This window comes from Pseudopipra pipra, chromosome 3, assembly GCF_036250125.1.
Source record: "Pseudopipra pipra isolate bDixPip1 chromosome 3, bDixPip1.hap1, whole genome shotgun sequence".
Lineage (NCBI taxonomy): Eukaryota > Metazoa > Chordata > Aves > Passeriformes > Pipridae > Pseudopipra > Pseudopipra pipra.
The window spans coordinates 76,910,694-76,982,782 of NC_087551.1; the positions used below are offsets into that span (position 1 = coordinate 76,910,694).

Here is a 72,089-nt window from a genome sequence, read left to right on the forward strand (position 1 = left end):
CTTATGAATTGTTGTCATATGCTGTGATATACTTATCAGTTAGTGATTGTTAAGTAGATTAATCAGATGGTGTTACTGTTCAAAAATCCTATTGCAAATAGTCTAAATCACATACTGGATATTGAAAATTATATCATTATGGTCATTTACTGCAATGCAATGGTCAAACTGCAACTAAAAATAATTAATTTATCTCAGTCAAAGCAAGTTTAATAAACAGAAGAACACATCAAACTTAATTTTATTTAGTTTTTCTTCCTCTATTAAATTATGCTAGAGCACTAAAATATGCCCTAGGGAACAATTCCTGTAGGTTAATAAAGACTAAAATTATATTTCAAACTTTTATATCTATGTCATATGAATATCTAGATAGAGGATAAACAGCATTTGAAAAATTGCCTGAAAACAGCAATCCATCATGTTTAGGGAGAGTTTTTTTCCAGTTTGCTATGCTAGCATTTTTGCTCTAGTGTCAGTGTTCTTAGGAAAAATGGGATTGCCTAGAGACAATCTTGCATTATTGTAGGAATTTCAGCCAATCTAAAGTGCTTTTAGAATGAAAGTGCAGTAAATTCTGGAGAAATTTTTTTTTTTTTCACTGCACCTGCAGCTATTACATGGTGCTCTGTGGTTGTAGTTCTGACGTCCTTCTAGCCTCTATGAATGCAAAAATATTGTCTTCAAAAGTTTTAATTTATTAAAATAGCTAAATAAAATAAAAGTTTGTTTCTTTGTAGGTTTTTAGTCCTTTCAGAACTACACAATGCTTTCGTACTTTTGCATTGCTGCACCCATCATCCCTCCTCTCTGGAAATAGTGGACTGTCGTGTTTTCCTCATTAATGATTAGAGGATAATGAAAGGCCTTTCCCAGGGAGTTGAAAATCCCACTGAATGTGCTTCTCAGCCACAAAGGATTCAGACCTTGCTGCATATCATTTTAGTATTAACTTTAAAATATGTTTGAATGATTTGAGATGAAAAATTGTACAACAGAGTGTGAGGTGATGCACTTTAGCATTCATAACAACATTTGCGTGTCGCCTAAAAGACTCAGGGAGAAAAAAACTCCAGGGCAATTTAAGTAGGAGGTAAGATAAGGGAAGGTTTTAATGAAGCCTCTCAGGCTCTGGGAATACAAACCATGCACGCGCCCTGACCCAGGAGTTACAACTTTTATAATGGTGTCCATCCAATCCCTGTTCATCCACGCTCTGGCCTTTGCCCCGTTCCGCCCCTCAGGAATTGAGTCTGGGGGAGTTTTGGGACGCCCTCTTCCTCATTTTCTTCTTCTTTAGAGCACGTACAGTCCTTGGAGACTTTCGGAAGTCCTAAGTGGTATCTTGTTGTCCAGGCCAGGGTGCAGATGTTCTTAAACAAAATGAAGGCCTACCTTGAAAAAGAGACTAAATATGCTATTGGAATTTAGAGGGAATTGATATGAAATGGGGTAATAGGGTTGGATATGTGTAACTACACTGCTAAAATGTAAGGAATATAATAAATGCAGCTACATTTAAAACCTACATTCACTACATAACTACTTCTAAAACCTATAAAAATTAAAAAGTCAAAAACTCCAAGGCAACAGTGTAGTAAGCCCCTCAAAAGAACGTAAGAATATAGAGTAGATTAAACTCATAGATTAGTAACTAAGAGTGTCTGCAAATAAGAAACTAGCCAATTAAAACTTAAATTTTGTCAGATTAGGTACTTAGATTAAAGAAGGGAAAAGTCACTAAAATGGTATGATATTGTCTGGTCAGTTATGTTCAAGAAAGATAAATTGAGCATCTGAGTTCAAGACGGGACTGGCAAATTTCCCATTAGATTCGACAACCCAAAAGAGGGAAATAAAAATTAATTATTTAATTTTTTTAGACCAGCACAGTGCAGGCTGAGGCAGGATAAATTTGTTGCCTGGAAATACCTTGAAACAGTATGACAAAAGGTTAGAGGATTTATTGAATAAGGACCATATTTTCATGAAAAAAATCATGTACATATTTTATTTGAACTAGGCTTGAATCTGTGGTTCCTTGAGAGCAGGGCATTTGCAGCTAGCTGAGGTCATGGAAAAAATTGCATTTTGGATGACCTGTCAAACTCTGGCTTCAACCTCTATTTCACTAGGCATTCACAGGGAAAAAAAAGAAAAAAGTCTGAAGGTTTTAAATTGTTAAGAACTCTCATTTTCTAATGAGACTTACTGAGAAAGTAATCTACTGGATTGACCACCTCACTTCCTCTACTATGTGTTTCCATAATGTTTTGCAGATCACTAACAGCAGCTTGTTCTTGCCCGTCTTATGGTATGGCAGATAACATTTCAATTTAAGTGTTTCAAGCTCCTTCAGATCACAAAGGTTTCTGGGGCTCTGTATATTAAGGGATTCTATAAGTGGTTGTCAACTCCAGCAACACTAAGCTCAGGTTTTCCTCCTGCCCAGCCCAGGAGTTCAGAGATCTGGGTACTCAGTCACAGGCTGAACTGTTTGACCTCAAATTGTTAGAAAGATAAGTGCATATTACAGAGATACAGGCACACAGACACACACAGGGCATGGACACTGATTGGCACAGACAAGGTGTTTCTTAAGCAGCATCTCTGTGTAAGACATATTAGTGCTGTACCTGCCTAGTGGGGAGCATGTACATTGCACTCGCTAGGTGCACAAGCACACATGTATTTTGGGATCCCCCAAGCACCAGCATGGCCACTCTATTCACCCAATACCTTTGCCTGGATATCTCTTGCTGTCCCATAGGTCCACTATTTGCCTGCCAGTCCAGTCTGGTGCTTGCTGCCCCCAGACTCTTGTTGCACAGGTACTCCACACTGGCAGGATCTCCCAAATACCAGCACGCAGATCTTCCACCCTACTGATAACTCTGTCAGGAACCTCCTATGGCCTTCTGCTCACCAGCTGGTCAAGCCTGGTGTTTGCTTGTGCATACACACACAGCCTTGTTCCTTCCTGATCCCTTTACCTGTCATTTTCTTTTGTTAGTTTTGCATAGTCCACAGAATCCCCTCAAATATCTCAAATCCACATTTTTAACTCTTGTTTCCCACCTCTTGTCAGTTACTAAGTCCAGGTCAGCCCTTTCGCAAGCTGCACTTGTAGTTTCTTAACAGCTCATTGTTTAGTGATGGGAGATTTTTGACATTTTCTGTTAACCCTTGCCTACTGGGTTTGTGTTTCTCTGAGGTCTTGTTATTGCTTACTCCCTTACTTTTTGATTGAAAAGGTCCTTGTTTAAGTAACCATAATGAAGCAGACACTTACCTTCTGCTTAAGCTTGTATTGTGCTTGGGTTTATTTCAGATGGATGTTTTGATACTCAGAATCTCTGATGATAATCCTTCTTTGTGTGTCATGGATTTGAGAGCCTTTTTCTGGTCACTTAGGAAAAAATACTAAAATTTCCATGGGTAACTGTGAAAAGTGTCATTAGAGATATTTAACTCTCCCACCCACCTGCTTTAGAAATAAAGAAGATCAGCAGCTCACAATAAGCATCATTAATGGGAAATGAAATATGATCACCTACACTATTAAATGCTCTTGAGCGCTTCTTGCATGCTTTTAGCTTGTCTCAGTATCTTCTCAAATCATACTGAGACAAAGCCAAGAAGTGCTTTAATTTTGACAGTTCTAGTTTTGAGTGCCAGAATAGTTAGATACCAGTATGGATGTATTCCATGCCTTTTAACATTCATACCCAGGACTCTTCCTGGCCAAATTTAATTTACTAGAGTGAGCCTTAGAGATTTTATAGTGGCACCTGAAACTCAAGATTAGTTAAAGGAGTGTCATTTAGCTCTTGATTCCTTGAAAACAGTAATTTGCTGTTATTTTAGTCACTCTTGGCTGTCTGACCCAACCGCATGGTGCTGGTGGATATGACACAGAAATGGTGGAAGACCTGCAGTCACCTGGAGTAGCAGCAAGAACCCAGTTAAGATATGCTGGGACATCTCACATCATGCTATTCTGTTTAGGCAACTCAATCTCACCCCTATCACCTCTGTTCCCAGTCATACCTACGATGTAACTGACTGTGTGCAGTTTCATATTGCTGATGAGGTCAGAGAATGGACATTTTGGTAATGTCCAGGTAAATCAGAGCGGTCCAGCCAGTGGTCCACAAGTCAGATCTTACATATGGGCAGGGTTACATGACAGTATATATAATTTCTATAGCATCTCTGGAAGCTGAGGTACTTTTCTGCATGAAATGTCATTAACAGCATTACTACAGATTGTGGTGGCTCTGTTGTTCATGCTGATATGCGACATAAAACAGAAGAGTGATCGGATCACTCTAGGACAGGAGTTGGGAAATGGGGCTTTATCTGATAGTGAAAATACTTATTCTCTTGTTCACCACCCTGTATAACCCCAGCCCCAGAGCTATGAGTACAGCCAGGAGTTTTACTTTAAAAATATACAAGGCTCCAAAAACTCTTTAGGTAGCATAAAGAGAAGACACAGCACACTTTTTCTCAGGAGATACTTTTACTGCTAATTTTAGAAAATAAGGGAGAAAATAAGAGATCTTGGCAAAAATTTAAAGGGGTAATGTACAACCAAAATAGAGCATTCCATGAAACTATAACTTTGCATGTTAACCCACAGAACTTAGCAAAATCCAATCCATTTGGTCCCAAGTTACCCAAAATATTAAGAAAAGAAATTAAGAGAAGAAGAAGAGGAAGAAGTAAAGAAAGAGAGAAGAATAAGAGAAAAATAGCTACCACCAGACTGTGCAAGTCCAGCTTCTGCATGGTCAGGTAGCAGGTCTCAAGAAAAATGGAGCCATGTGTTGCTTTTTTTTGTGCTTTGGCCCCCTGTGACAACCCTCCCAGACAGGACTTCTGGCCTACTGGCCACTCTGGGGCTCCAGAGCAGGGTGAGGGGTGATATTGCCAGGCAATCTAAGGCTGGGTTATGGGCTTCAGGGATGTGGTGTGGGCTATCCTCCTGGGCTGCTTTTGCCTGACAGCTGGTCTCAGGTTACCCAGTGAGACTGCAGGGACTGCCATGTGGGATATGGCATTACCTCACCCCCATGAAATTTGACTCATCCTTTACCACCCCCTCCATGCACTCTTGAGTTGATTCTGACCCAATAATTATTCCAGTGTCTCACATACCCTCACACTGATTTAATCAGTGCCTCTTCCACTATTCCCAGCAACACTGTAAGACAAGCATGCCTATGAGAATGCTCAAGCATTAAACATCTTAAGTTAAACTTATTTTTGTAGTTATATTATGTTTCACTTAATAAATCCAATTGCTTCAAGATTTATGGTAGAATGAGTGAGACCCATATTAATTTGTATTTGTGTCTTTTTCATGTTGACATTGATGATGCAATTCCTAATATGTATTTTTCTAAATAGTACAGTTACATTGACTATAGCAGCGACACCAGCTGGTGTGCCAAAGTGAAAAATATGTTTTCCTGTTTTGGCTTTGTCTGAGTAAGTCTATATAAGCAATTGTATTCTTGAAGCAGATTTCATAACAGCTGCTTCCAAATCTAACTCTTTCTCTTACCATCTGTCTTCTCCTAATTCTGCTATTAGAATGGCAAACAGAACCCCAAGGGTGCTGTGAGTTTCTGAGAAAGATGGGCAACCTCTAGCAGCATCTGAACATCGAAAGCACAAAGTTGCATTTGAATTTAACTCTAACTTCCTATTCCAAATGAAGACCTGGGGGAAATGAGAACTGTGCAGATGCTTTGTGTGAAAAACACAGACTTATAAGAAGTCTGAAGATGGATTAAACAGGAAAAAAAGTTTATTTAACTCTTTTAAGTGAAATTAACACCATCAGGCATCTGAATCTGACTAATTTAAGAAAAAAAAGTCCTCCTACTAAATCTTGTCTTTGAAAGTTCTGTTTCAACTAAATTAAAAAAAAAAAAAAGGTAAAAAAGCTTATAAGCATTTAAAATCAGGTCACCACACCATCTCTACTGTAGCACTTAGTGTTACAATAAGGAAAAAAGGTTGTATCTTAAAAAATGCTCAGCATACCCTACAGACATTTTAAAGATGGAGTTTCTTGTAAATTAATCTCTCTTGTAATGTTCTATGTAACTTACAGATTTACATTTTCCCCATCACTTACTGCTATTTTCAGCCTGTAATAGAGTCATATTTCTTGGTGATTTTATGGTGATCAGTTTTTAATGAATGATACTGAGCCCCACACTGCTCAGCATCTTCATAAATGATCTACCTGTTGGGTTTGAAACAGACTCAGAAAGTTTGCTGACATCACTAAACTGAGTGGTGAGGAGGACAAACCAGTGGGGAGAGCCATCTTAAAGAGAGACATGGACTGGCTGGAAGAGTGGGTTAGCAGTAACAGTATAAATTAACAAAGACAAGTGCAGTCCTGCACCTGGGATGACATAAATAGTACAGGCTATGATCTGTTTGGCTGGAGAGCCAAATATGTCAGCTGTGAGCTGTTGCATCAGTGATGGCATATTGGATCCTGGGCTGCATCAGCAGGGGCATAACTACCAGAGATAGACTTGAACATCCTACTGTACTCAGCACTTGTCAGGCCTCACTTGGAGCACTGTGCCTGGTTATGGTCCCCACAATTCAAGAGACATAAAGACTGGAGAGGGTCCAAAGGAGGCCCAGGATGGGAGAACCTGTCCTATGAGAAGAGACTGAAGGAGTTAGGCCTTTTTTGCCCTGGAAAAGAGAAGGACTAGGGGAGGGCTTCATTACCATATTCCAGTCCTTAAAGGGCAGCTGCAAAGAGGATGGCTCTCTCTTCACAGGGAGCAACATGGAGAAGACACAGGCAAATAAATACAAGTTGTACCCGGAGAGGTTTTATCATGATATAAGAAAGGAATTTTTTACAGCAAAAACAATCATTCAATTGAATAACCTCCCCAGAAATGTGATAGAGACTCTATCACTGGATTTTTTCAAGATGCAATTGGACAGGGTGTTAGATAACCTCATCCAGGTTCCCTTCCCCACAAAAAAATTAGACTAGATGGTCTTCTGAGGTCCCTTTTTGCTTGGGCTATTTTATAGTTCTGTTACATCTATCAAATCTGCTTTTGGAAGAGCAAGGAAATAGTAACTTTTTAGGAGGCAGCCCTAGTGCTTACTTCAGTAATGCTAATTGCTTAATAACTTAACTGTTTCTACTGAATTATCTAACTAACTACCTAATATCATCTTTCTTCAGGATAAGTAGCAACGTACTGACAGAAGGCCATATACCTTGACATATACAAAGCATTACTATTGACTTGGTTTTCCAGTTAGTCTTACTGTCAGAAGCTACTTTAATATTTTCTTTACTGATATCTGAAGAGGAACAAACATCTGTCAGTGCTAAGTACATAATACACGTATGTTTTTTTCTCTTTCTACTTCCTGTCTGATTGCTGCTATTTTTTGCTGATTTAAAGAAGTCAAGAAAGTGGAAACTGGGAAAGCTTGCAGACAGAATTTGACATAAAATTAGCCTTCTTTCAGCCACATAAAATATGAGATTGGCAGAGTGATCTGCTCAGATCATGAATCAAGTTTCCTATTTACAGTGCATGCATCAGATCCCTCTGTTGCAAAGTGACTGAAATATGTGAACAGCTATCTCTCAACATCTTTGATTACTTTGTGCTAGGTTGTCTCCTTTTTAAGTTGTACGTTCATATTACCCAAACTTCATTCATCACGTCCTTGGCTATTGACGAAAAAAGCCCATTGTACTAATTTTTAAAGCTCACAATGTCAACAAATAATTTTTTCAATTATTTTTCCAAATGTCAATCAACAAATACATGCATACTTTACTGCAGATATGATTATGAAGACCTTTATTTACTATAAAACTTCATATTAATTATCTCCCAAATATTAAGAACATTTGATGCTGTGTAATATGAAATCTTAAGCATTTAGTTCCATCGTTTTCTGTAAAAGACTTCTTTTTTTTATAGGTTTAACAGTATAATAGTGGGGATTATTTTTGGCTCAAAAATTGGGAGAGGAAAGAATTTTGTCAATGATGCTAAGCACAAGGCATATAAATCACTTTGTAATAGAGAGAATAAGGAAGATCAGTCATGCTTCCTGAGGGGAAAGGAAATGGGAGTTGAGTTTTAGTCTGTTCTCTATGGAATATTTACTGTCAGACTTCATAGAACTGAAATTCAGTGTATCATTTTAGTTCTCTCCTCACAGTGTTGGGCAAAACCTGATTAATTAGTAGTTAAATTTCTCACAGTGAAAACTCATTCTGGTATATAAAATGTTGACATAAATTGCATTTGAGCATTTTTTAAGGAGTAATTATTCTGTTGTTTCTTAGTAAACTGACATCAGATTTAATCTTTAGAGTGACATTCATCTTGACTGATTTTATTCACCTAGAAACATTATCTAAAGAAATTGTCTGGGATTCTTGACCAGCCAGCGGACAGAGATACATGTAGTCTCAAAAGCAGATTTATATCTATATCATCTATATCTATATCTATATCTATCTATATCTATATCTATATCTATATCTATATCTATATCTATATCTATATCTATATCTATATCTATATCTATATCTATATCTATATCATCTATATCTATATCTATATCTATATCTATATCTATATCTATATCTATATCTATATCTAATCTATATCTATATCTATATCTATATCTATATCTATATCTATATCTATATCTATATCTATATCTAGTCTAATCTATGTCTATGTCATCTATATCTATATCTATCTATATCTATATCTATTTATATCTCTATTTTAAGTTTGGTTAAACTGTATTTTGAAAAAAAAAATCATTTTTCTATTAATGGAGGTGTTTATAGCACTGGAAAGCCTAATTTAAAGCTATGATCTAATCAAAGTTTGTTGATGGCCAGAGTAACACGCAATTTAATCTTTTGTCTTCGTACAAACAATCACTTGATCAGTGAGAAGAAAAAACTGCTTCTAATTTATGTCACTTTCCTGGTATTCTCAGCAAAATGAGAAAATTTTACATGCCTTACATCTTCTGTAATTTTCAAAGCGGAGCCCAATTTCGTTTGACAACAAAGGTTAGCATCTCTGTGACTGCTCAGATGTTGGATGCAGGAGAATATTATTATCACAGGAATGTCTTGAAAAGTTTTTCTGTATATTGGAGCCAGGGTGATGGCTATTGTCATATATTTTCAATGAATGAAAAATGCCTAAAGGTGGTTTATTTACACTTGCAGTACATGCTATTCTAATATGACAACAATAGAGGCCACTATGGTTCCAGAATTCAAAATCTAAAGAAGCCTATAATTTACAGTTTCCCAGAAAATGAAAACAACAGTAGCAGTTTTCAGGTAATGTTTACCTTTTAAATTCTAGTAAAACTTTAATTAAATATGTCTTGATGATTGTAAATACTATTTTCTTGAAATTAGATTAAATTCACTGGGAATAAGATTTTGATTTAACTAGATTAGAAGTTTAGGAAATATTATATTGAAGAATTAAAATATTAGCATAAGAATAAATCTTTTAATTTGAGAGGCACTGAGTACTCTCTACAAAGGCAGAGAAGTTAGAATCATTGTTTCTACCTGTATGCCATGTTGAAAAATGTATTTATTCTAGTTAATACTGGTTCAGAGCCCATTAGTGAATATGAGGCAGTAAAGTGGTTATTTAATTTTACTTAGTTTTATTTTTTTTATTTTACATTCTAACATTATTAGTAGTTCTTGCAAAGTAGCAAGGAGTCATTATTATAGATTAGGTTACTAAATGCATAGGTAGATACATGTTTATGTTTACACTGAGATGTTATTTAGGCATTTTTTTGACACTTGTATGGAAAATCTGAAATGTTATCTGTGACATTCAAAGAACTAAACACTGGTAAAATTAAAGAAGTCTCGATGTTACAACTACCATTTTCCGAGCATAGGTACAGGGAACAAGTACAGGACTGGAAATTTGTGTATGGCAGACTGCCCAGTAACTAAATATACTTCTTTTTAAATGCCTAATCCTCACTTCAGTAGCTGCTTCCTTTGAAATTTGGCTGGGAACTGAGTGTTTTAGACTGGGCCTAAAACACAAACTAATACTTGTCCACTTAACATGCTCCATGTGGAAAAGGCTTAAATTTTCACAGAGCTCCAATAAAAGCAGCGATGCTTGGTCTGGAGACATAGCTGAATTGTTATAACTTTGATGCTTCTTAATTTCACTAGGCAAAAGGCCAATTGCTGGAGGAGCTATCTAAGGGGACACAAGATTTAATGGTGATACCATCAGTAAAAGTGTCACTCATTGAGTTGGGGAAGATGCATATTTTTATTTAGGTATTGTCCAAAAGTGAATTAAAGTAATTTTACACCATGCATTGAACAGTCATCAGATGGCTGTTGGCTGCTTTCAACTTGAGCTGGATTTAACTGCCAACTTAAAAATGAGAGATTTAAATCCCTGCAAATGAATTCTAGTATAATTTCTGTGTGGTAGCAAGTGAATACCTTTAATTTTGAAATAACTTCAATGAAATTCTCTGCATTCAAGTCATCTTGTTATTTCACAGAGTAAAAATAGCAGAGAGAAATAGCAAGTTTATCTTGCTTTCTTTCATTGTACAATTACAGGTGCTGGGGATGATACCAGAGATCCCAAAATTAAGTATGGGGCAAGTCTTAGAGGAGCTGGAAGGCTTCTCTTAGTGTTTTATATTTTCTTTCCAGTGCCTAATGAATTCTGTATTTTTTCCATTCTCCCTGTGTATGTCCTCTACATGATTATTAGTAAGCTATTTAACATACCCATATCTACAACACAGATTTTTCTCACTATATGCTATCTTCGCACATGCTGAAAGAACTTTCCAGCAGAGATACTTTATATGTGGCAAAAGGAGAGCTTTGCTCACAAAGCCACATTACCTTTGTCAGGTCAAAGGCTAAGCTGAGAAAACACACTTTTTTGCTGGCATGGTTCTATCCATTATACAGATTTTGCCAACTTGTACCAGTCAAGCAGTGCAATTTTATATCCATGGAGTTTTTTCCTAACATAACCACGTTGACAGAACATTATAGTCTTACCTACAGAGTACATCTGTTCTGTATGTTGCAGCTGATTCAGACAACTTGTGATCTGTAGCTCCTGCCTCCTAGTTTATTCATGTAGTTCAGGAGAGGATCTTGCATTTTTCCCCTTTGTTTATTTCTTTCAAGTCTCTTGGAGAGACTCTAGAACAGAAATTTACCTAATACTTATTAACAATTATGAAGATAGTGAAAGAAAAAACCCAAAAAAACAAAAGCACAGCAGAATCTAAACCTTTAAACTTTATGCAGATGACAAAGAGCTGGAAATTTGCTTTAGGGACAAGGACTGTCTTTTTATAGAATAATATAGCTGTGATTTAATTTCCTTTAGGAAATCCCAGTCTAATCTAGGTGTTTTCATCCTGGCACGTATCAGAACTAAATTCTCTACTATTATGGATTGTTGAGGTTTGTCTGAAAGCCTGCCACAGTGTAGCAACAGCAGTGTCTCAAAACAGAGCAATCATAATTTGTGGATGCTAACATGAAGAGAATTAATCTGCCAGCTCCATGGACTGATTCCTCACCTGCTCAGGCTGAAGTGTCATCTATAGAGCCAGGTTTGACCAACATCACCACATCAGTCAGTGAACACTCTTTTAATGGCTGTCAGCAAGGGGAAAAATGACAGAGAAAAGGCAATTAGAGTTAGAAAAGTGTTGTTTGAAAAATTACTTTTGTACTTGATACTTCTGTGAATGTGAAAAGTATGGTCTGTAGTCTGTTAGGTTTAAGAATAGCCAGAAGTAGAAAGATGCTTTCTCAAAGTCAGCACAAACTTAATAGAGGCAGAAATTTATATTCTGTGAGACAGAAACGGGGATAACAGAGGAAAAAGGGTTAAACAAAATTAGATATAGTGACAGGTGAGTAAAAGTTAGCTACCTAAAGTATTTTTCTAGTCCTGCCATGGACCAGTTGCTAATGCTTAAAGTAAGGAATATGTTTATGAATAGCAGGGACTAGAGGGGGATGGCTGTGATATGTGATACCACATGATAACACATCAGACAGTTTCTCTATCAGCAGGGCTGATAGAAGTCAAGAGCAGTAGCTCAAGTTAATGAAGAAAACTTCAAAATTACTGAAAGGCCAAGGAGAGAGGCTTTGCTGGTGGCACTGCAGCAGGAGGAGACCTTACTTTCTCCCAGTGATTGGTTTTGAATGTTGTTCTGCCACATATGTACTTGGCCCATATCACTGCAGCGATAGCACTATTTACTTGTGGTAGAACACCTGCCAGGGAGGTCTACTGGCTTGTAAATCTCTTTCATTCCTAAATGATACCAAGGCAACGGACCTCAGCACCACTCACAAAGAGTGATAAACCCTCTCCCGGACCCTTATTGCTAAAAGCATTGTTTGCAGGAAGCAAGGGAACTCAGAAGGTGAACAAGGAACAAGAAACTGAGAACGAGTTAAAAAATATCCAGTCCAGCAGCAAAGTTGTTTGTGTCAGATATCCTGTTTTTGCTAGGCAGGTTTGGCTGTGTTAGCAATTCTCTTGCAGTCTTTGGATTGCTCTGCATATGGTAGCAGAGTTAAACCTTGTCACCTTTGAATGACATAGTTCAGTTTAATGCTTGTAAGGTGAACAGTTCATTGCAGCTCTAATGCAACATTCTGATGCTCTTGAGGCAAAGATCAATAATTAATGTTCCGCTAGAGACCTTAATGGCACAGTTACCATCACACGTTGTTATGTTTCATAATGACATCTCTCATAAAACTAATAACTTATAAAAGCGTAATAGTGGTAATGCTTGAAGGAAGCAAGTTAACAAAAAAACCTCAGTATCCTCCCTCCTATCCCCTGCTGTCTCCTTCTTCCCAATAGTGGATGTTTGCATCTGTGATAGGGATCCTAAGGCAAAGTAAGCATTAGCTGATTGGTATTATAGAACACTAGGTAAAATAGTACAATGGGTAAGAAAAATACAAGCGTGCATCATGCCGTGTAAAGACAGTGCACTCTCACACAGAGAAAATGCACAGTGTGCTGTCAGATGTGTTTGCATCATGAAGACCTAACAAACTTAGGTGGATATGTCCTCAAGTCATAAGCAGGATCTCAAAAGCTTATGCATTGAACATGCAGAAAGTGATAAAACAGCAAACTCCTTTCTGGTGCTCTTTATTCTTTTTAAAAAGCATTTCGTTGTTGTTCCCTTGAAAACAAATTTCCATTGTATCAAATGTAGGATAGTATAGACCATTCATCATTAAAATTTTACCTTTACACTCCAGTCAAATATCAGTAAGAGGGATTGACATTCACAAATGGTCACTTTAGCCCGGGGAACCAAGTACCTTTAGGCTTCCTCTGTAGTGGGTGATAAGGGAGCACCTAGATATAGGCTACTGCTCTGAATCCTTTCAAAGCAGGTCCTCTAGCAGGTGTTTCTGAGTTGGAATCTAATTTTCACTTTTTCATCCATTCAACAGTATTTTTTCCCTAAGTATGCAAAACAATTTTTTTAAGCCTCATTGTATAAGCATGCTCTGAGGACAAACAATTTCACTGAGATTTTGAACCATCCCCAGGCATTCAGCTGGAATGTCTGAACTGCATGATCAGAGAGCAATTTCCAGCTTTGAGGTCTTGATTGCTCCATCTTTCCCTGTGAACTCCTTTTCTTCTTAAAGGAAATGTGTGTATGTATACAGGACTGGATCTGCAGTGCACTCTGGGAGAGATTCTGCCTGGGATGAGTGGGTAAGGACCATGAAAACTGAACATACCTTTTTCCTAGTTTGGACATAGTCAATGCATGAAGTGTGCTCTGCTTCTTACCTTTCTCTCTTGTGCATCCAGCCACCAAAATGAATGATTTTGCCTTTGGTGAAAAATGAAAAACAGGTTTCTTATGCCAATGTACTTCTGCAAGGAATGACTTCACTTGTGTACAAATAAACCAAAGTAATAAATGAAACTATTCTTCATTGGTTAATCCTGTCAGACTTAATATATTCTACAAACCACTGCTTATGATGGCTTAACATATTATTTCATCAAGCAATAAATGTAGTGAAAAGCACCCCAAGTTAGTCACCCTCAGTGTGTTTCTCAAAAGAAGAAAATTAATAAGGTAAATTTAAATTGAGCTTTTAATGATGATGTAACACATGAAAGGAGTCACCCTAATATTGCAGTCCCCAAAACAAAGGAAATGCATGCATAGTAAGTTTTAATGCATGTTACTGTCGTTCTTCTTCACAAGTTTGTTTTATTTTAAGAAATTTTATATTTCAGTCTTCTTGTACAAGTAATACAGAGTATAATGTCCCACCAAAATAATTTCAAGTCCTATAAGCCTTGATTCCCACAGTTCTGAAATATTTGGCTGATGAAACATGAAATTGCCCAGGCATTCAGCACTAAGATTTAAGTAGTGTTTCTGGTAGCATATTGACTATGGACCAAAGTGGAATCATTGCAATGCTGAGATTTCATGTACTAAAAATACAAGTATATTGTTGCAGAATAATGTATGAACGTACCTCATGTTACAGCAGGTGTGTTGGTCCAAAGATAGTAAGAGGATCTGGATTTTTTTTCTATCTTTACACAACTTCATGGTCGTATAAACAATGCAACTTTTTGTCTGGGACACTCAGTGTACATTGTATTATTGAGAGTGCTTTCTCTGAAACTTCATATTATATTTAGAGTTATTGTTGTAGATTATGTTCATGAAAATTTTTAAAACTTATGTCAATATAAATTCAAAAGAGGGTATTTTATTGAAGCATTTAAATGATGTGGTGAACTGAATGGTAAAGGACCGGCAGGCAATGTTTGCTGTGACAACTACATACTGATTTTGCACTGCACATACCCATTTTAAACAGCAACCAATGGCTAACCAACTATTAAATCCAAAAACTGGTGTGAGCAACTACAGTGACTAATATGGATTACAGTGGCAAATAAATTCGAGACAAGAAATAAGGATATCAATAATAAATAATATCCCCATACCAATGCAGGATCCATGTAATACATATAATATATGATAGACTTGGTACACAATTTATAAAGTTATTTCTGAAGAAAAAACACATGGAAAGATACTTATATTTATGTGCTAAAATATAGGAGATTATATAGAATATTCTTGTTACACAGATGTATTAACAAACAATGCAAAATATTCATATAAGAATATCAGCTGATTCATACCATAACTATGTCAGTCATGGGTTACACCACTGACACCTGCTTGGGACATTCCTGTCCAAACTATACCGTTCATTTTTCCAGCACTTTAGTTGTACTAATGCAACTCATTATGGGACCATGCTGATACGATCCATGATAAAAATAAAAAAAGTATACCAAAGTAAATTGGGTTTTAACTTCAGCTTTATCATGTAATAATTTTTCCTTGAAAGGACTTCATTATGTGTAAAATATTGTATGTGTTTCCCACCCCTTTTAGATGTCAGGCTGTATAAAGTTCTTTGAAAACCAGATGGCAACTGCCATCTTCATTAATATCTTCTTTATGAGCTGGACAGTGTTTTCCTGTACCACTGCCTTCTGAAAGAATTCTCAATTCCAGTAAATAGCTGAAGTGAGTTGCAAAAAGCAGTGGAGATGATGAGCTGGATGTAACATTGCTTTGGTATCTCCTTTATGACTTCTGTCATTTATAATATCTTTACCAGGGGACAACCATCAAAGAACTTTATTTGTTCTGATAATATAGAATGAGAATTAAAAAGTAGAAAGGACAATCACGTCTGCTCAGTGCTAGGTCTGTGTCAGCGTGTTCTTACGCAAAATGTCATCTCTCTCCTATTGTCTGATTCAGGAGGAATACAGTTTTCCAGCCTCAATACTTAGAGTTCCACTTCTATTTTAGTGCCAGCTCAGTAGCCAGACCTTAGCACAATTTCTAAGAATGTGGTTTGGGTATCTTCTGTGCTTAGTAACTATAAGACTACTTAGCAGTAATTGGTACATCCATGCTATTATGATGGAAGGAGGGTACAGAAGAGGCCAAAGGACAACTGCTATCTAATTTGTGGTCTTTTCCTGTCAGAGACTCTACAGGAGGAAAGAACTCAGAAATGCTACATGAGTAAATTGAAAAAAACCTACCTATTTTCCAGTGTAATCAAGAGGTCAGGAGCAGGTTTTCCTGTCACATTTTTAATTGCTCTAAGGAAAAAACTGGCCTAGGACTAAGTCTAAGAAATGGGGGGAACCCTAAAATAGATAATTGAATTTCCTGCATAGCCAGTTCAGACTTCAAAGGCCAGCAAAGGCCATCTGGCCAACTGGATGGAAGATTCTTATACAGGGAACAAAGATAACTTAAGACATTTTTCAGCTGGTGTCTAAAATATAAATGCTGCTAAAGAATATAAGACTAGATCTTTATTGCCACTGACACTAGAGACAATGTGAAAAAACCCCTCGCCTTGATTTCCCTTGGACTTCTGTGTTTATCTGGGGGATTATAACTGGTTTAATCCTATGCCTATTCTTTTAAGAAAGCAGTGATGATATAAATAATAAAAATATAAATAACTATATGTCAAAGTGTTGAAATTAAATACAGAATGGTCTAATCAGAAAAGAAAAATATCGTAGTAAGCGCTGAATTGTTGAATTCCAAAAACTGGATATGAGAAAAAGAAAAACTGCTAAGTTTAAACAAAGCCTTGGGCTGACAGATACTGGAAAAACCCCTTTTTCACTGACCTCATCTCTGTGGACTCTTCCTACCTTCTTCAGCAGGATGTAAAGAAACTCCTTACATGATGTTTTGAAGGTTTCGAAGAAAAAGGTTTCAAAGAAAATGCAAAGAGTAACAGGTATTCAGCAACCCAAATTCAGAAAAGAAGTAACATAAGGACACATACTTTCTGTAGATGTTTTATAGTGTGGTATTTGTTGTCTGAATAACATCAAGAATCTTGAATCTTTTGGCAGTCTCTGATTGAATCAGACTATAGTCTTTTTTTGATGGCTCAATTATGTCCTTCATTTATGAAAAACTGTTGAAGTGTATAAAGTGATTTAGGTAAACAGAATGTCATCTTTCCTACAAAGGTGCTTCAAGTTATTTGGGAGAATTCTTAAGCTAACCACCAAATGTTGTAAATATAATTTAAGTATTTTATTGCTGCAGGGAATAGATCTGTGTTGCTAATGAAAGATTTAGATTTATTTTTTTTTTTTATTATTCAACATTTGTAAGCAGGATCAGACATAGCACTGACTCTTGGGGTACACCACTAGTTACTGGCCAAACTAGTCTTTGTTTCACTGACCACCACTACCCGGACACAGCCATTTAGCCAGTTTTCAGTCTATCTCACCATCTCCTCATCCAGTTTATACATCAACAATGTGTCTAAGAGGATTTCATTGGAGACAGTGTCAAAGGCCTTACTGAAGTCCAGGTAGATAACATCCACTGATCTCCCTTCATCTACCATGCAAGTCATTTCATCATGGAAGTTTATCATGCTGATCAAGCTTGACTTCCCCTTGATGAGGCCCTGTTGACTATTCCTGGTGACTTGTCTTTCATGCGCCTGAAAATTCTTTCCAGGATTAGCTGCTCCATTACCTTTTCAGGGATCAAGATGAGGCTGACTGGCATGTAGTTCCCTGTGTCCTTCTGTCTTGAGGATAGGAGTAGAATTTGCTTTCCTCCAGTCTTCAGGCACTTCTCCCAGGTACCATGATTGTTCCAAGACTATCAAGAGTGGCCTCACAGTGATATCTGCTAGATGCCTCAATGCTGATATGTACATCTCATCACAGGCCATGGACTTATCCATGCATTAAATATTCTCTGAGCAGATCCTTTTCCACCAAGGGTACGTTTCCCCTACTTCACATTTTTCCATGGTAAAAAAGCAAAGCAAACCAAAATGCAAACAAAAAGCTCTGAAACAACTGCAGTCTATAAGTCAGTTATCTATATATAAAAAAATGGATTACTTGTGAATGTAACATTTTTATGCTGGTTGCAGTCCTAATGATTAAGTAAAATTGCTTATGAATAATTAAAATAAGATTGAATTAAAGGAAATTCCTTTGCTTATTTGTATAGCCTGCTGTAACAGGCAGGTAAGTAACATTCCATACTTTTTGCTGTAAAATTGAAAAACCCCTTAATGTGCAACACTGGAATGCAGTCAAGGTGAACATCCCACATCGGAAATGAGCTCGGGTGTTTGATCTCTGTGTACTCCAGTTTCGTTAGCCCAGTCTGAGGAGCGCTGGAACCAAAATGACAATTTCCTACACTGCTCTTCAGTCATTACCATCAAGCTAGAACTTCCATGGTAGAATGTGTCTGGCTTAATCTGCACAGGGTGTTCAGACCACACAGAGAAAGTAATGAGAGCCATTGGAAGTAAACATTATTGGATTTCGCGCAAGAATAACCCTTAAGTACTTCAATTCAATTTTGATGCTGTATTTTGCTTTATTGCAGCTTGACCCATACAACACCAGACCTACTTTTAAATGACCGTTTGTCTACAGCAAGAAGTGTACTTTCATACAGCCCTCTGTACCTCCACTGATTACTGTGATATGTAGAAGACTGAAATTGATGATATCACTTTTCGTTTTGTCAGTAGAAACTCTAGTTTAAATTTTCTGCAGACACGTACATGGGGAGGTAACCTAAGTAATTCTGGCCTTGCAAGACTCCACATCCTGAAGAGTCCCCAGTTACCTGTCAAATTCCACCCTTAACCATCTGTTAGATTCCTCATAGCTCCATCTGCAAATGTTAACAGCTTCTCACTTTGTTATTTCTTATATTCAGCAATTACTTATGTCATGCCCAGTGGTTTCTCCTGATCTATTCGCTTAGCTTAATCTCAGGCTAGGGTCATTTGTCTGTGTCCTTTAATGGAGGGATTCATGGGAAAGGGCTCTGGGAAGAGCTATATCAGAATGTATCTTGCAAATGAATCCACCTTTGGGCACCGGTGTCTTAGATCAGTGATGGACAAATCTTTTGCTCTGTGGACCTTTAGGAACTAAGAAAATATTTCATAGATTACTAAACACCATTCTCATGATTTAATTGAAAACAGTGGGGAAGCAAAGGAACAAACAAACAAAACCACTCTAGAAGTTGAATGGACAAGATCTTTTTGTTAGGAATTGCAGATAAAGGTGAAATCATCATAAAATATATGACTGAAAGCAACTGCTCTATATATTGCAAGTGATTGGACAAGATATATCAGTTAGGTCTATGTTGTTGATTTCATTCTGGCCAACATTTTTAATTGCAGCTATAGGTTGCATCCCTATTCACTTATCAAATCTGTAATGTTAGGAATTTAAGGGAACCTAAAGGTGGCAAAAGGTGAGTCAGAACATGCTAATAATAGAGACAAATGCAAAAACATGAAATAAAATTCTTGTTTATTCAGCTCGGTATCATTGTGACCGTATTAAATTATTCTGTAAAGTTTTGCTACCACATTTAAAGGAAGTAACAGCAAAACATCTGTCCATTCTCCATTCGGTCTAGATCAATCTGCTTTTCCTCAGATCTGATAAAGAAGCAGAGTGCCTCAAAGTTTAGTTTTTTACCACTTGTCTGTTTTACTTGGCTCCCCACCAAGTCCCCAAACTCAGCACAAAACACCTCCGTCAAAGCACTAAGGAAAAAAACTGTGAAAAATCCAGACTAGCCAAACTATTTGAACACAAACGTATTTAAGTATATTACAGTTGAAATACCATATACAATTCCAAAAGGAAAAGGGAAAGGGAAGGAAAAAGGAAAAAAAAACCAAAATAAAATATATAGGATCAAAACCTCAAGATCTAGCAACTAAGGAATTAGCAAAAGAATATCTTACTACTCTCCTTGGGACAACAGAAATCATGCTGGATGACCAACAGCACCCTCCACCTCCCAGGATCCACAAGGCCTCACCAGGCCCCACTCCCCCACACGGCAGACCCGACAGCGGGGAATCTGCACCTCCAGAATCACTGGAAGGGAAGAGAGAGAAGGCCTCTCCTCCCTTCTTCTTTATAGCCCTGGCTTATGTAAAAATCATAGGGAATACTGGGTAATATGGCCACTTCCTTGGTTACAAACTGGTCACCAAGGAAGGCCGAGACTAAAACTACCACACCGCTATATCCATTTAAAAGAGATTACATCTCCATAGAATTTTACCTCATTTATCTCTTTACCATCCTAATGAAAAGAAGATTATGAGGAGGACATTGACAATGCTTCCATTGTTTTTAGAGAAAACAGAGGATAATTGACTTAATATGAAGAATGGAGAGAGGTTACATAATAGGATTAATCTTCTAACTGTGAGGATAGAGAAGATTACTCAGGCGATGTCCTGGTAAAACTTCTTCATACTCACTGTCAGCACATTCAGTGTATGTCTGTAGGTACATCAGAATCTAAACTGTGCTTAAAAATATCTTTGTTTGTATAAAGGAGATATAGAAAATATTGTATTTTTATGAAAGGAAATGTATAGTGTATCTCTAAAAGTTATTTTCAGCCACATATTTATATGATAGGATTTTCTGGTTTTTTTCTAGTGTTGTCCTTAGAGAATCTAACCCATTCTAATTTAGTTTTGCAAAGTAAGACTTTGGGTCAGTATCTGTAAAAAAATAAATATGTCATTTAATTCTTTCGACAGCAAACAAGTGTATTTTCTATGCCCTCTTTAACTCTATCTTGTTTACTTTTGACCCCATTTAATTAGCAAAACATTTCTTTCAAATCTAACATATAAACTAAGCTTTCTCTCAGATATTAAAAATATTATCACTGTGCATTGCTGTTAGATTTATGGTTCAGTGCCAGCCTAGCTGACACAGAATAATTTAGTACACAGAAGAATCTGAATAGAAAACTAAGGGAAGAGCTTGTTTTCTTTAATTATTGAATTAATATAAATTATAATTAACATAATGCTTAGAATATAATTATACTACCATACAATAATTTATCTTGTGTTTATGTACCATGTCCAATTTACTTGTGTTAACCCCTAACCTGCACATTATGACTTGGCATTACACATTTGTAATGGCAGATGTTCATTTTATTTTTGTAATTACCTGAATATGAGATTTAGGGTAATTATTTGTATAACTTCATTAATAATATACAGTTTCAAAACATTGCTAAAGAAAAAAAAGTATCAATTTACGAACATTTCCTATACTAAATGTATCTGTTTTTAATTAACTGTAACCTGCTGTTTGAAAAAACAGTGGAAACAAAATGAAATTAGAAATAAACAGGAATTCCAGCAGAGCTATTTCATGCAAAGAATACTAGAAATATTGAATAAATTGCCAAGAGCAATGATGCGATCAGTATAAATGGATTCACGGAGGAGAAGGGAGAAATTAAAGCTGCAGTGACAATATGGAAGAGTGAGAAGGAAATAAATTTAGAGAGCTTGCATGCCTGGGTCAAGCAACCTGACTTAGTAAGTAATTACTTATTAATGTGTTTCCCTCACCAGGCCTGTATGTAGATTCACAGTTTTACCATCAAAATCATTTGTTAACATAACAAAAGTTCAGACAGGGTCAAATTCAAGGTCCAAAAGTTCAAGCTAGGGAAGAGATCTTTCATTCTGGAGGCAGATGGTGCAGCAGTTGTTGGGTGATTGGTGATTTGTTTACTATATATGCTGACCTAGCATTCTTAGTGGCATGCTTGGAGATTTAGAAAAGGAAATAATTCAATTACTCGGTACAGCAAACCTGCCACAGGTCATGGCCATTAGTGACCTACTAAGATTTTTTTATTTGATACAACCTCATAGAGGAAAATCTTTTTGCTGATGGTAGCAAAAGATAACATTTCATCCACCCCATTTCTTTAATTTAGAGACCTTGGTTTTTAGAAAAAGTGGACTAATAATTAAGAAAAATAAAATGTTACTTAGGTATTTTTAAAGGTATTTGAGGCTTGGTTGGGATATCATGATATGATCTAAATATCTGCAGTAATTAAATATTGCTTTCAGAGGATGGTTTGTACACTAACTGGCAAATGCATTAACTAAGTAGCACTGGAATGGATTATAGCATCTCTCTCATTTCTTCTGTGTAGAAGAGTAAAAGACTGTGATTTGGAGAAGGGATAAAAAAGCTGCAACACTGACTGCTTTCAAAACATTCCTGAAAGGTTATCAGAAATTTGAAAAAAGTTACATGAAGAAGTATATTTTGAAAGGTTATTTGCACTTTAATGGATGCACATGAGAGACCAATACAAGTAATTGTTTTCCATTATACACTCAGTTTTTACAGTGAAACACAACTCAAAAGATCTGTGTGTCTATATGTATATGTATGTGTGTATATATATATATATATAATAAGAGCTTTTTCTTGAATATTTCAGCAGTTGGACTGATTTAAATAATTTGTTTAACTAAAAAATACTCATTGGCCAAAATCTAACTTTGTTCTATGTTTTTTATTAATGGAAATCAGTTTGGATAATCCTTTTTATTTTGTTGCTGTTCTTGTTTGCAGCTAAGAAAATTGAATAAAAACATCTTTCAAAATTTTAATGAAAAGTAACCTACTAGCATTATTCTGAATTCCCTCTACAGACCCGTGTGATCCACATCTCTGTTCTCTTGATATTTGGTTGAAAAATCAGCACTTTTCCTTAATGTGAGAAAGATACCAAGAATAGAAACTTAAAGGAATAAGTCCTATTTTAACATCTTTATGTCAAATATCTGAAGAAGTTTTGGAATAATGTCTGCTTAAGCCAATGAGAGTTAGCTACATGTTAGCATCTGGTTTAGCATTGTTCATGTGAGGAAGGTGCTTACTTATTATCATTATTTATAAAACTATGCATATACTAAATTTTTGTTTGTTTGTTTCTGGTTTTGTTTTTTGTTTGTTGGTTTGGCTTGGGTTTTGGTGGGTTGGAGTATTTTTAAAGTAATTTTAAGGATGTGGATCAAAGTTATGATACAGGTAGAATTTTTGTATTCAGATTTTCCCAGTTTGCAAACCTGGGCTTACTCCTCCAGGCTATTACTAAATCTTACTATGACTTAATGACTCATAGCATGAAGTTGGTAATTTATTCAAAATGGATTAGGCCTTCACTGTGTTAGGTGTTTTGTCTCATAGGAAATTTTCAGTACTTTATAACTCACAGTAGATGATCATAATGCAAGTTGAATGACATATATGCCTGCGTGACTTTTAAATTGCTTGGAAAGATGAGCTATTGATAGACAGCTACTAAAAGTCACTGTATGCAACTTAGATTGTCAAATTAGAGAACTGTTTATTAGAAAGAATAGAGCAAAAATTCCCTAACAATTGCACTAAATAAGAAAAACTATTTCAAAACAGTATAATACTGCAGCAGTGCTTTCCATCTTGAGATTTCACTGAAATGCTCATATTTTTTAGCACATTGTCACAAACCCTTAACTCACAAAATCAAGAGGTTGTCTGTCAATCAAGAATCTGCCTGTCATATTGCCAGAATATTGAAGAATGCTTGGAAATGTAAATTAAATGTGTTATTAAAACTGAAGACCTAAAAGACAATGCGAAAACATGTAAAATCTTCAATAAACTTCATGATTGTTAAATAGTCTATGAGTTTTTAAAACATAGCTCACACTTCCATGACTGCCTGTGGCTGCCAATATACAGAATTGTGGTTCAGTTCACACATATTCCAGGTTTGTCAGTGAAAACAAAATATAACTTGTGTTTCTGACAAAGGGTTTCTGCTTCCTATTATCCATCACTTATTTTCCTGATTTGGTTTTAATTAAGAGGATCTTCCATATAGTCATTTTTAGATTTGTCTGTGACAGTCAGTTTTCTTCCTTTTCTTCCACCATTAGCCAAGTCTGAATTCTAATAAGTACACAGGCATGAAAATATTTTCGAAGGAATAGCATTAAGTCTGCCAAATTGACCACTTAATAGTTACAAAATTCAGAAATGTTTGTGGTTCTGCATTTTTAATTTCTTTCTTTCATGTCTGTAATGCAGTCCTTAGTTATGCAACTGCACTATGGGTTGGTTTGGGATTTTTTCCCCATTAATATTTGCTTCATTCATCACACTACAGGGATCTCCTCCAACTGAGGCCTTATAGTTAAGTAAGCTATTGAAGTTTAGAAACATGAAATGGATGTATCATAGGAGTATACCATAGGATCAGGAATGTGATACCAGATGTGAAGACTAGGATCAAAACATTTTGGAAGAAGATCCTAGTTTGTAAGCTTCTGCTGATATTGTTGATATGAAGTAGAACACAGCTTACAGGAGGGATTTCAAATGCCTTTCACACCATCTGTTTATAATAATCCAGGGTCTTTTAGGACTTTGTAAATTTGTTTTTAGCTTTGCCAAATTACCCATATTAAAAAAAAAGCAACATATTTTTCCCAATTTGTGGGCGACTTTCTTCCAGGGTAACAGAAGGCTCATTCACATGAGCCTCTCCTCATTCATCTCTCCTCAAGTTCGTAACTGCAAATTGTCTGCAACCCTAAATTTGCTATGAAGTATAGGATCTATAATGTTTCAAAGTACAATGTTTTTGGTTTTAAGTGAGAATATGCATTTTTTCTTATTCTATGTCAGCATGCCCATGACTGATATAGGTAAATATTGGCTCAAGACAATAAAAAAGAACTTTGACTTCCGTGTTTCACATTAAATGTAAAGTATGCTTTGAGACAGAAACAACAATAAACAGGTGTCAGAAAAGGGAGTATTTAAATATGTATACAGATCACAAGAGATGTGGTACATTTTTCATCTGATCTATTTAGTTTTGCATATATCCCCCAGTTCCAGGGTATCTAAGAACAATATGATCCATAGGTTTGCACATTGCTCAAGATGCATGATCAGATCCCAGAAAACAGCAAATACTATCAATAAAACATGAAACAAAGTTAATTACAGGTTTCCATTCAGAGTCACCCTGCTGCTCATGGCCCATTATAATGAATCACTCCACATATGTAGGAGAGATTGACAGAAATTTTATAAATTTTCTATTCTTCGGATTTTACCTGTATAATAAGTGGCTTCTGTACACTAGAAAAGTGATTAAGTATCAATTTCAAGTAAAATAAGGAATGAATGTTTAAAAGACTGATGAGACACTATTTTTACTGCTTATGGTACTGTGACTAACCAATGAGTCAGATGAATGCCTCTGTCATTCTAATTAGTCATTGGATGAACCTCTATTTTTCCTTAAACTCTGATCATTTTTTGAAGTAACTTAGAACTTTTCATCACTTTTTGAATGATGAGACCAACAACTACTTTTTCAAATGTCCTGCTGGAATAAACATGTATTACTTGTTTGTCAGAAAGTAAGGTCATTTTATCTTGCCAATTCCTTTTGAGTCAGTGTTTGGATGTCACTGTCACATCTAGTTTACAAGTTGAAGTTACATATTTCTGGTATTCAGAGTTTTACAGACCTAAATAGTGAAAAGGTTTTATCCTACTGCAGTCCTTCTTTGGTCAAATGTAGTGGAAAGTGCTGGTTATCTTTTCCTGCATTTCCATAACCCATTGATTCAATTAGAAAGAATGCTAACTCATTTTTCAGCACACATTCTTGCAAATTGTCTTAATCTAGCACATTAAATGCATGAAGGTACGTGCACATTCATCTTCTGATGGATTTGATAAGCTCACTTAATGAGTTTTCTAAAAATTCACTGCTATATTGAGACTGGAATGGTGAATATCTGTTCAAATTGTTGCTGTTTGCAGAAGGTTATATAGGTAAATCAGCATCTTGGGAAAATTATCCCTTGTTTCTTTTTCTTGTTTTTTTCCTATTATAATTTTTCTTCCACTTAACCAAAATACTTTAGCCCTTTACGAAACTAATGAAAAGTGTGTTTTTAATCTGTGTTAAACTATATTAGTAATATCCATTGTTAAAATTTCAAGCATTTGAACAGTGGTGTCAAGTGGTGTTAGCTTATTGTCTGTAATATTAGCACTCATACATATTTTATTTAATATGTCTCAGTGAATTTAACATCTTCTTGTATCTTTATAATTTGTATTTCTTAAATATATTTTTTTTTAATAACATAGATAAATTTCAGAAAGCAAGTTGATATAGTAAGGGTAACACTGTCAGTCAGACTTACTGTGAACCTAGCCAGTGATGCAGCTTTTTCTTTTTTTGGACTGAAGTGAGGAGTCTAGACTTAGAAGTGTAATTGAACCTTCTTATAATGTAGGAATACACAGGGAGAAATGAGGGGTCGTTTCACCACTGTCAGTTCTTCATTACCCACTGGCTACCTACTCATCAGTGTTGCTAAAGAAGGGAAAGTAGGCCACTGCCGGTAAAATCATATAACTCAGTGACTGTAGGGGTTTCGGGGTCTTTTTTGCGTTTTATTGACATAATGGAAGTCTGATGCACCTGCTAGCTGAAATGGAGTCTTTGGTTTTGGTATTCTGAGTGAATCTGCATTTTTAAAGACTATGAATCATCATAATGGCAAGTAGGTTCCCTCTAAATGCTATGATACTATTGGAAATTTCATCTCTCCATATGACTTTGCATTGTCCATTGCTTTGAGCTACACCTCAGTGGCCCAAGTTCTTTCTTCTTTAAATTAAAAGAAGAAGTGAAGATTTGAGAGTAACATATTGACAAAACTGAGATTTATTCAGAGGTGCCTCTCTCAGTAACTGACATAGAACAATATAGACTTTCAGAATAACTTAGAGAAATGCATCTAATCAAACAACTGTATTTAAATTCTGATGTGATATTAACACAATTTGGTGTCTAAAGAGAAAATAGTCATCTTTTCTTCTGGTATAAGTATGTGGACATATGTATTTGCAGCCACATGGATTTCAAGCCACCATATCCCAGACTCAATGTATATAATATCTATCTTGAAGAAGTCCGGCCTCTATATAAAAATTCATCTAAATAAAAGCTTTCATTAACTTCAATGTCATATTTTTTAAGAGATAATTAGAGAAATTTTGACATTTATAGTTTTTTGGTAGAAAGGGAGTTGATACGTGCCGTGTTTGACAAACTAAGATTAATAGTTATACTTATTTCATAATCATGTTGGAAAAAAAAATCTATGTTTTTCTTTGATGCATTGCATTTCAGAAGCCAGTTTGATTCAGCAGCTTAGTTTTCAGCTGCCTTTAGAAATACCTGTTAAGTAGCAAAATAAGGTATATTAGATTGTATAAATTAGATTTGTTTCAGAACACTAGAAACCAGTTAGACCTCAAATAGTGTTGCTTGTAACAAATTCTAGGAGATTATATGTGAGACAGTGTGATATGCTTAAAGAAGTTAATACATAATGGCCTGGAGGCCTTTATTTTTTATTACCGAGGAGTGCAAATAAACCTGCTTGTTAGGGTGGAAATTTAAAGGTCAGTCCTCAGATGTCATAAATCATAGATCTACGAAAAAATAGATTAAGGAAGCCTAAAATACTGTGTCAGCGTCGGCAACACAGCAGTGTTGCTTTAATTCTGCAACAAAGAACTGACTCCAGTTATTATTCTGTTCCTCAGGGAGTAATTTCATTCTACTTCAGCTCTTAAGAAAAACATCACATAGGTTATAATTCTAGAAATTTTTTCACCTTTGATTTTTACTCTCAAGAATACATATTAATTTTAGTCCTTCCTCTGGTTAAACAGTGCTTAATTTTATTTTTGTCAAGAGATGTTGATGTTTCTTGATTTATTTTTAAATCAGTACAGATTAGCTTTATTTAAATGCATGTATTATTAATAAGTGCATGTTTATTTAATTCTAATATTAAGGGCTCATAAGACTACATGAATTTTGAGAGGTCATTTAGACTGTGATCAACAGGGATCCATATTTATGTTATTTCCAATATATATTTCCATGTGTTTACAGTTTTGGAGATTGATGCTTTCCAGAGCAATCTAATTCAGTGCACCACTACCTTTGGAAAAGATATATTTTTTTCCTAATATCTAATCTGAATCTTCTTTGCTGAATGCAAAAATCTTATTCCTAGTTCTGCCTGCCACAGGCATGAAGAACAAATCTCTTTAGGGAAACAATATGTATTTATGTATTGTGTATATCAAAAATATCATCTTGTAGTTGTCTCTTTTGCCTGTAGTCTTCTGTACTTCAGGCTAACTAACCGAGATCATTCAGTTGTCCTGAGAGGGCTCGCCAATAGACCTCTCATAGTTCTTTTTTTCCTCATGCTTTGTTGTAACTGATAGGGTCTTTCTTGAAGTATGACGCCTAGAGTTAGAGACAAGGCTGCAACTGTGACCTTACAAGGACTTGACAAAGGACAACCTATTTTATAGACTGTGAAGCAGACTAGTTAAGCTCAGCTGTGTTCTTGGGCTAATTCCATCTATCAGTGTTGTTTTATTCTCACTAGGTATAAAAGTTACCTTTGTCATTCTAATTCTGTCGAAGAAATGTACTTTGTATCTCCTTGTTCCCACTGAGAAAATTCTTGTTATTCTCACTAATAGATTCTTGCCAGTAGTGCCTACTCAATTAGAGACTAGAACAGTATGTAAAGTGCACAAATTGAAGCACAAAAGCTCTGTCTGAGTTTGAACCCCTTTTTCTTTTTTTTTTTCAGTGAGGGTGACTGAACACTGGAATGGGTCGCCCAAGGAGGCTGTGGAGTCTTCCTCAGTTAAAACCCAACTGGACAGAGAGCCCCAAGCAACCTGTTCTAGCTGATCCAGCTTTGAGCAGAGCAGTTGGACTAGGCAGTCTTCAGAGGTCCCTTGCAATATTCTGTTTCTATGAAAATACTACCAAAGTAAAGGTTATACATACAGGATTGTCATTCTTAACAGAATTAGAAGAAACAAAATTTTCAGTAATAGAAAGAGACTAAAGTATGTTGTTTTCCTTACTTTCTAAATCTAATATTTATGTGTATAAAATCATAGAATCATTAAGGCTGAAGTAGACTTTCAGAACCATCAAGTCCAATCTTTGGCTGAACACCATCATGTCAACTAAACCATAGCACTAATTGCCATGTCCGGTCATTTCTTGAACATTTTCAGGGGTGGTGACTCCACCACATGCCTGGGCAGCCCACTCCAATGCTTAACAACCCTTTCAATGAAGAAATTCTCCCAGATGTCCAGCCTGAACCTCCCCTGGCACAGCTTGAGGCCATGTGCTCTTTTTCTGTTGCTAGCTGCCTTGGAGAAAGACCAACCCACACCTTGCTATAATCTCCTTTCAGGTAGTTGTAGAGAGTGATAAGGTCCCCTCTGAGCCTCCTCTTCACCAGGCTCCCTCAGCTACCCCTCACATGATTTGCTCTCTTGACCCTTCAGCAGTTTCATTGCCCTTCTCTGGGCATGCTCCAGCACCTCAATGTTTTTCTTGATGTGGAAGCCCAGAAATTGAGTATCTAGGCATAAAAGCTAAAGCAAGTCCTCATGAATTATTTATTGTGTCAACCAGTGTATGAAAATGATTAGCAGTCTCAAATATGTTTAATTAAATGGTATGTATATTTTATGTGAATAAGGAAAGTTAAGTTTGCATTTGGAAACATGCAGGCTTATCGGATACATTGTTGAATGAGGAGAAAAGGCATGTTGGTTCTCAGTGCTTTAACAAACAGCAGACTGTTCATTTTGCCAAGCGTAAACCTTCTACTCACTTTTAAATAGGCACTCAGAACATATTTTTGTATTTTTTTGTATGACCCTTATCCATTGTCCATCATATTAAGTGACATAAAATGCTCATTTCTGAAGAAAAAGTAATTACTAACACACTAATGTCTCCCTTGAATGTGATTTTTTTACATTAAATTGTGCTTATTGTCATTTAATGAAAGATTATTATACATTTACCACAATACCCCGTTAATGTGCTCTGTTCAGAACAAAGCCATGATTGTAGTTGCATGTGTGGTCGTGTGTGACTGCAAGTTGTTAGAATGAAGTTTAGAGAAATACTTCTTTTTTCCTAATGTAGGTTTCTGTCTCCCAGACTGGGAACTAATCACTGCACTTCCATCACTACTTTGAAAATTTTGGATTGCCTATGGTTTAGTTTCAAAAGCAGTTAACCATTTGAATTGAAAACCAAATCATTCCTGACCTTGAAAGGTGTAGTTGTTGTACGGATTTCTAAAATCGGATCTTATTTTCAATGACGATATCCTACATATACAGTGTGACTTGCACCTCATCATAGAAAAGAGTTTGGGAAAGCTCAGTCTTGAAATAGTACTACTGCAACTGTAAGTAGACAGGCTATTTACTATAGTTTCACAATAACATTTACTGCTTAGCTGGAAATATCTTGAATTATTAAAATATAAAAAGTAGTTACAAAAAAATTCTGATTTTGTCCCTATTAATCTTTAGAATATGAGGTTATTTCAGCTTTTTTCTTTCCTTTGTTTTCCTGCTTGGATATATTTACTTAGTCCTTATGTTCCAGCTTCATATTACCCCTGCCCTGAGATAGACCCAACAGGCAGATAGGGTGCATGATACGAGGAATTCCCTATTTTCTCTCTGCCTGGCTGAACACAATAACTAGAAATAAGGAACAGTGCTGATTGTTTCTGCCTGGTGTGGCAGGTGTGACTCCTCTATGACTGCTGCACCTTCCCAGGTGCCCTTGCATTGTGGGTATGAGGCTTTGCAAGCAAAACCAAATGATAACGAGGATGTTGGTTCATCTAACATTGGGGATTCACTGAAGTTAAGTTGGCCTACGCTCTGCATCAAAACTGCTTCCATAAGGAATAAAATGATGGGCCCAGTGCCCTTCTGGACCTGTTGTTGGTGCAGAGGGAAAGACTTGAGCATGATGTTGGAGGGCATCTTGGGAACAGCAGTCATGAAATGATAGGTTTCAACTCTTGGAGAAGTAAGGACTGGGGTCAGCATCACTGCTACCAGAGAGCAGACTCTGGCCTACTTAGGAGTCTGACTGACAGAGTAGCTTTGGAGGTAATCCTGAAGGGCAAAGGAGTCTAGGAAGGGTGGACATTCATTAAGAAGAAAATCTTAAAGTTGCAGGAGCAGGCTGTCCCCACAGGTTGACAGACAAGCTGGGAGGGAAGACCAGCCTGGCTGAACACATAGTTTTGACCGAAACTCGTGGAAAAAAAAGGGGAGTCCATGACCTTTGGAAGAAGAAGCAGCAACTCAGGATGTGGTGCTGTTATGCACAGAGAAAATTATAAGGGCCAAAGCCCAACTGAAACTTAATATAGCTACTATCGTAAAAGACAATAAAAAGGGTTTCTATAAATATTTTAGGAACAAAAGAAAGGCTACGGAGAATCTCCATCCTTTGCTGAATGTGGATGAGGAAAAGGCTGAGGTACTTACTGTTTTCTTTGCCTCAGTCTTAATAGTAAGACCAATTGTTATCCAAGTACTCAACCCCCTGGGCTGGAACACAGGGACGTGGAGCAGAATGAAGCCCCCATAATCCAAGGGGAAATGGTCAGTGACCTGCTACACCACTTAGACACATGAGGCTAGATGGGATCCTCCCAAGGGTACTGAGGGGGCTGGTGGAAGTGCTCACTGAGCCCTTTTCAATCATTTACCAGCAGTCCTGGCTAATGAGGGAGGTCCCAGCTGACTGGAGGTTGACCAATGTGACACCCATCTACAAGAATGGTCAGAAGGAGGATTTAGGGAACTACAAGCCTGTCAGCCTGACCTCGGTGCCAAGGAAGGTCATGGAGCAGATCATTTTGAGTGCATGGCTCTGCATGGGCAGGACAACCAAAGGATCAGACCCAGCCAGCATGGGTTTGGAAAAGCAGGTCCTACTTGATCAATCTGACCTCTTTCTATGACAAGGTGATCTGCTTAGTGGCTGAGGGAAAGCCTGTGGTTGTTGTCTATCTGGACTTTAGTAAAGCCTTTGGGACCTCTTCCCATAACATTCTCCTGGAGAAACTGGCTGCTCATGGCTTGAGCGGGTGCACAGTTTGCTGGGTAAAAACTGATTGGATGGCTGGGCCCAGAGAGTGGTGGTGAATGAAATTACATCCAGCTGATGACCTGTCATGAGAGGTGTTTCCCAGGTCTCAGTATTGGGGACAATCCTGTTTAATGTTTTTATCAACGATCTGGATGAGGTTATTGAGTGCACCCTCAGTCAGTGCACAGATGACACCAAACTGACAGGGAGCGTTCATCTGCTAGAGGTTAGGAAGGCTCTGCAGAGGCATCTGGATAAGCTGTCCAGGGAAGTGGTTGAGTCACCATCCCTGGAGGTATTTAAAGGATGTGTAAGTGCGACACATAGGGATGTGGTTTAGTGGTGGACTTGGCAGTGTTGGGTTAACTGTCTCAATGATCTTAAAAGTCTTTTTGAACTTAAATGGTTCAATTATTCTATGATTGTACCCCCTTGGCAATCATTCTGTATATTCAGATCCTCTTTTGTGTCCTCATGCTTTTGTCAGTTTTAATGCCTATAAATTTCATGTCTGCTTTCACTTCTGTTCCAGCTTATTTTACCTAACAAGGAATGATTTTTTCCAAACTTCTTCACAGGTTTATTACATCCTCCTCATCTATATCTTCCACAAAAAAGATGCCTACAGAGACATATAGGAAGATATATCTAGGTGGAAAGGAACTATATTGCATTAGTCATGCTATATTATAAGATAGATCCGTCAAGGCACATGTGTCATAAACTATAAGATCATATGATCCATTGTTTATGTGCTGTAGTACATTTTTTTGCTGTCACTATTAATGGTTTTATTAAGACAAACAATGGAGTACTCTGGAATTTATTGTAGTTACCCGTAGCTGTTAGTGCTACATTTTTATTTCACAGATTTACAGTTACATGTATACCTGATCTGAGTGACTGAAATAAAAATGTACCCTTTTGCAAAATACAAAACTATCTTATAGTTTGATTTCTATATGTTTCAGTCAGTATCCCATACTGTATTCTAAGGCATTTCATTTGCTAATGGAAAGTTGGTATGTATTTTCGTTTTCCAAATGTATTTCAAGAACTGCATATCTTTCTGATTTTTTTGAAACAGATGTTTCAAAATATAATTGAATTTCTCATCAAGATAATTCTAATTTGATCTTCTCATCAAGATCAAATTCTAAGAAAGAGAATGCTTAGTTAAAATAGTTTTCCTGCTTGTTGCATGAACGTTACATGGTTAAAAGAATTATTTTAAAAAGTATTATTTATACTTTATCCTTTTCTTCCTTTGATATTGGTTGCAGTTTAACATAATAATTCCTACTTTTAGGGATAATATTTTGAAAGTGTGATGGTTTTGAGTCTAGGCCTTCCTTCCTGGCAACCAGGTCGGAACCAGGGAAGTATTCCATCTTATTCCTTTACGTAACCAAACATATAAATATGAGGAGAGGAGAGATTGAGTCCTTCTTCTCTTCCAGTGTTCTTGGAGAAAAGCAGCCCTCCCTGTGGCCCCTCCAGCCATGGGGGTGTGCGGCCTGTGGTTTGTCGAAAGGCTGCTGTGTTCCTTCCGAGTTTGGAGGGAGATGCGGTGATTGTGGAGTGGAATGAGACATTTCTGTTCTCTCAAGGAAAGTATTGAGATTTTGTTTGTCAGTTCTTTATTAGTTGGGTATATCTGATGGGGTTTTTTTTCCTGTTTTCAGATGTTGAGGATTTCTTTCTTATGTGTATATAGTCTTTGCAATTGTATATAAATATAATATGAGTGTAAATGTATTTATATATTGCTTTAGTTCTATTATTTCGGTTCTCTTGGTTTTCTTTCTCTTTTCCCTTGGTTTTTGGGGGGAAAGCTTTTGCTGTGATGTTGGGGACTTGACAGGGAGCCAGCTCCAAAATGCCACAAAAAGAAATAACTTTTGAGAAATATAATTTTCTGTTGATGGCCTGCTATTGAGCTGCTTGAAAATAAAATTCCTTGATATTTTCTTTGGAGGGCACACCAAATCCAATACTTATGCTTAGGTGTGGTATTATTAAATCAATTGAGGTACTGGAATTGTGCTGGTATGGACATTGAATCCAAAACTTGACATGTGTAGTTCAGCTAAATTAATAACCAGGACAAATTAACTATATCTAGCTGTCTTTTTAGCTGCCTATGTATCTTAACTGTGTGGCTTTGGTTTTATTTTCAAGAGCAATAGAACATGGATTACTCTTAGATTAAACAATCTCTCTTTTACAACAGCTTTTGAACTGATGGCTGAAAACATTTTTTTTTATTACAGCTCAATTTGTTTTTACAGAATTTGCAGGTTTTTGGGAGGGCGGGCAGAGACAGCTCTTCCAATAAAGGTGGGATTGGTAAATCAATACATACTAATAGTAACCAAAGTTGACAGTGACTATCATGATCATGTATGACATCACTCTCTATTTCATTAACATCTGCATAGGATTTCCAGAGCCTACTTATTATTTACCTCCATTTCTTGTTTCATGGACAACTGGAACTCAACTTTTAACCTCTGGATCAGTTTGTTTTGACTGATCACCATCTTTCACCATTTGTGCCAAGGCAGAAATTGGCTTTTTTGCCTCTTTTGGCTGTATTTATGGTAGATTCTGTTAAAAAAATGTTGTCTTCTTTCTTCATAGGAAATCACTCCTGTTTCTTTCAGCTTTTACTCTTCAGTGCTTTCAGTCATCATCAAACTTTCTTTTCATTTCAAGAGATGTCAAAACAATTATTAATTAGATATTTTGATTCAGTTTTTTTCATCTTGCTGTGTATTATACATAAAATTCTAATATACACACATTTTTTTACTTACAACTAGATTCCCTGTTGATTAATTAATTTTCTTTCTTCCTGCTCTTTTATCCTGTTTTACTAGAACAAAATTGTTTTAAACAATTATATAGCTGCTGCACTTCACAATTATTTATGCATGACTGCAATTTTCTTCTACAAGTATGCATTTTATTCTACTCTGTTTGGAGAATTCTGTTTTCCATAACACTAATGTTTTTCAAGTTCAACAAATAATTGATGGTGTCTTCCCATTGGCTGGTGCAACTAATTTGAGTGAACTCCCTGCAAATCAATATATCATTCTTTTGTATTGCAAGCATGCAAATTGTTCTTCTCTGGCTGTTGATATTCTCCTGCTCTCACGGTTTACAACACTCAGTATTTTCAAATTATTTGCCAATAATAAAGACAAAGAAGTACAGTACATTGTGGTACTTTAACCAGTGTGGGAACATACCCAGACATATATGAAATGTCGTAAGGAAAAACCTGGATACCTTCTGTTTGATACCATACACCAGAAAGGGAAGTACTTATTCTTAGCATGAGAGAAATTGTTTCAAATCAGCCCAGTCTGCTAAAAGGTGCTCTGGAGTGAGTGTTTGTTAACCTTACTTCATAGATTATTGAAATATTTATTCATGGAGTGGTATAGAACAAATTGTTCAAAATGAAGAATAGGCCAACCTTACAGACTTGGGAGATTGTTCCCATCAACCACTTCTCAAGGGTTTGTGGGAAACCAAATGCTCATCTTTTCGAATGATCACAGAGAACATATTATAAAATGTGTGTTCTTGTGTGTGTATCTGTGTGTGTTTGTGTAATACATATTTAAGAAAGCAAAACTAGAAGATATTGTAAGTATGCAGTTGCAGACTTGTAAGAAAGAAAAAAAATATGTCATGTTATGAAATCTCATAGTATGCAAATCCTTTAACCTCACACCTATAAAAATCTGATCAAAGTCCTGCACTTCTAAAGGAGAGAAGAGGGTATAATAACATTAAACATTTCGCTTCAGATCTTCTTGCAGAAATCCTTGTATTTATTACCTTACTTCACCCAGTTATTTTTCTAGTAATCTAATTATTATCATACTACTTTGGCATGAGCCCCTTGATGCCATATCTTATAAGCCAAGACCTACAAAATGAGCGGAAATTCACTAGCTACTTATTTAATATAGTTGTCTCTGTTGTAGTATTTCTCATCAGTCCCTGTGTAGCTCTGCTGCTTTAATATTCAAATTGTTGCAGCTTTGAGAACAGCTGCAATAATAAAAAACTAAAGAAAGGTATAGCGGTATTTGTTGCGTCCAGTTTATGAAAATTGCAGATGACACTGTAATTTTGTCAGCTGAGAGACACCTAAAATATTTCTAGGAGAATCAATACTCAAGCAGATACAACTTGTGATGTTTCTGAAGCAATTTTTAGAATTTCCTTTTTAGTAGCTGTAAAAAGTAGAAGATGAAATAAAAATTTATCATTTCCAGGTGAAATGGTAGGTGGGTTATTGTTATTAGAGCACAAAACCTATAGAGCATACAACTCTCTTTAGAAATGTATAGCCCACAAATTGATCATATTATACTAATTTGGTAGTAAATTTTCAAGTAAAAATAATTCTCATTAGATACAAAGTCTCTTTATACTTACTTTTCAGTCTTCCAAGGATGTTAAAAAGAGTAACTGAAAAAGCTTATGCCTTTAAAACAGTAAAAGTCCCTTTCGATGTAGAAAAAAAGTATCTGAATAGTTTTTAACTGTCCTTCCTGACATTACTTTTCCCATTATGTTAGATACCATCTCTTTCCTGTTATATCTCTTTATATTTAGCCTATAAATTATATTAAATTTGTTTCAGTGTGATGCTTTTCATTTCTTTTCTGCCAGTCTTCAAGTGAAAATTCTTCATCTACTTTCTGTAGTTCATATGACTACAGAAGAGATAAAACATTAGTCAAAACAAAAAAAGAATCCTCAGAATAACCAAAAAAATCTTAAGGAACTAAGAATGCAAAATAAAGTGGAGTCTAACAAAATGCTTGCCAGCATGTGCAGTCTTCTGGCATGTCTGAGTATGGGTTTTGTGGTACATTTGGACTATAGAATTGCCATAACAACACAGTTAGGAAAATATATTGATGTCTTCTGCAGAAGATATTGGCCTCTAAAGAGTCAAGAACAGGGACTCTGCTTCTTTTCTTAGTTCGAAATCTACTTTCAAATACAGCACTTTTGGCCTAATACTTGACACAAGTGATGCTTCCATCTGGTGGGATAGATGTCTTCCAGTTATTTTCAGGATCTGCAGAATTTTCAGGATCTTTAGAAACTTTTTCCAGAGCTCTTATGTGATACTTCCTTACCAAAACTGAGGCTTATCAAGGGTATATGGCCTTCCAGTCCAAAGTTATACTGTCTATAAAATGATTGCACAGAGGCTGAAAACATATATTGTGTCTAGATGAACCATATAGAGAGGACTTAAGGAAGCAGTTTAGAAATAGTAAGCTACAATTTTTTTGGCAGGGAGACAGAAAGAATCCAAAGAGAAATGGAGATGAAGCTGATGCCTTAGAATTCTTAAGATTTGTAACAAATATGGATTTTTAGTACGGCTGTATAATTTCTAACACTTTAGAATAGCAGTTGAGAGTTAGCAAACCATGTTCTCACGCTTCATATTGAATTTGCTAAATTCTTCAGGTTTTGTTTAATGTTCTTTTCAAGGGAAAAGACTAGCAAGCACATCTTTGGGACACATGCCTAGAAGAGCATAATAGGATATCATTGTAGTCAAAACAACCTTGAAGGCCCAGGAACCTTGGACAGTGCGTGCTGTGAGGAGGAGGAAGATGAGGAAGAAGGGGATCTTGAGACCTCCAACTCATTTCGGGGGGGACAGGGGCGTGCCAGGGAGGTAGATCTGGGGAGGTCCTGGAAGCAGATAATTCTTGAACTGGATGGATTAGTCCTGTAAAATTGTAGAACCCCTGTACACTCACATGCACTTTTATGTATTTGCTGCACCAAGTCTACCTTATCTATACTAATATTGTCCAGAAAGTTTTCTCTATTTTAGGTAACAAAGCAACCTCAGAAGGAATCTGTCATCCTATACTATGAATATGATTTAATTCACCAGAAAGTTCAGTCCATCTTCTGTACCTAGCATGTATCACAGTAATGGATTGGACTGTGTGGACTGAAACATTTACATAATATTTAAATATTTATAATTATAATTAGAAATACTAAGAGCTATTTTTATTTTTTTTAAAAAAGCTTATCCTTTTTAATAAAGGTATTATTTGTCCTGGGTCTGTGCAGAAAAGCTTACCAACACCCTCAAGAAAACTATTCATTAAAGAGTTAAGGAAAATTTAAACTACTCTGGGCTTGATTCTGAGAGTCAGAGCTCCTAAACTCAGCTCCTTAGATTCTCATTTGGTGGAAGCTCATACAGCTGTTGATGTAGCTGCATCATGCTAATTTATGTCAGCTGATGATCTGCCCTCAGGTACTCTGGATGAAAACAATAACAATTCTGGCAACATCTAGCATTTTTTTATTATTCTCTTTACATAGGTTGTTTTCAATTAACCACAGCAACTTGTCTTGGGGCAACAGAATTGAACCTTAAACTCAGGGAAAATGTGTGATTTGCTCCCAAGTTCCCCTTTCTGGGATGGCACTGTGGTCTGTAGGCTTGTTGACAGGGCATGCCTGTCTCTTGCTGTCTATCTTTATTATGGTCACAGCAGCAAGCACTGTTCATTGCTGCACACTCAATTGCTTGTACAGACAAAACTAAGTAACAAAAATGCCTCCTGCCACAGTGTAATTAATCCTCTGGAGTCCCATAGGCAACAAGCAACTGCACAAACAGCTGACTAATCTGCCAAAGTACACAGATACCTCGATTTGCAACACAATCAGTTTTCTGCTGATATTTCTATACTTAATTGTTAATTGTTCTTTGTCATATAGCTGAAGTGAATTCTTCTTAACTTGCAACTACTTGGAAGCCACCATTCATTGCCTGCATATTTTTACAGTGGGTTGTTTATTTCTAGCCTTTTGATAGATCTTCTCTTCCCTTTAAACATTACAGGGCAATACTCTCACTGCATATATGCATGGAGAGAGTAATTTTTTTATCCAATACCCTCTAGAGTTTGATGTTCATTATCCTTCGTGTATTACCTTCAGCAAACTTTTAAAAGTATATTCTCTGTCAGGAGTCATCATCATGGCTAGGCTTCGTGAATGAAGATTTGGGAAAGGCTCTAATTGTAAAAGTCCACATTAAACACTTTGGATGCAACAAGTCAAGTGCTAACCAATATGATTCAAGGAAGATAAACTTTCCTTTTTCGTGGTATAGATCTGACCTTTGGTGTATAATATTCACATACTAGGACAGATGACCTAAGCTGTAAACTTCTACATGTAATAATGATAGACTTGTTTAGACTTTTTCTGATGTTAGGCAAAGTATGTAATAATAAACATGTTTTTAATACACAGGGCACATTTTTACATCTTCTTCAGAAAGCATGATGGTTTCTCCTTTTATTTAACACTAACATAAACAAGTAATAGTTTTGTGCATATAGTCTTGATTCATAAATAGATAGCAATTCTATTCAAAATAGTCTACAATTTTTGTCAATTAAAATACAATAATGTTTGTTGATTTTGGTAGAATTTAGTGTGAAAAGAATCATGACTTGAGGTCATAAGAGAATTCATCCTTCATAAAAATATAAGAGCACAGCAATCCTTTATTCTTAATTGGCATAACAATATTATAAGAATTTCAATCACAGTTTTCAGTTACAACTACAACTTCTGAGTCCACTGAAGTCAGTCAACCAGTGTTGCATATTTAAAGAGGGAAAAAAATCTTTGGAATATAAGTTTGGAAAATATTTTTGGAAAGATCAAATCATCAAGAATGTGTCTTAGGAGCAGAAAGAAAGGGGATAAAAGCTGAACTCTAAATCAAATTGCTTTTTCTTAAAGGTATGAAAATGAGTAGCACAAAAGAAAGAGAAAATAAAAATGTAGTTGAAATACTGATGGTAAAGATATAAAGAAATCATAGAATAATTTCTCTTAGATCTTATTCAATCTTTAAACCAGAGATCATAGAATCATGTAGGTTGGAAAAGATATTTTAGATCATAGTCTAACCTTTAAATGCAGTGCTGCCAAGTCCACCACTAAACCGTGTCTTCAAGCGCCACAACTACACGTCTTTTAAATACCTGCAAAAATGGCGATTCAACAACTTCCCTGGTCAGCCTGTTTCAATGCTTGACAACCCTTTTGGTGAAGACTTTTTTCCTTGTATATGATCTAAACCTCTGCTGAGGCAACTTATGCATGGATTATCAATGTTAAATCATCAAGTGAAAGTAACCCATAGATGATTTGGTAAAACTGATTGTCTGTTCAGATAACTAATAGAACTTGGAGTGTTGAACTAGTCTCTCTGGGATCAGTAAAGCTCTGAAACATAGAATAGCTGGAGATATCTCCAATGAGAGTGCCTTTCACCTCTTTCATATTGAATATTTGCTTTTGTGTCCCAATATTATGCAGATGAAATACTAACATGAAAATTGGAAGCTATTATCAAAGCAGAAGATTATAGACTTCATAAAACAAAAAGTCCCAACCAAACAACTCCCCACTAAAAAAAAAAAAAAAAAAAAAAAGTAAAAATTATAAATGAAGTAATAAAAAAGGCACCTAACTAAAAAGCACAAAATGTTGGGTCTGGCCCTTGATGATCCACAATAGGAAGTTTTGCTCTAACCTTGGTGAGCATCACCCACATACGGCAAATGGGCTGTATTCAGATGTTCTACATGATCTATGGACTGCATTAGAACTTCAGAGGGGATTCAATTCCAAAAATGCAAAATTTGATACTGAATTGTATCAAAAAACTAGAAAAAATTGGAAGTTTTTTTCTTATACAGCTACTGTTGTATAAGACCCTGGTAACACCCCTCCTGTGCTGGAAACTGAGACTGAAGCTGAGAAGAAGAAGGGCTGCTAAAGTGTTTGGGAGAGCCTACCTTTTAATGGAAGAGATTGGCTTGATTATCCAAGCAAAGTTGAGAATAAATATGGATTTGTTCACAAATATGCAGAGAATGAAGAAATGCTTTTTAAACTAAAGAATCATTTTAGCACAGGAGCAGAAAATTAATGTTGCTGACCAGCGGAGCACTCAGATTTTGGATCTGTTCTCTGAGAGTACTAGGATGAAAAAATTTAGCTGTTTTGAAACTTGAGATTATGAAATGTGGTATCTGTGATAGCAGGGCTTGATGCCTGCTATCAGCTAAGGCTTTTTTTGTTCTCTTTTCCTCAGTACTTAGCAATTTAATTCATGCATCTTATATTCAACACACAAAGAATCATCTACAATTTCAAATAGAGCAAATTTTCTTTTTTAAGTCTTAGTGTTAACAATTATGCTTTATTTTAGAATGACAGTAGTCATTAAGGTTCAGATCTGCAAAAATACTTAGGTATAGCAAAGGATAATTTTAAAACATCCTGCCCTGGGTTTGTAACCTGATGTAGTTACATAAGTAATTATACTCAAATACTAACTCAACTCCTACACTACAGTGCTTAAAGCACTACAGTTTCATTGAAGTTAGAACTGTGACTGCTTCCTGGGTGTACCTCTTAGGGCATTATCACCTGATTTGACTCTCCTTTTAAAACCAGGTGCTAGAAATTGTGGTTATCTTGGCTTTTCTCTTTAATTTACGTACATAATTTTTTTTTCCACTTTTAATTTTGGTTAGAGATCATCTCTTCTACCATCCCAGTCAAATCATGGTCAGCTTCTGGGCTGCAGTGTGGGTTGGTCCTTAGCTCAGAGGTTTGTCCTTTTGAGCTCTGAAACATCTCTGAAGATGGAATTTTTAAAGCCTCTGCAGAGTAAACCTGCAATGATGCTTCTTGCTGAAGAAGTTTTTCTTGTATCTTGTATCATGGGTCAGGATTTCCCTGCAGCTGGGGCAGCAGAGTCTCTCTGCGCTGCATCAGGGCAGCACCTGACAGCCAGCACTCGGCCCACCAGGCAGGGCAGCCAAGGGGCACCAGGGGCAGTTCCAGTCTCAGGCATCAGGCACCCTGGGGACAGGGACAGTCGGAGGCCAGTCTGAGCCACTGGCCCACGAGTAGGTCAAGATCAGGTCTCGTGAGCAAACTCAGGGTCAGACAAAGTCATAGGAAGACCAGATAGAGCTGTGAGAATGAGGGTCACAATCTGGAGCAGTAGGGACCTGGTTGAACATGGCACAAGCACAACAGCAAAACAGCAGAAGTAGAAACTGAATAGCAAAGCCTCCTCTAGGAGCAACTCCCAAGTAAAGGGTAGGGGATCTCTTTCCTAGGCTTTTCAGCAGAACTTCTCTCTGGGGACCTTGCATTTGACCTTCCTCTAGCTTCCTTGAGATTCACAAGTTTTGTCAGGGAACTGGCTTTAAATAACCCTGAAATTTTGCATTCTGAAACACAAACCCATGCCTTCAAAACACTTCTGGTTAACTATGCCAGAGTTAACTCCCCCCCCGCCCCGTATTGAGTTAAAAACAAACAAACACATTTGAGATCAAGAAACATTGAGAACTTGCACAAAATGTTTACCATAAATATTTGTAAGGATCTTAATTTTTACTAAATTAGATATGGCAGTGTGTGGGTTTTTTAATATAAAAAAGCATAATTACATTTCCTTCAATGACAGACAGAAATCAATACTTGCCCAAGAAAATACATTGATTTCATAGAGAGGTTTGGGTCTTGTGGACGCTATTCTTTAAATTAATAGGGACATATTTTTTTCTAGGGAGATTTTATTCAATTCATTAGAGCAAATTAGAATTTTAATTTGAAGCCCTGAATTTTTACAGCTGACTTAATTGGGTAGTGTGCAGTGGAAGAGTAAATTTAACAGGGTATGAGACCCGTGAGTACAACTCAAGAGACTCATGATAGACGTTTGTTAAGATATTTGTTTAGAAAAGTATCACAGTTCATTATTTACTGTATATCCTTTGACTTTTTTCTCTGTCATTGAGTTACTACGGTTGGTTATGTTCTGTCAAGTTGCCACATTGAACCTAGACTTTTGTTAAAACTAGACACTTAAAACATTGACTTAGTGGTTAAACAATTCTTTTCTGATTTGTGTTTGCCTTGTAAAATTTCCACACTTTAGCTTATGCCACTGCTGAACCAAGTCCCTTGTATTGATATTTATGTTTGTTATAAACCGTTATTTACACAACAAGTTGTAAACATGATTTACAGTTATAACATTAATTAATTATATTTCGTTCAGCACCTCACTTGCCAGTAATTTGGCCTTAATTTTTACAGAATTTATTCTTGTTTTACAATGTGGGAAGCCTGTTGGCCTTTCGTGAAAGGACATGATCAATGGTGTTCCATGATAGAAATGCAAAAATGACACAGAAATCAGTTTTGTCTGGTGAAGCTTATCCATCAAGGTAGCCTATGAGGCTGCAGTGTTCTGCACCACCAGTCTCTGGTAAATACATTAAATAAAGATTCAACACACAAGCATTAAGCAAGACCACTGAGTTGTGCATTATTCTGAAAGTTGCTGAACAGCAGAAGGTAAAGTAATCATTCAGTAGATTCAAGATGAATAAAATAAAAGGCTATCTCATGTTACATTTGATTTCAATCTGCTGAAATATGCAGTGCATATTTTGATTAGCTGGGTAATGCAGTGTAAGCTTCTGCTAGGAAGGAGAAATCCAACACCTTATTGTGCTTCTGTTGGCCGCCTATCCATTCATCAAAGCTTTCCTAATTTACATTCTATTTCCTTTGATGCAATCAATGTAAAGAATAGAGGGTGTTACCTTGCATTTCTATACTTTGATCTGATTTGGCATTTGTGATCAACATAGCCTAGTAATGTTGCAGGTTAGGAAACATTTTGCTACTGCCATCAATTATATTGTTCAGTGACCTTCCTTCTCCCTGCCGTGCTTTGAAAATACACGTATATATTTCAAGATGTCTTTTTTGCCTACACTATTTGTTTTACGTAGCAACACTGTGAAAATGAGAGATGGTAAACAACATCCTTTATGCTTAAGATGAAGAAGCCAATGGCTACTTATCTACCATTATATTGATGTACAGTTACTATAACTGAATATAAACAATAATACCATTAATCCTCCATGTCATAAAGAACTATATACATAGCCTCCAGCACTGTGGTATGCATTACCAGTTCGTGGACTTGAGCTTTTTATTCCCCCAGAAAAATGTGTTTGTTACTGTGATCTCAATTCTTGAAAATATAGAAATGTAATAAACCTGATAGTGCATTATGAAATAACTGTAGTGGTTTTGTTTGGTTGGTTTGTTTGGTTGTTTGTTGTGTGTTTTGTTTGATTTTTTTTTTAGTTTGAACTGGTGAAAACGAGCAATCAATGGACCTTAATTATTATTTTCATAATTATACCGAAAGATATGACTCAATATCTTATTATCCTACAGCATATCTTTGGATGTATGACTCCCATGCTGTATACTTGAGTTCTTTCATTGATAGAATGAGATAAAAAAATAATTTGTCATGACTTTAAGATTTCCCAGTATAGAATAATCATTGTGTGCATTATATTAGCTCATGGGTCAAAAGAAATAGGGATGATAATTAAAGTCATAGGCGATGTTTGCTCCATAAAGAACTGAGAGAGAAAAAAAATAGTTCAATTAAGTCACTATTCTCTCTGTAGCCATTAGAACAACTTAAATCTAGGTATGATACTAGTGCCTTTATCATTAAACAGCCCAAAATAACTTTTACAAAACTGGGATCAGAAATAAGAGTGTTGCTCCAGGCTTCCTAGTCAAATTCCCTCTGTAAGACATTTCATCTTTCAAAATGTGAGTTTGCATATGTACTCCTGACTGCTGACATTAAATAGCTTTATAATATTGTTGTCACTACCTTCATATTCCTATATGATTTTCTATCCAAGAAACACTTACCTCTAAGGAGCTGGGAATATCAGCTAGTCCAGAAAACATATTCTGAGTCTGAACATCTATTAATCCTGTTTCAGGTTGCCCATACAAGGAACCAGGGAGTGGATAGCTGTCAGAGAGAAAGTCTTGTTCAAATGAAGGACTTTCAAATGAAAGAAATGCAGGACAAAGAAAGAAGAATAAATAAAAAAAATAAGCAGCAAAAAAACTGCTAAAAATGCTTATGGAAACTGGGAGTATCATGCCTGGAAGACGCTGCAATACAGTTTTCTGTTTAGCTTGCACACTGGTTACCCAGAGAACACTCCCTAGAGACGCATTTGTCTTATTTGTAAGGAATACCTAGGTGGCTCATGAGCATATGGGCATACTAACATAAATGATACTAGCAAAGTACATTTACTTTTATCTTTAAAAGAGAACAAACCAGTGAAATTTAATAAAGTACCTGGTTTTATGTGTAGGCTAAAAAGACTGGGAAATCTAAGGGAACATCTATCAACTGTGATGGAGAGCAGCAGGGAAAAAATAAATTTCTGTAATGGAGGTTATTTATTCTAGTTACTACAGCAAGCACTTGCTCATAGGTGATCTATTTAAGAATGAAAACCAGTTTTCTTTGCCACCTCTTGCTTTCTTTAATAGTCACTCCTGGAGTTGAAATTTGCCATTCTTTTCTCAAAGAAGGTAGATGTATAATTCCCTTTCTTTTACCAATTAACATTTTGGTCTAAATCCTTTCTGCTCAGACCATCACAATCTCTCAATTAAATTATCTTCTTTTTATTTTTTTTTAATTTCTTTTCTCCCTTGCTATCTTTCTTTAACTCCTCTTTCTGTTTCCTCTTCCTGAGTTTAATGTTCTGATTAAACACCCCCCCCAAAAATCTCCAGATTCTAATATTTTACTCATTGTAAAATACATTATGCTGTTCATATTTTTAGACTACCTCTGGTTCTTAGGGTACTGGGTGTTTGCGTTGGCAGTGGGATCTGTGAGGAACAGCCAGGACTGTCCTGTGCCAGATATGGCTGATTCCAGCTGATTCCAGTCAGCCCCAATGCACCCACCATGGCTGAGCACTGCAGTCAAGGCAGTGGAACTTCTGGGAAAGCATATTTAAGAAGGGAACAGGTAGTGAGGAATGAGGGAAAAAAATATGCAAGAAACAACCCTGTGAGCACCAAGGTGAGGGCAGAAGGAGGCTGAGGAGGTGCTCCAGGTACTGGAGTAGAGATGCCCCTGAATCCAATGGGGGATCCCATGCTAAGTATGTACATACGTCACAGAATCACATAATCACAGAATATGTGGAGTTGGAAGGGACCCACAAAGTTCACTGAGTCCAACCCCTGGCCCTGCACAGAACCATCCCCAAAAGTCACATGTGCCTGAGAGTATTGTCCGAACACTTCTTGAACTCTGTCAGTCTTGGTGCTGTGATCACTTCCCTGGGGAGTCCATTTCAGTGCTCAACCACCCTCTGGATGAAGAACTTTTTCTTAATATTCAGCCTAAACCTCCTCTGACACAACTTCAGGCCCTTCCCTTGGGTCCTGTCACTGGTCCCCACAGAGAAGAGATCAATGTCCTGGAGGAACTGCAGCCCATGGAGAGGACTGATGCAGAATCAGGGGGAGCATGTAAGAAGCAGAGAGGTGCTGTTATGGGGAGACCTCTACTTCCTTCCCCACCCCCTTACTCTTGAGGTGGGAGGAGATCGAAGATTAGGTTATGAAGGAGCGAAGTTTAACCTGGGGAAAAAAGGGATTGATGGAAGTAGTTGTTTTATTTTTTTTGCATTTGTTTCTCATGGTCCAAATCTACTTCACTTGGTAATTAAAGAAAATGTAATTACTTTTAATTAATAAAAGTTTTCCCCAAGCTGAATCTGTTCTTACCATGACGGTAATTGGTAAGCAATCTCTCTGTCTTTATCTTGAACCATGATCTTTTCCATTTTATTTTTTCTTCCATCCTGCTGAGAAAGAGAAGTGTGAGTGGATAGATGGGTGTCTGGCAGCCCTCCAAGGTCAACACACCACACTTAGCTTGATTCTTAAGGCTTTTAGCCCATCTTATGTGTAGACTGCAGGTAATGGAGTTGGAAATTATTGACAACTTTGTGTTTTTACCATATTTTCCATAGTGGGCCTGGTTTGGGGATGATACTTACAATGTGTATGTGATATTTTCAGGGTTTAAGGAACAGCGTGGTGTAAGAGTATTTCTAAAAAGATAAAGAGAAATGATTATTAAAACCATAGCAAAGTTAGATGACAAATATGGCTTTCTGAAAGATTCAGTCCCTTCATATATGAAAGAATGAATCTGAATCACAATTCAGATTAAATATAAAAGATAAAGTTGAAAAGGGCTAATAGTAAGAGAGACGTTGGGATGATTGTGGACAGTTAATTGTAGATGATCTCATTCAGATCTCAAGGGACAATGGAAAGTGGGATTTTTTGTCTGCTTGCACTAAAGAATGAAGTCATGCAGAAATGAAGCTTTAATCTCTGCATTACTCTTACCAATCAGGTAATCAGTATCAGGAATTCTGTGCTAAATTCCAGGCATCTCAACACCAGAAATATATGGACAGGTCTGAAAGGTTTTCTAGGTAGATAGTTCAGAGAGAGAAGTACTGAAATGATTGCAAAGCAGGCAGATTGATTTCTGAGAAGAAAAGAAAAAGCAGTATAAAAGCTAAATATACAACATACATAAGACAGCCACAATAGATGTATCACTTGACATGATATTTAAAGGGTATAAATGCCATGAAAGAAAAGTAGTTGTCAAAGAAATTTAAAAAAAAAAAAGGATCACAGTTCCAAGTATTTACATGAAAAAGATCCAGGAACAGAAGGACACAGATTGAGGAAGATACCTGAAGCAAATAGCATGCTAGCAATTTTGTATAAATAATGTTATTAATTTGCAAGTGTGAAAATGAAGCAGCATATCTGTCAAGGTATCTGAAACCTTGACAAATACGCTCTAGGTCAGACAGGAGAAATTTGCCACTACTGGGATGCAGTGTCATCACTTTTAGGGGTCGCATTTCATGTTCATTTCTTTGCTTTGCTTGTAAAGAGGAAAGTTTGATTTCTCTCGGGTTATTAATTTTGCTTTTACTTAAACAAAGTGTGAAACATCTATCTGTTATATAAAAAAAAAAGACAAAAGCTAAGCCTACTCTCAGGACAAATGCTGAGCGGTAACTTGACTTCTGGAATAACTACAAATGCAGGGGTGTACCTTATATATTTCAAAATTTTCATTCTAAGAAGTATTGCTAATCTCTGAATGAAGGCAGAATTCTTATGGTCAGTGGACACTTTCTCCCATTATATAATTACTTTTTTAAAATTTTTCTCATCTACGTGGTACATAAAGCCAGAGAACCAGGTAGCAGAAATTAATGTATGAGAAGGAGGGCCTAAAAAGGCTAAAAAGGAAAATGCATAGAAAACCTTTCCAATAGAAATGCCATCAGTGTTTCATATCTCCATCGGTTTATACCCTAAATTGATCATCTTTTGTAGTTTCATATTCATACTGTAGACCTCACTCATGCAAGCAACAGGCAATTTGAGTCCAAGAGCAGTGCTAACTATCAATTCACGAGAAAAAGATGAGCTCCTTGATTCCTCAGACAATCGTTTTCTTACTGTAATTTTTCTGTAGGGGTTCAAAAATGTGTGTTTTGTGAAGTAGTATTGCAAAAGTTGAATTACAGGTATCTGTGGTTTCACTACACTGAAAGTAGGCCACCTTAAGTATATTCATCAGTTTGCATGCTATTCTTCTTGATGGCAGGTGAAACAATAATAAATAATGTACAAAGGAAGTTAATCTGTTGTCAGAGTATTTTAATAAATAAAGTGTACAAAGCCATTCAGGCCTTGAGCTTCTTACCAGAGCAAGAAAGCTCCAAAACTTGTTAAGGTACTTGTACCAATTTTATATTTGTATTTATTTTTTCTTCTCACACTCTCTGATTGGATTTTATACAATAATCACACTAATACTGTAACGACTTTATAAGAGAGAAAGAGGAAAACCTCTACGAAGGGCAATTATTGTTTCATCAATTTCTAATTATTCCTCCTATTCACCATTTATATTTTTGTGTCTAGTACTGTAGAGAAAAAACAAACAAACAAACAGAAAATCAACTATTGCTTGTGTAGAGTGCTTATGCTGGAATAAACTGCACATGGAGAGGAAAATGAATTTGCACACACTAAGAGCTGGAACCCTATGTTCTGCTGCCCAAGGAGAAGGTATTGAGAAGGGATGCAAAATGTTTCCTTTCACTTGCATGAAGTTCCTTCGTGTTTTGGTTCAGGCTATTAGAAACATAATAGTTATGCTTACAAATCTAGTGGCTTACTAGCCCAAAATGATCTTGGTTAGCCAATGAATGCTATCAGTATAGAGAAATATTTTTTAATAATTGGGAAAAGTCAATAATAAAAGCTAATTCCAGTGATAAAAAAAAAATCTTAAAAATATATCAGGAACTGGAAAAAACCCACAAAAAATGTATGATATCACGCAATGTTCTAGAAATTGTTCCATTTCCCCAAAATGCTGAAAGAATGCACAGCAAAGAGGTTTAATAATATCCCTTATACCTTGTATTTTTAACTGAAAGAGGCAGGGGAGGGTCTTTATGAAGCTGAGAATTCTGCTGCTGCTGAGTATGAATTGTAGAAATATCACAATATGTTTAAATCCAAATGTGGTTACATGAGTCTAACAGCATTGCATTCTTTATAAAAATGTTATAAAATGGACACAGCCAGTTACTGGTTAGTATCTTCAACAGCTGCTCCTGGAAATGCATTTATATATCCATATTTTGTATAATTTTTTTGTCCCACACACTAGGGCTTTCAAGAAACAGAAAAACGTTGTGCCTACTCAATTAATTCTGTTGAATGTGCCTACTCAATTCTGACCACTCCTTGCCTTCTGAAAAAGAGGGTCAGCACCTGCAGTTACACCAATATCGCAATTCCAGCTGTTTTGACATTCCTTCAAGTTCAAATTTACATATTCTACAGGTTCCCATGAAAAGGACCCTTTAGAAAATCCTGTACCTCAGAGTTTGTCCAAGAGTATTTATAGGCATCAGTTTAACTATATTTTGATGCATGTACTGAGATTTTAGAATGTTGATATTAGCAACAGTTGAGGTCAGATCCACACTCTTCTCCGAATATTAGAAATTATTATATTTTTATTTCAGTAGTTCATTCAGCTTCAATGACAGTCAAATTTTGTTATTAGAACTCAGATAATGAATGACATGGGAAAAATTAGCATTTAGAAGTAGAAAAGTCAAAATCCGTATTGAAAGAAAATGTCTCGTCTTCTGCAGAGTGTTGTAAGCAATGGAGAGGAAACAAAACAAGACATGACACAGTACTCGACTGCAATTTTAATGAGTTCCACTAAGGGATCTTTTAGGTTTTTTTACTCACACAGTGCTTTAAAATGTATATATATATACATAACTGAAGGGCAGTTTTCCATCTTTGTTTTAGCAGCCATGCCACCCTAGTGATAAGTGAGGAAATAGTTATTTCTCTGGCAAGGACTTTCAAAGATTATTTGCAAACAATTCTTGTTACAAATATAATTCTTTTTGGTTTACAAATAGATCATAATTTACTCTTAACATATGATTACATTTTCATTATATAATTTAGAAAAATTATTTTTCAGCTGTGGACCCCATATCAGTTTGGTTATTTTACCCAGTAGTGGACAGCTAGTTGCCTTCATCATATTGTATTATCTCTGCTTTCAATGATAAACGTTTATTGTGCAGCAGAGCAAGTATTGACTAATGAATAGAGTTGATGAATAATTTATGCAGACCTTTTTGGAAGTATTTTCACCTACTTCTATCACTGTTTATCTAACAAAAATAAATAGTATCATCCTGTGGATAATGCATATTAAACCAAATATTTTCTTTTACAAGCAAGATAATTCAAGAGCCTTCAGTAATGAAAAGAAACATACTTTGGCTCAAATACTCATAGAATTCCCTGTAATAATATTCTTCTAAAACCCAGCATGTCTTGAACCAAGATATCAAGGCTTAATATTTTATTTTGACATTTCCAATACAAAAATATTTATTTTTTTGTGAATAGTTGTTCCTATGCATACATATATATAAATATTGCCACTAAGATATTGAGTAGCTGTAGCTTTATTTCTGGATACAAGGTGGTGCTGTTTCTTTTTAAAACTGAAAATAATGTGTTGATGTGATCTTGCAGAAAGCAGTAGTAGGGACACAATATCTCATCAAATGTAGTTCTTCTGAGAAGTCAACTTCTCTATCTCTAGTTCTGTTTATTTGTTATGCAGTTAATAAGACATACATACATATGCATGTTCATATGTACACATATTTATACATTCAAATAAGCAGTTTTAAAACAATAATAGACTTCAACCTTGTACGTGATGCTGAATTTAGGTATTTTCATGCAGGGTCATTCTCTGACATTAAAATTAACTTACATTTTATTGTAGAACTAAGGTATTGGCAACTATTGAAGAGTGATTCTTTCCTCTGTACTGTACAAGTATGAAGGATATTGGAGCATTTGAAATTCTTGTAATTTTACATAGACTAAATTTGTCTGACCTACCTACTTATGTTTTTTACCTTTATGTTAATTAGGTCACTGTAAAATAATCTCAGAGATTTTATTTTTAATTAAAAATTGGAAATGAGATACATTAAAAAACCCCAGCAAAAACCCCAAACCAAACAAAAAAGCAAAGTGCCAAGATATGTGATTTGCACCCCTGCAACACTTCCCAACTTCTTCCCTTCTTCCCAGTATTGTTACCAACATAAATATTATATGATGAATTGCAAGACTCATTTACTGAGCTCTCTGCTGACTGACATTGCCTTATTTTAGATTTATTTTTTTTGCAATGTTCGCTATAAAGCCAGATGCTGATAATCGTTTCGAGTAGCAGAATATATTTAGCACCTAGCAGTCAGACCCTTGCACAAGTTACATTTGACCCTTTCATGGCTCTTCTGATAGCTGACATTTTATGAAGGAATTCAAGGAACTTTAGACTGTGGGTTAATGAAATATCAGGCTAAATGAACAACAAGAAACTATTAAAATATACTAACGCCATCCTATTGCTTCCCCTAGCATAGGTTTTTCAAAATGCTCGTCATGTTAAGATTTGTGACCCTGAAAACTTACTTATAGTCAAACTGTGTATATGTACAGTTCCACTGAAGATGATGGGATTACTTACATAAGAGATATTCATGGCTAATTCTTTGCTGAACTGCAGACCTTGATTTCTATAGATAATGTTAAAATACATTGCTCATCTTGACAACAGATTCTTCTTATATAATCAGACCAAAAATAAGTATCTTCAGACACCTCCACATCGTGTCCAAGTTACTACATCCTGAGTGTCGTAGACAACATCTTCTGGGACTAAAATACTTTGTATTAAGCAGACTGTTAAAATATACCACTAAGATCAATGGTTTTGTTTGTTTAATCGGTTGGTTTTTTCATTTGTGATTTCTGTTGAAATGTAGCCCAGGTAAAAGTTTTATTGATCTGTCTCCATAGTATACATAGTTATTTTGAAAATAGTTGTACATAGCCACAGAGTCATGATCTCTGATTACAGTTTACTGCTTTTATTTTATATGGTTTGATCCTTAACATCTCTCTCCAGCAGCTACTTTTTGCCTGTAGGGCATATATTCATGTTGACAAAATATTTTTTTTAATCACTTTACAAAATAGTGTTAGGGAATCATAGTTTATCTAAGTAGGTACCTAAATCACTTCCGCAATTGTCAATAAATACAAAGAAATACATAGATTTCAGAACCAGTTGCTGCTATTATAAGCTATGTGATGAATGACTATTTAAGTCATTAAGCCTCATAAATAAGCAGGGTTTTATTTCTAAATACAATGTAAGTGATTCTCATCCTACAGGATAATAATGAGGGGAACAGATCTTTCGGACCCTCTCAGAATATGGTCTAACAAAAACTTGCAGAGACATATATATTCTTCTTCCTTCCGATGGCATGACTGATACTTCCCAATATTTATAGTTGATACCATAATCATTGGGCTTGTTGAGCAATTTTTGAAAGTAGAGGTCATTCAGGGTAAAACAACAACAACAACAAAAACGGAACAGCAGAATACCCAGATAATTTTCTCTAAAGGACCTGTATCTGTGTGAAGCCAGAGGCACTCTTTAAGATGGGAAGAGCTCCTTCTGGATTTTGACGTTGCCTATGGTTCATTAATCTCTCAGTTTGGCTACAGATGAGGAAATTAATGCAAATGATACAATTTGCCTTTTGTGACATATCTCTCTTTTCTAATCCTTTCTTTTAGACTGACTTTCTCTTTCCTCTTAATGTAGGTTATCTAAATGGGAATATCTATTTAAAGGGCAGTATAGAATGTCCAAAATCATGATAAAAGGTATTCTTTTCTAGCAAGTAAAGGTCAATAAAGCTAAATCATAAAGCTGGATGGCTAAAAGCAGGTTAATTTAACAGGGTCTAGTAAATCTTTAGTCAATAAAAGGTACAGAAATCTAAAACGAAAAAAGAAATAATAATTGAATGAGAAATGGGTACTACAATATTGTCATATCTTACACAAAAATGTACCAATAGGGATAACACTGGTAATGGGAAAAATTACCTTCCTGGTATGGATAGAGTTGTCTCTAAACGACAACGAAGACTAGACAAAAGCATGAATCTGGCAGCTTCTGAGTCCTAAGGAAAGAGTTTGAGATAATGTAAAAGGTTTTGTCTTTGTCAGGACAGAAGCACAATTGAAATCTCCACTGAGCATTTGTACACATTTAGAATGCAGAGCGGGAGGAATAGATTTAAAAACAAAAGAAGTCATTATTTAGAGCATAGGTGTATATTTTAAGGTTATTTTAAGGTAAACTTCATAGATTTTAAATACATATGGAATCACATACCAGCACATTAGCTATGAAATATTTCTCCTTTCCCCATATGAACCAATGATTGATGGACAAAGGGGAAATTTGAGACTTTTTGGACTACACACTAGAATGCATAATGCATTACATTTTCCAATTATGCTTATCACCCAGTGGAAGGTCACCAGCAAGCATATCTTTGAAATGATCTGATTGAACATGCTGTTCAGGATTTCCCATTTGTGGTTTTATTTTTTTCCCTACCTGCAATTTCCCATTATGCATGGTAGTTTTCACACTATATTCATGGGATACAGGTTTATTTTTGTTCTCTTACTGATTATTTATGATTATTCCTCATATCAGGAGGTCTGACCCAAATGCCAATGAATACTATGAAATTCAATCAGGGATTTCAATTGACTTTGAAATAGACCTAAGTTTGCAGCTTTGTTCAATTTTATGATGATTATAGTAATCATTAGAAGATCTTAGACATTAAAAGTAACTTTCATTTAAATATGAGAGTGATGCTAGATATTGTTATATATTTTGACAGTTAGGGAAAGCTTAACAGATTTTATTTTGCTTTATGAAAATTTCCTTAATAATTTAATGCAAAAAACTGCTTTTCCCTCAACCACTAAGAATTAACTTGAAGTCATTGGGATATATGCTGACCACTCAGGAGAAAATTAATTGCATGAAGATTTGGGGGATCTTCAAGTGTGCACAAAACAGTCATCCAATGCTGACATAAATGACCACATGAAATAAGGTTTGTTTTTCAAAAACTCCTTCTTGGTTCCCCTGAATTAGTCAAAAATATTAGTATAGACAGATATCAGTTGTTGTTTTTAACCAAGATCATGGAGGGGACAGTGGTCAGTTAGTGTAATATGCAAGTAGAATGTGATTGGGAATAGACACTTGAATTCAAGTTTCCCACTAATAGCAGAGGTTCCAAATGTCCAGCTTTCATTCTCCAGGCAAACACCTTAAACGATATTGCAGCCATCTGCCCCTGGTGTTCCTGATAGAGTCCTGAACCATGAAGAATAATTCTTATCACCAGAGAATGGAAACAGAAGAAAATACAAATAGGCACTGCTCTATACTGAGTAGTGAACGCTGGTGTTCCAGTTAGGTGTTTTGTTTGTTTGTTTGTGGGGGTTTTTTGGGGGTGGGAGAGGCGAGGAGAGATTATGAGCTGAGGAAGGCTATGAAGACAAGGCAAAGCGCTGAGTCCTACACTTGGCTCACAGCAACCCCATGTAATACTACAGGCTGCGGGAAGAGTGGCTGGAAAGCTGCCTGGTGGAAAAGGACCTGGAGGTGCTGTTCAACCCCAGGCTGAACATGAGCCACCAGTGTGCTCAGGTGGGCAAGAAGGTCCATGACATCCTGGCTTGGTCAGAAATAGAGTGGCCAGCAGGACCAAGGAAGTGACCATCCCTCTGTACTCGGGCCCTGGTGAGGCTGCACCTCGAATACTGCACTAGTTTAGGGCTCCTCATAGCAAGAAGGATTTTGAGGCACTGAAGCAAGTACAAACATAGGGTAATGAACCTGGTGAAAGGTTTAGATCAGAAGTCTTAAGAGAGGTGGCTGAGGGAGCTGAGGGTGTTTAGCCTGGAGAAATGAAGGCTCAGGGCAGACCTAATCACTCTGTACAATTACCTGAAAGGTGCTTGTTGCCAGGTGAATCCCAGTCTCTTCTTCCAAGTAACAACTAATTGGAAGAGAGGACGTGGCCTCAAGTTTCACTGAAAGAGGTTTAGATTGGATGTTAGGAAAAATTTATTCACCAAAAGAGTAGTCAAACGTTGGAACAGGCTGTCTAGGGAAGTGGTGGAGTCAACGTCTCTGCAGGTATTTAAAAGACATGTAGATGTGGCTCTTGGGGACATAATTTAACAGTGGACTTGGCAATACTGGGTTAAGCGATTTTGGCTGATGTATATTCATTTTACTGACTTTCTGAAACAACGAGAATTAACTTTGAGGCTGGAAGCTTATTTGTTTTCTTTGTTGAGTTTTATGGTTCAATCATAACTAAGGACTAAGCCATGTAAGTATGAGCTCCACCTGCTGACCAGCTCAACCTGCCTTCTTCCATTGAATGGATTTTGATGAGTACCATGTTGGTTTTTTTTGGTAAGACATAAAATATTATAGCAAATAGTACTGTTTACAAATTCACGTTGAGTATTTGTCAACTCCTGCTCTCTTCAATACTTTTTTTGAGCATTTAAATGCTCAGGATGGTGTGTTTAACATTGTTCAAATTTGTTTCTGCTTTGCTTTATATTTTGTTTCAAAGTTTAGTTGATTTACTTTTAAGATAAGATAAAACATTTAATTCTAATGACAAAAAAATATTTCATTTTGGGTTGCCCAAGATATTTGTCTTGGGGTCATACATAATATTTTGTTTGTAATTATTTGATGTTGACAAGATGTTTCAAGAAACTAAACATTAAACTAATGGCTTCTATTTGTAAACAGATGACATAACTTATTGTTACACTAAATTATATCTGGCATCTGCATTACTCAATTATGCTGGCACTCATTTACCAAAGTAAATACTCATTAAATAAATATCTATGCTACAAATAGGAATTTACCTTACTCTTGTTATTGCAAAAAATCTGAGACTGGAAAAATCTCTAGAAAAAGGAGCATCAAGATCCATCTTGTAAATTAAGATCAATTTGAGAAAACATATGTCGCTATGAGATGGTGAGAATATTTGCATGTAAATGTGTAATAACTCTCAGGGCTTATAGGGGAAAGACTTCGGTCTTTGGAAAAGGAGATGCATTTTTTTGGCTCAGCTGAAATAGAATCAGTAAAAGGTGAAAGGAATGACTGTCAGTTGAATAAGTAACGTACCAAATAGGTCCTCTGTGTTCCCTAATTCTAAAGCAAGCACAAGGGTTCCTCTACAATATCAAATTCAAAGAATTCAATTTGAAATTTAATGGAGTACCATTTCCTAAAGTAAATATTTCAGTCACAGTGGTGTCAGATGTGCCAATATAATTGTTGTTTTTTTTAAAGCATCCTGGCATTCTCAAAGGCTAGTTACTATAACATACCATGATGGAATAGTTGCATAAAAAGACACATATTTTGACAGTAAATATAGATATATATATTTATTTATACACAAAAATTCTTCAAGTAAGACATCTATCTTAAGTATGTCATTGCATTCCATATGATGTTGAAGTTTGTATGATATTACACTTTTATTAGCTGAAAAGGGAATTGGAAGAAGTTATTGCTTCTTTCCTGGGGGTTGATCTCATGAAGAGTCAAAACCATTACATTCATCCTGCGAAGCACTTAAACACATACTTCAGTTTAAATAGTAAAACACAACGAGCTAGGAGTACAAATGTATTTAGAATCCCCCAAGTGCAACTCTGGACATTTTGTGCGTTGTAGCACCCAACCCTTATGTTCTACAAGTAGCAGACATGAATGCAGTGTTTAGCCTTTATGTGAGGAAGAAAAAAGATACATAGGTCTGTTAGTGACTTTCAAAGTATATTGTAAATATCTGCAGCTGCACTATTTTTAAAACTTAGCTTATTTTTGCAGCTGAGTGAAAGGTAATTCTTGGTTTACAATGCATAGCAAATCCAATTAAGGGAACGGAGCTGTTGGAATTCTTTTCACATTGAGATCAAAACCGGCTTTGCTAAACCATGTAATTTTTTCCAGTAAGCATAGAACAGAGACACTTATATGCATTAAAAGGAATTTCTCCATGCAATAAATGTTGCACATTAGCCATTTTCTTCTTTTTTTTTGGCATATTTGTCATTCATACGAAAGATTTTAATAATTGTATAGTGAATGAATCTCAAGAAGAACATCAATTACAGGTCCTGAAGAAAACAGTGGAATTCTGAATAACACCTTTTTTATTTTATGTCACTGCACACAGTGTTTGTATTGTCTATGAATGTATCTATAAACATTTATATTACATATATTACATTTATCCATACACTGTAATGACAACAGTTGCAATTAGTTCTTTCACAGTGAATTTGTTACTGATATTTCCTCTCTCTTCAGTGAAAGGAAAAAAGAAAAAATATGGGGTGTACCTTAGTGCATGGAAAAGGAAGCATAGCAAATGTGACAAGTTTCTTGTATGCCTGAGTATTTCATCTTGGCATGGAAAGATCAGGTGACATGGAAAGCTAGGCAGAATGAGAGATAACATATCTAAACCTGCTCGCACAATGCGAGATCCCCCCATTGTTCCAACTGTCTCCAAGCAACAACAGCAAAATCTCTTGAGTTAATGTACCAAGTAATAAACCAAAGCAGAACCTTTCCTATTTAAAAAAAAAAATAACTTTTACGAGGGAAATGCAGAAGGCGAGGAAGGAAAGATAAAGAGATCTCCTTCTGTTAGTTTAAAACGTTTGTGATTCTCTTTGATATCACAGGGACAATCTTGATTTAGAAGTGTAGATGATAAGGAGCAGATGCTAAACAAGGTATGCTTTCCTCAGATGAACCAAGGTGAATTTTCTGCTATGGAATCCAGCATAAGTGAAAGATATTAGATTAATAATAACTCATGTTTCCTTAAGAATATTGCTGCTAGCAAAGAGGAAAGGGAGACTGTTTTGTAATTTTAACAAGTTGAAGTTTATTTTTGAAACTTCTGAAAACTCTTTAAAGTGGATTGGAGATTAGGACAGTGAAAATAGTTTTGAAATGCTTTTTTAATTCTATCATATTTTCCCCTAAGTCCTGTTATCTCAAAACAAAAAAAAAATCCATTTTATTGTATGAATACACAGCACCTTAGGTCCATACATACCGTTGTATTTATGGGCTAAGCCATTCACTTGGATGGAACCTAATAAAGTAGTTAGGAAGATATTCATATTGTTACCTTAGACTACTTTAAAATATATTTACAAGTCCTTCCTTCTCTAGTAGATTTATTATGATCCCTACATAATTTCAGGTAAATTAATAACCTAATATCATGTTGTACTAAGCTATAAGCTATATAAGTTAAGCGATAAGAAGATCATCTGCACATGTGAAGAAAGAACAGAGAAACAATGGCAGGAGGAATAACTCAATAACCTGCTTCAGCTGCTCCCAGGCCACCTGCAACAAAAGAGCCTCCATCTTGAGAAGCCCAGAGGAGCAAAGGAGCACAGTGACACTCAAGGACACAAATCAAGGGCTCTGGAGGAATTTCCTCCTTGCCCAGGTCTCTCCTGGGACTGTCCCAGCAACGCCACCAGATCTGCTGTCCAGGTGTGAGACCCATCCTAATAAAGGGGAGTAGCTCTCTGGATCACCTTTCAGACTAAGGAGAGGGAGTGTGTCATTCTCTAGGGTTGTGTGATACGGTATTTGATACAGGGAAAGAGCATTTTTGGGATTGCACAGGGCTTATTATAGGATGCTTAGAAGAGGAACCAAAGGCAGAAAAAGGGTGATATTTAGTTGACCTGTGCAGCAACAAGCGTGGGAAATAGAGTGATTGTCATGTAGATAGTTTGTTGGTCAATACATTTGTCTGTTCCTGCCCTGCCTTGTGCCTGATCACCTCAGTTTGTCCTATCTCCTTTTTATCTTCTTCTATTTTCCAATGAGGAGTACTTTACTCTTTGTATAAGCGCATGAGTGCAGATGCTCAAGTGAGTGTGTGAAAATTTCAAAGATAAATCTGGATTAACCAGCAAGAAGGTGAAGTGGCCTGGGAGGCAGGAGGTGAGTGGGCTTCTAAGGGACACCTCTGGGTGGGGTAAGTGTCTCTGTCCCTAAGGGTGAGAGGTAGGTTGGCTGTGTGACTAGGGTGGGTGTGTGCAAGTGAAGGGGTCTGTACCAGCCACTGGAGTGGGGCTGAGGCCTTCGGGGATTGTATACCAGATGCCAGAAACTAGGCAGACTGGGATCAAGGGACAGCTATTGGGCAGAATGACTGTCTGAGACCAGGTGCTGAGTGGACCCACATTTTACATATGCATATAAATATTTTTGCACTGTCAGAACTCCACCTTGCTCAGTCAGAGAGGGAAGGACAATGACATCATTGATGGCCTTGGTGTTCATGTGAGTGCTCAGAGGGTCTGCCTGTGATCTGTGGCCAGATCTGTGTGTGCATGTATAATATATATATATATATATATACATATATATTGTAAATAGTGTAAACTACTTATCAGGTATACACTTAGATTCACTACTGGAGGGACTGAGTGACTGAATCAGACTATAAGGAAGCCAGTCTCTGGAGACAGTCACACTTCTGGACAATGCAGAAGGAGGAATCCTGTAGGTTTCCAAACTTGTCTGATTTTGTAATCTCAACATCCCTCAAGATAGAACACCACCTGCAATTTAGAGAATTGCATTTATTTTTTTTATTTTCTGATCTTCTGTCACCCAGGGCACTTTTATTCATTTTAGCTGCATGACTGCAAAGTCAATGTCAAGCTGATTTGTCTTTTCATAAATGTTTAAAGTTATCCATAAATTACTCTGTTTCCAAAGCTTAATAAAATTAAAATTCATTTTAGTTGGTTGAATATGTTTTGATCTTATCGGTTTGCCATTTTTTTGCAAAAACATACAAAACAATAATGATGAAAAAGAAGAAGAAACATAGATTTTCTTTCTATTTTGGCAGCCTTTCTAGTTTAACTTTTTGTTTAATGTATGTTTTCAAATCAAATCCTTTTTTTGTGTTAGTTGGCTGAATTAAGTTCATCATGCCCAACACAAATGCTCAAGAAATAAGAAAATATAATCACTTGCATTTTACAAACAGAGTCAAATAAACAAGGGAGTTCCAAACTTGAAATGAGGTGTTCTGTTTCACAAACAAGTTCTGCCTTACCTTCAGTGGCATATGACCTTTGCAGTAAGATATTGTGTACTTCACAGCACTAAGGTTAAGCATAAAGGAGGCAGCATGTCTATGTCAGATTACAAATCCTTCTGTCATATCTTTGAGGCTGCTATATCGGTCTTTTTCTAGAGAGTTGTTCATAACTGAACGTACCATACCCACCAAAGAACATGAAGGTTTGGATCATGTGAACAGACAGCAGTGAGGCAGTGATCATAGGAAAATTGAAGTGTATGGTGCTAAATCTGATCTTATCTAGCTCCTCCCTCAAATCAGTATAAACTGTTCCTATTCCTTTCCTGGCAGACCTTTACCTTCTCTGTTTTTAAAGCCCACCAGCAGCAATGATGGCCCTGCCTGGTCTTTTTCTGTCCTGCTGTCCATGGGTCTGACTTTCTATTCCAAAACACTGTTGCATTTCACCAAGACTTTTCCTGAATCTTTTGTGCTACAGTGGTCTAGATCTCATATCCACTATGGAAAAAAGAAAGAGACAGCTTCTTCATCTGCAATAGCTTTTTTTGTACCTAAGTAGTATTTATCCTTCCTCCTTTTTCTTAGAATAAACACTACAATTTTTGAATAAATTATATACGAATTATATATAATATAGTCCTTCTGCATTAGTGTATCGTGCCTGTGGAAGATCTTTTACTTGTTCCAGAATCCTTTTTCCCTAGCTTGCTTACAATACTGTCATATTAATCAGTATGAAAATCCATTCTATAGTCAAGATGCATATCCTTACCACTTATTCCTACCCACAATATCCATTACTCAGTTGTGGTAAGAAATGTACTTTGCTTAACCTGGTTTGGCCTGATATAGATACATTAGCTGATTGTTAGCTTCCTCATATTTACAAATTGTCTATTTGGTTATTTGTTTTGGAGTTCTTTTGAAACTAGAACATTTCATACTTGAAATAGTCTCCTTTGGTTTGCTGAAAATCAGCTCAGTGTTTTTCCTTTTTCTAGTCTTTTCACCCATTCGCCAACCTCCACTAATTCAAGATTAACTGGTGTAATTTCAGCTATCTTTACATTACCCCATTGTGAAATCCATCACATTTAGACAATCTGAAAAAAAATAAGTATGCTCTTATATTCCATTTTAATTTTCTGATAGAAGAGCTCAGCATTTGTTGTTTGTATTGATTGAAGTTGTTATTTTCAACTGGGTAAATGTATCCTAAATTATACTTAGGCCAGCTGTTTGTTATCAAGTGTTCCCCTTTGTTGAGTAGTGACCAATTACTGCCTTGCTTTTATTTTTACTATTATTGCTGTGGAGTTGATTCCTGATACTTTGAAAGTCTTTTCCTATTTGGGTCCCATTTCATGTTTGTCAAATCGCATTCCAGTTGGTTGCAAGGAGCTTGGTTGGCTTGGTTTTTCATTCACTTTTTGCAATGCTTTCCCCTTGCTTTTGAATCAATGAAAAGTATCAGATTTATCCAAGTAGGTCTCTTTCTACATCTCTTAGCTGTCATAGTTTACATGAGTGCCCTAGAAGTAATTTATTTTGGTAAATGTCAGTTCCTCATGATACTTTTTCTCCCTTTGACTTGCTTCACTTGCAGTGTCTCATATGAATTGGATTAATTTACCGAGAAAAATTTTCCTGATATTTTCTTCAAGAATCATAACAGTTTTTGAAAACCACTCCCCAACTCTTTCATCTCTTCAAGGAACCCTTTCCCACTGACTGGAAATAAATCTATAGAAATTTTCCCTCTATTTCTTTCTATAGCTTCTCTGTCACTTTCTGTAGTATTGGACACTAGCCTCACTTGACTCAGTATGTTTTTTGATTCTAAATCTATATATGTTAAAATAAACATTACCTTGAAATGTTCAATTGCACTGAATTGTGATTGTTCATAGTAATAATCTGTTAGAATGGGTCCTCTCAAATTTATTCTAAAATGTCACTGAAAAATCAGAGTATTCTAGGAACCATTCCCATTAAGCAGTTTTTATGCAGTCACTCTGTTCTGGAAGAAAAGAGAGTTATTCACAGATACTGACAGTTTTGTGCCAGCTGATCTTAGTAAATGAATCCATTTACTATTTTATAAATATTATAAATTTTATAAATATTATAAATATTATTCACTGAATCACCATGCTGTGTGATACCTACATTTGGAATTGTACATCTCAGATGCTGTTTCCTTGGTCATTATTGATATACCTTTCTTGAATACTGAAAATTCCTTCCTTCCATAATGTAGAAATATTAGATGCCTCAATGTCCAGGGATGGCTCAGACTGCAGCACGTTGCAAAACAACTACAGTCCCATTGTTGTATAACACTTTGTTCCGTAAGACAGAATTTGCACAGAAGCTTACTGAGATTTGTGGTTGTTGCACCATATAAACTTGTCATTTACCGCCCAAATTTTTATTTTTCTGTAATCACAATAGGGTGGAAAATGTCACCATAATCTTTCTATTACAGATTATCTCTTACTGCTTTATTGTTATATTTTCAACATATTACTGTTCCCCAGCTAATAACTTTGTCTCTTTATCACTGTATGCAATTAATCATACATCAGAAAACATCATCAATCAGAAATTCTTCCTCTCTTCTAGCAAGGAAATAAAATAGCAAAACAATTTTATGGCCGTAAATTGATCTGCCTCAGGGTTCTTAGTGTGGCTTGTTTTATAGACTCTATTTGCAGAGAGAAAAAAATAAAGCTTCAGACTAACTTTGTAATATATACAGTATAGTGTATTTCTGCTGTATTTAACATGTTTTGGTATTTGTTCAAGCCACTTGTGCTGACTGAAGGATTCCAGTACTGATTATTTTTTGCGTAGAACAACAGAAGAACAAAAAATACTCTCATAGACCTGCAAAGCCAAAAGACTTTGTTCAGCAGAGTATGTAAATCAGAAATAGAACTTGTATGATTAAGGAATGCTATGTTCTCTAGCCACTGTGTGGAATAAAATGAGATAATTACTAATGTATCTAGTAGTTTTGATTCTCCAGACAAAATGGCTGAAAAATATTTATAGTGTCAACAGGGGGAAGCTCTCATCATGGTTCCTGAGGGAAATTCAGACTCATATCTTCAGAAATACTATGGAATATTGGTCTTTCCACCATTATAACATTTCTAGAGAAGTGCTTGGTAACTACATGAATTAATGTTTATGTTAAGCATTTTTTAAAATCAGATTTTTTAATTAAAAAAAAAAATAGCATTTTTAAATAATGATAAATCACAGAATCACAGAATCAACCAGGTTGGAAAAGACCTCTGAGATCATGGAATCCAACCCCATGACCCAACACCACCCTGTCAACTAGAACATGGTACTAAGTGCCACATCCAGCCTCTCCTTAAATATCTCCAGGGATGGTGACTTCATGACCTCCCCGGGCAGCCCATTCCAATGTCTGATCACTCTCTCTGTAAAGAATTTCTTTCTAAATGTCTAAGCTAAACCTCCCCTGAAACAGCTTAAGACTGAATCCAAGTAGTTACAAATTTGAATTATCAGCAGCCCTTTTCCTCTCTAACTGTAAATTAGTCAAACGTGATTGAGAGTATGAGTAAGTTTGGACCTGGCTCCCTGCCAAATCCTCGAGACTATACTGAAAACCTTTTCCCCTCCCCTGCCCTTTGGGCAAAGGAAAAAAACTATAGAAATTGAAAAAAACCCTGAAACCAACTGATTTATAACAAAATATATATAGTTTTACATTTATCGCAGTTATATACAGTTAAAATACTATGTACATATAAAAAGGAACCCCAAACACCCCAAAAGGGAAAGGGGAAAAAGGGTCAAAACCACAAAAGAAACCCCAAGCAGGTATGCACAATCAATAAAAACTAGCAAAAGAAAATCTTACTACTCTCCTTGAGATAGCAGGATTGCGCCAAGCACCGCCAGCACCCTCCACCTCCTGGAATCAGCAAAAACAACAGGCCCCATAGGCCTCAGCTCCCAGATGAGCGAGACCAACCACAGGGACCTGCTGTTCTTGAGTCCACCGGAAGAGAAAAGGGAAGAGCCTTCTCTCTCCTTCTTATTTATACCTCTGCTTATGTAAAGAATAGCATGGAATACTGGGAGCATAGGGTACGTCCCTGGTTACAAGCTGGTCTCCAGGAAGGCCTAGACTAAAACTATCACAGAGTATAAACCAGGAGAATTAGTTCAACTACCTATGTTACTGAATACTAGGGTTGCATTTCAAACATGAGTTGTTTCAAGTTTCTGAAAAAATCTATCAACTTTTTCACAGAATCACAGAGTCATCACTGTTGGAAGACACCTTCTTGATAATCTATTCCAACCTTCAATTTAGCCCCATCATAATCACCTCTAAACCAAATCCCTAAGTGGCACATAGAGATGCCTTTTGAACACCTCCACAACCTTTTGGGGTGCAACTGGTAAGGTGACTTTATTATAAAACCAGGGTGCAACTGAACGGCTCAAAGGGAGAAACAAAAAGACCATAAAAGAACACTGCATAAAATGGCTCCAGTCTTAAATAACATGGGTAGGGAAGGCACTGGAACAGAAGGTGGGGTTTAGGCGGAGCATGCAGATTACAACCAATCGTAGGAGACAGGGGCTGAACATAACCATATGTGGTACTGCGTCAAATGTCAACCAATGAAGGAACAGAACATACATACATTATAAATAGAACACAATACAATAAAACAATTCACATGCAAAATCTACGATTTCCTTACTAATCACACATTTTCAGACTGCCACAATCTATCAACTTTTTCACAGAATCACAGAGTCATCACAGTTGGAAGACACCTTCTTGATAATCTATTCCAACCCTCAACCTAGCCCCATCATAATCATCTCTAAACAATATTCCTAAGTGGCACATAGAGACGCCTTTTGAACAGTTCCAGAGATGGTGACCACTTTTTATCATGTGTCAAAGTCCCAAAAAAATATCTTTTGCTATTTAAAACCTGAGTTCTAGCCCCAGAACCCAGCTGGTGGTGCCTCTGGGAAAGTGTCTTTAAGAAGGAGTAGTGATTAATGAGAAGATAGAGGAGGAGGGGGAAAAAGTGAGAAGCAGAAATATGAACCCCAAAGTGAGAGAAGTAGGGTAGGAGGTGCTCCGAGTACCAGAGGAGAGTTTCCCCTGCAGCCCATAGGCAGGACCACAGTGAAGCAGATATATATTGCAGCCCGGGGAGGACCATGCTGGAGCAACTGGCACATTCCCTGAAGGAAGTATGTCCTGCAGAGAGAACAAGTGGGAGCCGGAGAAAAGTGTAAGCTGGAAGGAGAGGCTGAGAGGAGTTGCTATGAACTGAGGGACTTCCATCTCCTTTGCACTGCTCAGGAGTTGGGTATGAGCTGAGGCAGGAATGAAGCTGGGATAGGAGAGGGCAGAGAAAAGGACTTGCTTTAATATTCTACTTTATTTCTCTCCACTTAAATATAGTTTACTTGGCAATAAATTAACTGAATCTGTTTTGCCTATAATAGTAATTGGTAAGTGATCTCCCTGTCATTACCTCCACCCATAAACTTTCTCATGCTGTTTTCTCCATCTCTTCCTATTGAGGAGCAGAAGTGAGAGAATGAGAGGGTAGGCTTTTAGCCCCTAGGCAAGGCTAACCCACAACATGTAGTCTTTTATTTTTGTTCAAAAAAATGTGCTTTTTTGATTTTATAAGCCTCCAAATCATCTTTTGAAGGCCTTATATTAAGAAAAAGTCTGAGTAGGCTCAGCTCGAACATTTGAATGTCTTGTTTCCTATTAAACCTTTATGTACATTAGGAGAGTGACAATTGTAGAAGTAAAGGGAGATGAAGAGACAACCAGCAATTAGTAAATCTCACTACTTGCACACGAAATGATGTCTCAGCTGTCCATATATGAAAAAAATGTGGTTTTCTAATGTTTTAGATTGAACGTGTTCCAGCTGTAAAAGCATTGCTATCTTTGAGGATGACCAAAGATGAAGTGGGTGGTGTTTACAATTTGCAGTTTGTCTTTCAAAGCAGAAGATACTGAGGACTAGTGTAATTGATGGGTTGAATAGTAGAGTAAAGAGCATTTTACATGACATTTAGATGTTTTAGTGTGGTTTAGTTTATGATGAACTATTTTATAGTAGTTGGCGGCAATTATTTTGCAGCTGTAAGGTGCCTGTGTATTTTGAAAGAGATATATGGGGTGGATTGCATATATATGTCAAGATCTAAGACTGCATTTATTATATTATAGCAACCAATATTTCTACATCTCAATAAGCACTTGCTATTTCAAACTTACTGACTGTCTTCTAGAATGTTTTTTTTTGTTCTCAAGTTAAAAAGCAAAAATTCCCATTTTATATAATCAAAAATAGCAATATTTAAGTGATCTTAGCAAAGAAATCAAAGATTAGAGAAAATAACTCTTATATTTCCCTCTGTAGTCATTTGGTGGCTGGATTGAAGACCAAAGTTGCCATTCATGACTTGTATCATATTGTACATTCCAGTATACAGACTGGACTAAAATGTTTTAGGACACTCCTCTCCCACAAAAAACACAAATCCAAAACAAACAGAAAAACCCACCTCCACCCCACAGCTTTTAATCTCTTAGTGCTAGACAGTTGTCTTCACTATTGACTCATAGTTGTTTGGTTGGGTTTTTTTGAATAGCTGTTCATACATTTTTGAAAGAGTTTTGTTCTTTACTAATGAGGTAAATCAGGTAATTAAAACATATTTAACATATTTATAATTTCATGGGATATAGTAGGCATTAGGGTAAAGAATGGTGTAAATATATTACCATATTTCCCTGATGCAGCTACTACTTTTGCACCTGTTGTTACCTGCATATGGAAATCTTTCTCTGAAAACTTACCTTTGGTCATTTAAAAGGAACTATTTATATAGTCCTGATAGTGCTCTGCTCTTTGGTTATCAATAAGAGTGTAATTTAAGAATTTACCTAAAAACGACAGAAATAAATGGTGATTTTCCCAAGTGCTTAGCTGAACTGGAACATGGTATTCCAGGGACATAGAATGCATTATCCCCCCCCCAAAAAAAAAAAAAAAAAAAAAGAGAGAGAGAGAGAAGCATTAAAATCTCTATTTTTTTTTTTTTCAATTTTTTATTCCTGTAAAATCACAGTTCTTTTCACACTCAAGTATTTATTCCAAAGTGAATTGAACCAATGTTCTAAATATACACAGTTGCACAGGCTACTGGAATGGATTTCAGTGTGACATTTCAGCACAGTATTTGATATACACAATCTAATTTTTATAGGTCTCTCTTAAGTTAACTCAATTTTATGACCATGGAAACTACTACCTACATAACATTAAATTTGAAAAATAACTTCCATGAAATACGATGCTTATGCATGGTACTTACCATAGTAAATATAATCTCTTTGTTACAGGCTGATTGTCACAGTGTAATGGAACTGGGAAGTTTATAGGTAAGGATGGTACAAATATCAAGCACAAACTGTTCTTATGTTCTTTTTATTTATTATGAAAAGCAAAATTGAGCCAATATAATTTCTCGTTTATTGTGAATATTTCTTACACAATACCATGGGTTTTTTTTGTTCATACAAGTTTGATAGTTTAAAAGTGGGGTTTTTTTTCACACAGAAAGTGTTTCATTTTTTCCTTCTCTCCCTTCTAGTGTCTTATGCTCTTATACTCCCTTCACAGTCTTATGCTCTTATGCTGACCCTTATGCTGAGTATACACTAAACAGATATTCTTACAAATTGCATAACATTTCACTAAAGTGATCTCTCATAGTAAGCATTCAGTTTACATCTTGAGGCAAAGGACTTGGAAATTCATTCTTAGTTTCCTTGTTAGTATTTTTAAAATGCTGAAAGTGAATCCCACGGCTTAATTACACATTATGTGAAGAAATATTTTCTCCTACTGATTTTTAAAATGTCTGATTCTTTTATTATCATTATGCTGCCTATTTAATTGTGGTATAAGACCAGTTTAATATGCTTACACCATAGCTCGCTCTTTGATTTTTTTTTTGTAAAAAAAGAGTCAGTCTGTTCAATCTTTCTTCAAACTATTATCTTCCATGATCTTGGACATTCTCTCGAAGCTTCTCTTTTCCATGTAATTTTTTGAAGTAAGTAAACAGTAAAAAATAGACCTTCTTGGGACAGGAAACAAGACATTTAGGTAACACTCACCTTCATCCCGAGCTGTCTTATTTTGATGTTGGCGACCTGTGGGAGCCCAAACCCAGCTTTCAGCAAAAGAAAACAAGGTTGACAAACATCTCGTGATTCAAGAAGTTTGGACCCTTGTCCTAAGACCTGTTAACGTGTAACCTGGAGATATAAACCTGGCTCCAAGAAGAATTAAGAAAGGACTTTTTGAGATGATTGTATCAGACCATGTCTAAACCCCTTTAATCCCTTTCCCCCTATGTAATCTTGGTTAAGGGAAATATTTAACCCATTGGGCAATGGTAGTAAAAACTTGTGTAATTCTCTAATTAACATAGCTCGTCCTCTTCATTAACATGTCCAGCCCCAGATGCCTTTAAAATAGTGTTCTCATGTTCAATAAACCATTCCAGTTCCCCCATGCTGGGATCGTGTCTAGCTTTTATTTTTCAGACCGCCACTGCGACCTATTCCATTCATCTGTGCATAGAGTCTTCCCTGATTTTTTGAAGTCTGGTAGAAGATGGAATAATACATAAAAACTGAGATCTTGTGCTAATTTATCTCCTAGCACCATGATGGAGTGCATACATGTAATATTCCAGATATAATGAATAAAAATATTTCTTTATAGAAAAGAACTTTGAAACTCTGCTATTCATGATATTACTTCTTATGCAGCTTAGTGTTTTGTTCGCTTTCTGACTGAAGTTGTAAATTAAGCAAATATCTCCAACTTACTGCAATGACTAATGGTTCCTTTCTTGAGATAGAGGTAAGCAAGTAATTTAAGATTTTCTTCATGTATAAATTAATTTACACTTATTTATTCAGAATATCATCTCTCCCTTCTCTTCATTTGTTTAGTTCTCTCTAATATTTTGCTTACTCCTCTGGTTTGGATTAAGTAAAACAATTTTGTAAACTTCAGAATTTGCTGTTACTTTGCTTGTCGGTTATTCAGTGTAATAAGCACGGTGGGATTTCAAATGAAAATGATTGACTTGGTAACAGTCAACACATTAATACTCTGTTTAGCTGTGCATATCAAAATTTAGGGAACAAGTTTACCTATTAGTGTAAATTTGTAACTGCATGAAATAGGTGTAAAAGAATTATGAAACCTAATTATCATTATTGTAATGTTATTTGAATTCCTGAGTTGTCCAGTGTAGAAACTACACAGTTTTTCAGGGGTTTGCTACTAAAGAAAGTTATTAAATTTCAGTGTCCTGCTTTGACCAAATGTTTCACAATTTTGTAAACATCACTCTCATTAAAAGGAAATCTGGATGTTCAGAATGGTTTAGGAAATAATGTGTATTTCCATATGTCATGACATGTCAGCCAACTGTAAATTAATAATACCTGATTTATTATAGGTCATCTGTCCTCATTTTCCTAACTATTCTTCTGTCCTTTTCCTGTACTAAAATTTTCTGTGGTTATGGACCTTATTTTGATAAAATAATCTTGGAAGCTGCTCCTGTTATAAGAAGCCCTGACACTGAACCTCTAGAGAATTTGAATCAATCAAAGATATATATATATATCAAATCCATACTTCCAGCTGACTTTATTAGGGACAGGACTTGGCTTTTTTGTTGGAAATAGCCAATGCTTTCTAATATTATTCTGCAATTAAATTCCATCCTACAATAGATATTTAATATAGATGTCTGACAAATATCAGGAATGTGTTTGTTTTTCTCCTTTAACCAGAAAGAGCTTCTTCGTTGAAATAACTTTGAGTGACAGTAGAGATGAGATGAATCTTACTTTTTATCACTCATTTATATACATGAGGAAGCCATAATTATATAATTATTAAATATGGTGTTCAAATAACTGATTTAGAAAACTGCTTACAATATTTTTGTAGTAAAATACAAACAAACATGTTTTTGATAAAAGTATGAACATTATTGAAATTAAAAGCATCTTATCAATAAGTGACTAACTCCATTTTTCTGTTTATACTAAGGAGCAGTGACAGATGCTCTGCCACATATTCAATCTGTTTCCATAAACTATCACAAGAAAGAAATGAATTTTTTTCAAATAAAAAAAAAGAGAGAAAAATCCCTTTTGCTCAGACTTTCAAATACTTCAAGCCACATTGTAGCCTAAAAACTTATTTTTAATTCTACTAAGTTGTTTTAATGTCAAACTGTTCCATTATAGTGAGTGTGCTATGACAGATTTTGGAAAGCAGTATCTTTTAAAAGATAGAACTCTAATACTCTTTCTTGAGAAACAGCTTTTAAACAGTGTGTAAAATAGATGCTTCTATGTTTTGTGTTGGCACAGATAACAATCAAATCTCTCAAACAAATTCAAGGACACTGTCCCTCACAGGGCACTAACATTCAGAGACTACATAGCAGAGATGTCTGGTAAAATACAAACAGGGTAATGCACAACTGTTCCCAAACCTGTAATTACTGCCTTTTTCTTTCATCACAATGGCAACAACTGGTATATTTTGCCATCAAATCTCTTCAACCAAGTATCTCAGAACAAAGTAAGAGTCCTAAAAATCTCTTAAATTCTTTTTGCCAGGTCTAAAGCTAATAGTAAAAAAGGAAAAAGTTGATGTTATTTTTTTATTCTAAAATATTCTCAACCTTTTAGAGGGTAGTAAACAGACGGGAGGATAATGGTGAAGTACTCTCAGCTTGTCAATAGATGTGGTTCTGTTGTGGAACAGCTCTCTTGTGCTTTCTTTTCCTGCTTGGTAATACAAGGAGAACAGGGCCAAGTGTTCTTTCCTATTTTCCTCTTCCCTACAATCTGTCTCTTTAGCCTGGCTGCTGGGTTTTATGTTTGGACACCAGCGCAGATCTACCCTTATTTAACACATCTAGAGAGTGGATTCTGGATGTGACACACTACTTAATTTAATATTACGAAGTTTTTAAGCTTTATTTGCATAAAATCTT

General features: G+C 36.1%; 1 long non-coding RNA gene across 1 annotated transcript; it reads right to left on the reverse strand.

Moving 5' to 3' along the window:
* Positions 1–10,229: 10,229 nt before the first annotated feature.
* Positions 10,230–47,532, reverse strand: LOC135411845 (uncharacterized). Its single transcript, XR_010429348.1, has 4 exons — positions 47,217–47,532; positions 46,942–47,018; positions 45,043–45,148; positions 10,230–11,746 (listed from the first exon to the last, which is right to left on the reverse strand). It is a non-coding gene; the product is annotated as an uncharacterized LOC135411845 (long non-coding RNA).
* Between the last annotated feature and the right edge of the window lie 24,557 nt (positions 47,533–72,089).